The 65,592-nt window shown below is 61.6% G+C and overlaps 6 protein-coding genes and 1 long non-coding RNA gene across 10 annotated transcripts in view; 4 read left to right on the forward strand and 3 right to left on the reverse strand.

The window, feature by feature from the left end:
• The first annotated feature begins 7,454 nt into the window (after positions 1-7,454).
• On the forward strand, positions 7,455-13,506 carry LOC135974686 (uncharacterized). The gene is made up of 2 exons (XM_065563120.1): positions 7,455-8,104; positions 11,829-13,506. Exons 1-2 carry the CDS (start codon positions 7,615-7,617, stop codon positions 12,347-12,349), a joined length of 1,011 nt encoding a protein of 336 aa, XP_065419192.1. The 5' UTR covers positions 7,455-7,614; the 3' UTR covers positions 12,350-13,506.
• Positions 13,507-17,043: 3,537 nt separating this feature from the next.
• On the forward strand, positions 17,044-27,859 carry CCHCR1 (coiled-coil alpha-helical rod protein 1). Of its 2 annotated transcripts, none has more exons than XM_065563119.1 (18): positions 17,044-17,191; positions 17,541-17,727; positions 18,019-18,256; positions 18,384-18,936; positions 19,227-19,348; positions 19,434-19,551; positions 20,086-20,196; positions 20,334-20,477; positions 23,749-23,859; positions 24,531-24,637; positions 25,006-25,118; positions 25,459-25,537; positions 25,856-25,980; positions 26,163-26,351; positions 26,785-26,886; positions 27,011-27,162; positions 27,292-27,418; positions 27,657-27,859. In XM_065563119.1, the coding sequence occupies exons 2-18, from the start codon at positions 17,658-17,660 to the stop codon at positions 27,776-27,778; spliced, it is 2,583 nt and encodes an 860-aa protein (XP_065419191.1). In that variant the 5' UTR covers positions 17,044-17,191; positions 17,541-17,657; the 3' UTR covers positions 27,779-27,859. The 2 variants fall into 2 exon arrangements, with proteins under 2 accessions (XP_065419191.1, XP_065419190.1); XM_065563118.1 differs by having other exon boundaries at positions 17,063-17,191; positions 17,626-17,727.
• A 2,345-nt stretch (positions 27,860-30,204) lies between these two features.
• On the forward strand, positions 30,205-34,896 carry TCF19 (transcription factor 19). Its single transcript, XM_065563121.1, is given in 4 exon segments — positions 30,205-30,617; positions 31,983-32,263; positions 32,265-32,599; positions 33,334-34,896. Coding segments are annotated over 4 exon segments (1,260 nt in total). The 5' UTR covers positions 30,205-30,343; the 3' UTR covers positions 33,704-34,896.
• Positions 34,897-35,958: 1,062 nt separating this feature from the next.
• On the reverse strand, positions 35,959-43,021 carry POU5F1 (POU class 5 homeobox 1). The gene is made up of 5 exons (XM_065563122.1): positions 41,316-43,021; positions 39,735-39,846; positions 39,142-39,272; positions 38,204-38,365; positions 35,959-37,928 (listed from the first exon to the last, which is right to left on the reverse strand). Exons 1-5 carry the CDS (start codon positions 41,910-41,912, stop codon positions 37,656-37,658), a joined length of 1,275 nt encoding a protein of 424 aa, XP_065419194.1. The 5' UTR covers positions 41,913-43,021; the 3' UTR covers positions 35,959-37,655.
• A 4,024-nt stretch (positions 43,022-47,045) lies between these two features.
• On the reverse strand, positions 47,046-53,047 carry LOC101948120 (neural proliferation differentiation and control protein 1-like). 3 transcript variants are annotated; one of them, XM_065563124.1, is made up of 9 exons: positions 52,951-53,047; positions 52,239-52,397; positions 51,705-51,818; positions 50,853-51,029; positions 50,656-50,722; positions 49,722-49,806; positions 49,376-49,452; positions 48,582-48,647; positions 47,046-47,798 (listed from the first exon to the last, which is right to left on the reverse strand). In XM_065563124.1, the coding sequence occupies exons 1-9, from the start codon at positions 53,027-53,029 to the stop codon at positions 47,756-47,758; spliced, it is 867 nt and encodes a 288-aa protein (XP_065419196.1). In that variant the 5' UTR covers positions 53,030-53,047; the 3' UTR covers positions 47,046-47,755. The 3 variants fall into 3 exon arrangements, with proteins under 3 accessions (XP_065419196.1, XP_065419195.1, XP_065419197.1); XM_065563123.1 differs by having other exon boundaries at positions 48,557-48,647; XM_065563125.1 differs by lacking the exons at positions 49,376-49,452; positions 49,722-49,806 and having other exon boundaries at positions 48,557-48,647.
• A 1,325-nt stretch (positions 53,048-54,372) lies between these two features.
• Positions 54,373-59,540, reverse strand: LOC112061176 (uncharacterized). The gene is made up of 3 exons (XR_002890132.2): positions 59,496-59,540; positions 58,133-58,231; positions 54,373-56,575 (listed from the first exon to the last, which is right to left on the reverse strand). It is a non-coding gene; the product is annotated as an uncharacterized LOC112061176 (long non-coding RNA).
• Positions 59,541-62,397: 2,857 nt separating this feature from the next.
• Positions 62,398-65,592, forward strand: part of LSM2 (LSM2 homolog, U6 small nuclear RNA and mRNA degradation associated) — a 3,484-nt gene continuing 289 nt past the window's right edge. The window contains 6 exon segments of the mRNA XM_065563127.1: positions 62,398-62,562; positions 63,435-63,502; positions 63,872-63,902; positions 64,341-64,400; positions 64,765-64,786; positions 64,789-65,592. The exon segment at positions 64,789-65,592 is cut by the window's right edge and continues 289 nt beyond it. Of these exon segments, the coding sequence (XP_065419199.1) occupies positions 62,560-62,562; positions 63,435-63,502; positions 63,872-63,902; positions 64,341-64,400; positions 64,765-64,786; positions 64,789-64,889 (285 nt within the window). The 5' untranslated portion in view covers positions 62,398-62,559 and the 3' untranslated portion in view covers positions 64,890-65,592.

A 65,592-nucleotide genomic window follows, 5' to 3' on the forward strand; every position in this document is an offset into this window, starting at 1 on the left:
TTTAGGAAGAGATCGTGTCTTCCCAGGTCTTTGCCCCATACCCAGAAGTACGGGGGCCTTTTTCCTAATTGGGTTCTACAGTAACTCCTCGTTTAACATTGTAATTGTGTTCCTAAAAAATGCTACTTTAAGCAGAACGATGTTAAGTGAATCCAATTTCCCCATAAGAATTAATGTAAATAGGGGGAGGTAAGTTCCAGGGACATTTTTTTCCGCCAGACAAAAATATATATTTTATATATATTGTGACAGACCCAGACCAGTGGGGTACAGGAGTCTGGAAGAGGGCAAATATACTGGTCACTGGATGAGTAGTTTTCTGTTCCCTGAGTGACCAGAGAAGGGGCTGCACTAGAGTAATCAAGAACCTGCTAGAACCAGTTAAGGCAGGCAGGCTAATTAGGACGCCTGGAGCCAATTAAGAAGAAGCTGCTAGAATCAATTAAGGCAGGCTAATCAGGGCACCTGGGTTTTAAAAGGAGCTCACTTCAGTTTGTGGTGTGAGTGTGAGGCGCTGGGAGCAAGAGGCGCAAGGAGCTGAGAGTGAGAGGGTGTGCTGCTGCTGGAGGACTGAGGAGCACAAGCGTTATCAGACACCAGGAGGAAGGTCCTGTGGTGAGACTAAGGAAGGTGTTTGGAGGAGGCCATGGGGAAGTAGCCCAGGGAGTTGTAGCTGTCATGCAGCTGTTACAGGGGTCACTATAGACAGCTGCAGTCCACAGGGCCCTGGGCTGGAACCCAGAGTAGAGGGCGGGCCTGGGTTCCCCCCAAACCTCCCAATTGACCTGGACTGTGGGTTCTTCCAGAGGGGAAGGTCTCTGGGCTGTCCCCCAACCCACATGGTGAATCTCTGAGGCAAGAAAATCCGCCAATAAGCACAGGACTCACCAAGATAGAGGAGGAACTTTGTCACAATATATATACACACACATATTCACAGTATAAGTTTTAAACAAGTTAATACAGCACACAGCAATGATGATTGTGAAGCTTGGTTGAATGTTGCTAAATGATGAACTAGCACTCGGCTGAGCCCTCAAGGGTTAACACGTTGTTAATGTAGCCTCACACTCTACAAGGCAGCAGGAATGGAGGGAGGGGAGACAGCAGAGAGAGACAGAGACATACACTGTGTGTGTGTGTGTGTGTGTGTGTGTGAGAGACAGACAGAGAGAGAGAGACGTGCATTGCCCCTTTAAGTACGCTGACCCCACTCTAAGTAAATTGCCTTTTCAAGTAGATCAGCAAGTTGAGACAGATGCTGCTGTCAGCAAGCTCCCTCTGTCCTGAGCCCTGTCATGTTCCCTCCCCCCAACTCTGTGGAGATGGCCCGATGAGGTACAGGAGAGGGGGGGAACCTTGACATTAGCACCCCTCTTCCCCCCCCCCCACCCCCGCACAGCAAGCAGGAGTCTCTGGGAGCCATTCCAAGGCAGAGGGCAGGAGCAGCACAGGGCAGTGCGGGGAGGGACAGCTGAACTGCCCGGCAATTGATAGCCTGCTGGGCGGCTGCCGCACAGGGAACTTGGGGGAGCAGGGAGCTGATGGGGGGGGCTGCTGGTCCACTCTGGTTCCAAGCCCCCACCACTAGCTGCAACGGGCTCCTCTTCCTGCAAGCAGTGGACAAAGCAGGTGGCTGCCAAACAACATTATAAGCATGTCCCCTAGTTGATCAGCAACGTAACAAAGAAATAATGTTCACTGGGATGACTTTAAGTGAGGAGTTACTGTACTCTAAAATACACATTTAATAATAATTAATAATATTTCAGGGTTACTGGCTGCACAATGGCAGATGAAGCCGGAAAGTCCCAGGCACTGGTTAAAGCTGAGCTGAGTGTCAGCAAAGCCAAGGATGTGCGGAAGGAGACGGAGTTGAGGATGAAGTCCTATGCCAACTGGGAGGAGTTCCTCATGCCAGCCCCAATCTCCATCGCCATCCTGGGGCAGCTGGTTTTCATTTCAGCGGGACAGGGTGACTTCTCCATCAATAAGAACCCCCCTAAGGACGGCTTCAAGCACATTAAATACCCAGAATCCTTCAGGGCCTGCTTGTGTCAAGTCAGTAATGAAGGCTGGAAGGCCTTCAACACCGCACATGTCAATATGGACCAGATCAGACTCCTCTCCATGAGTGTCCCAGGACGGATGAAGGTGATTGTTAAAATTCTGTTCCAGGACGTGGAGACGGTGAATGCCATGCTGCCGACGCACCTAAAGAACATGAAAGCCGTGGCAGACGACTGCAAAGACTTAGCCCAGGGGGTGAAGGACAAGTATTCAGATGTCATCTACCTGATCCAGGAGCTGATGGAGGCCTGTTTGAATGCCAAGAAAGGTTACGAGGATGAGCTGAAAGACATCCAGATAGCGCTAGAGCAGGCACAGATCAAGGAGAAAGCGGCCAAGGAGGCACAGAAGCTGGCCGAGCAGTATCATAAGCAGATGAAGCAGCAGGTCGATGAATCCTTTAAGCAGTACAATGAAGCCATGAAAGCCATTCCTACAGGGTGGGATGCTGCGGGCATGACTATTGTGGAAAATATTACAAGTGGGCTTACCAGTTTAGTCACTGGATTTACAAGCATGTTCACAGGAAAACCCAGCAAGATACAAGTTGGGAAAATGATAGGCAGTGCAGTGGCTGGCTCAGAGAAATTCGATTTTGGAAGCATGATGCCGGCATTCAACATTTTTGCAAAGTCAGGAATGCTACTGACTTATGCAACGCAGCTCAAAGAGGTAATCGATGAGCACAATGGCCTCAACATGAAGAAAATCGTCAATGAGAAAACTCAGGAAGTTAACACCAACTGGCTGAAAGACAGTTTCCTAAAGACGAAGAGCAGCATAGACAGAGAAAATATGTGTGAGCCAAAAAACCAAGCTCAAGAGATCTGCGCATCTGGCCTCCATATCTGTGAACAGCTGGAAAAGATGGCCTTGTCCGAAAACAAAGGAAAGGAAGAAGAAAAGTCTCTCATTGAAGAGATCAAACGCTTATACCAAAGAGCATCAGAATTTGATTCTCACAGTAAATCCTCAGTGGGATCTCCTGCCTTCACCGCCAGGCCGCCAAACATGGCAAAATGTCAGCAAGACTCAACGGGAGGATCCAGTGCCCTGCGCAATGCACATTTGAAGGTCGAGCAGAGCCGGGAGATGCTGAAGTCGACCCAGGATGAGTATCAGAGGAGCTTTGAGAACTTCAAGAAGCAGAATGATGAGCTGACAGAGATCATGTGCACTATGGAGAAATGCAAGGTGCAAGAAATAGATTTTGATGCGGCCAGGAAGATGCTGATCAAAGGGCTGGAGGCCCTGGGGAAGGTGAAGGAGCAGTGGGAGAAGATGGTGAGGTTCTTCCAGATGATCTCCAGCCTGATTGACTCCTGCCTCAGTCGGGACATCAAGGAATTTGTGAGCTCTGTCTCAGATGTGCAGAAAATTGAAAATTATTCCTCCAAATCCTTTGTGATAGACACCATCTACACCCAGGCGTTCAACGCTTCCAACGTGGCCCACCTGGTGCACATGATCTCCGAGACCTACACCGAAGTGTCCAATAAATACCTGATGGATCGTGTGAGCAGCCTCGGGCGACTGATTGCCCTGCAACCTTCCGACCCGAGCTTTGAGTCCGAGCGGGAGGCATTACAGAAAGGTTGTGAAGAGGCCCGCCAAGCCATCTACGACATGGTGATTGAGAAGAAGGAGGAGTTCGATAGGAGTGTTGAGGCCAGGGTGGAGACAATCGACAGAGAGCTGAAGGCCGTGCTACCCCCCATAAGCATGGAAGAGCAGAAGGCAATTGAGGGAGCCGTGCAACGGGGGATGAAGGAGCTGACTGCGGAGGAAGAAGACCGGTTTGAGTAGACGGATTCACTGGTGGGGTCCCAGCTACTGGCTCACGCTATGGGGAGTCTCCATAATCAACCAATTGCAACCCCACTTCGCTTCACTCAAAATATGACCTTTGCTTTGCAAAACCCGAGCTTGAGAAAGGCCAGCGTTGCAGTCAAGGTGCTGCATGAGGATACGGCAAACCTTGGTTCTAGTCTTTACTCTGCCACATGCTGTCCTTTGTAACCCTGGGCAAGTCACCTTATTTCTCTGTGCTTTGGCTTCCCATATCAGCCAGGGGGGCTGTGAGATATTTAGGTAATAGCGGGCCCTGATGAGAACGTACAGAGAGATTCATGGAGGGGGGAGATGAGGAAACTGCCCATTCTCTACGAAGCAGGATCTGAAGATTTTATAGACTGTCACAAGCAGCAGAGCTCCCACTACTTGTGCTGGAGAGCAAATTCCACCTTCAGTGACCCAGGAGAAATTTCCATTCACATGTTGCCACTGGAACCAGCCACAGAGGCTACATCTACACTACGGAGTGGGGTCGATTTAAGATACGCAAATTCAGCTACGCAAATAGCGTAGCTGAATTCGACGTATCGCAGCCGACTTACCCCGCTGTAGGGACGGGGCAAAATTGACCTCTGCGGCTTCCCATTGACGGCGCTTACTCCCACCTCCGCTGGTGGAGTAAGAGCGTCGATTCGGGGATTGATTGTCGCGTCCCGACAGGATGCGATAAATCGATCCCCGAGAGGTTGATTTCTACCCGCCGATTCAGGCGGGTAGTGTAGACCCAGCCAGAGACAGCCAATTAGATTGGGGAGGTGGGGTGGGGGCTGGACTCCTGGGTTCTTTCATTATCTTTTGGAGGGAGGTGGTGTCTAGAGGTTAGAGCATCGGCGGCTGGGAGGCAGGACTCCAGGTTTCTAGTCCCTGTTCTGGGAAGGGAGTGACGTGTAGTGGTTAGAGCAGGGGGAGGGTGCTAGGAGCCAGGACTGGGGCTGGAAGCCAGGAGCTCTTTCCTGTGTCACACTTTGTTAGCTGAAGGGCAAATCACTTCACCACTCTCTGGGCCGCACATCTGCAAGATGGGGCCATAGCACTTGCTGGACTCACAGGGCCAGGTGTTCCAAATATTTAGTCACCTAACAGTGACTAACACCTGGCGGGATTTTAAATTGGATGCAAAGGGAATTAGGCACCTAGTACAATGCAAGGGGGGGTTAGGCACCTAACCAGCTTTGGCACATTTGAGAATACCACTAGGACCCCAGCTGCACTGTTAGGCACCTAAATCCCTTTGGAAATGCGGCCTAGAGGGGTGTGGACTGAGAAGAGCCCATCTTGTGCCCATTGAAGTTGAGGCAAAACTCCCTTTGGTTTCAACTGGCCCAGGGTTCCTCCCGACATTTGGAAGGAAATCAGAAGCTGACCTAGTCGTTCCCCGGAGGCGCATGGGGGGGGAATTCAGCCAACCAGCGGCGCGCTGTGCACACCTGGCACAGAGTCAACCAGCAAGTGTGAGCTGCCTGATGGGTCCTTGGACTTCCTGCTTCGCAAAGCCACAGCACTGAGCATTTTCAATAAAGCCTCTGGCATCTACCAGCATTAAGGAGCCTGTTGTTATTTAGTAGAGCAATGCAGAATTAGGGCAGAATTAATGTTCTGTGCAGAATTTCATTGTTCCCTGCTGAATTGGTGCTGCAGAGCTCCTGGCTGCCACTAGGGGCTGCTGGACCTGGCAGAGCCCAGCTGACCAGTGCAAAAATAGAAGACACTGGGGGGGTGGAGGGAGAGCCGGAGGGTTCCCAGCAGCTGCTGTTCCCGGCACGCCCCGAAGGAAGGAGGCAACTTGTTCCGCAATGAGTAGAGCGCCTGGCCTTCGGGGATGGAGCCCTGTGCAGTGTCAGCCCTGCACAGACCAGCACTGAAATCACCACAGGAAACTCCATCCAGCCCGGTCTAACCAGCATCAGCCTATGTCTGCCGTTGGATCCCTTGAGCTCTGGGGGGAGGCGACGGATGTCTGCATTGGGGGGCCCCGTGCAGTCCCCTCCTTCTGGACCAAATACCCCCTCCAGTTCTCCCCAAATACCCCCTCCAGCTCTCCCAAAATACCCCCTCCAGCACCCCATATCTCTACCCACTCTCTAAACCCCCTTCCCCCCACAGTGCCCTCTCTTTGGGAACCTCTATATGGTAACCGTGCAGGGACAGGCTGAAAAAAAGAGATTCAACTAACAGACCAAAGGGGCAGCGTTTTCCCCCCAGATGTGCCCAGCTGGCACGTGTGACGCACCCAGACTGAGGTGCCCAAAAAAGCATAGCAGAGAAACAGGCACTGGGTTGTCGCAGGGCTTTCCTTAACTGTCTACTCCTGGGGGAATATTTTTTGTTGTCTGGATTGTTATACAGACCTTCTGACAGCTGTTTTGAAATGAATTACCAATATAATTGAACCTGACGTGATTATAGTCTGTTATTTTGACCGATAAATTATGCAGAATTTTAAACGATTGTGTGCAGAATTTTTAATTGTTTGGCACAGAATTCCCCTAGGAGTACCCATGCCAGGGGCTCGGTGTGCCTTCTTTCCACCAGTCCCAGAGTCCCCCATTTCCACCTTGGCATAGGGTCTGTAGGCCCCCTTTGCCACCCATGTCAGGGGCTCTATGCACCTACCCCATCCATTTACTCCTTTCCCCCACCAGTCCCATTTCGTTCCTTTCTTGCTGGCAGACCCGTCATTCAGGGTGTCAGCACGTTCCCCTCCCCTGGGGCAATGGGCAGAGTGGAGCTGGGGTGCGGTTATGCTGGAAGATGCCAATGGCACCATCAGCCGGTTCGCTGACCTATGGGTAATTGCAGAGTGTGTCAAAGGTGCCACATCAATTGATTGCTGTCACCAGCCCTCGCATCTGCCCCTGCCTTTACATCAGTACAGACCCACACCTACCCCCAGGTTCCACCCCCAACCTGAGGCAGGGAGCTGCTCCCTGCCCCACCCGTACCCCAAAACCCCTATGGAGCGGGGAAGGCAGTCGAAGGCAGGGAGGGATGGGTCTAAAAAAATCACATTCTCCAGTTGTCAAGGCTAAAATCTCCTTGCAGCAATGCACACACAAGAGCTGGTGACACCTCCATGTTAAACTAGGAACACGGCGGGGAATCAGGCCCTCCTTTGCTCTGTGGTTACGTGAGGCCCTTTCCCATTGAAAAAAAATTAAATTACAGACATGACGCTGCTTATTGGAGCTGATGTGCCTTGAATTTCAGAACGGCAGGGGAAAGGTTAGACCCGTACTTGCAATGCAGGGAAGGAATCAGTCTGTCCAGTAGAAGATCCTTCAGACCTGAAGGGGCCACAGAACTTTTCCGTTTGTGAGGAATAACATAAAGGGCCAGATTCTGATCTCAGTAACCTGGGTGTGAATCTGGAGTGACTCCACTGACATCAATGGAGCCAGAACCAATTCTGATCTCAGTGACCCCGGTGCAAATCCAGAGCAACCCTGGTGCGAATCCAGAGCGACACTGCTGCCATCAATGGAGTCATGGTTGGATTCTGATCTCAATGACCCAGTGTGAATCTGGAGTGACCCTGCTGCACCAGTTGAGTTGTTCTGTACTTGCCCAGGTGTAACAGTGCACAGATTGGATAACAGCTGTCCTCTGCTAACAGCTGGACCCAACATCTGTCTGTGATGCTCAGAGTTATTTTGTTCTTGCAGGCAGGGGATCATCTCGTGGCAGCTCCCCATGGCGCTTTCCACTTGCTCTGGACGAGATGAGGGTTATAAGCTGGTCGTCCGGCAGCGTTTTGAGGCAGGGATGAGGGAGCTGGTGTGTTTCACCCAACACCTACTAGAAGCCGAGGCAGATCCGGATGCACATGGGAAAATCCGGGAACGAATCGAGGCAGCTTCCCGAGAGATGTCAGCAGCAGAAGAGGAGCTGGGAAGGCAGCTGAAGACGGTAGATGCCAGAACCGAGGAGCTAATAGCAGAGAAGAAAAGCCTGCAGGACGAGCAAGAGGAAAAGATACGGAACCTCGACCACTTAAGGATCCAGCTGGACTCCTGCCGCGAGTCGGAAAGCAAGGCCAGAGAGATGCTGGAAAGCGCCAACAGGCACCTTGGAGAAATGCAGGCCGAGCTGCAGAGACAACGAGAGCAAGCAGACAGCAACCGACAGATACGAGATATCGGTATCGGTCTGATGTTTATTCCTATCGTGGGGACAATTGCTGGTGAGTGGCTTGTGCTGTTTGTACATTACAGCCTCATGGCGCCTTATCGCACACACTTTGCAGTTGCTACCAGGGATTTAGGACTTGGAGAGTCCGTCCATCTGCTGGCGCGATAGGATGGGTCCACTTAATCTCCTTTCCAGTAGTTCCTGCTCCCCATGTCTCTACTGAGCATGGAGAACCAAGAAACTGACTAGCATAAGGGGGCTGGGGAATGGGGCAGAGGTTTATCCCCTCTAGGGGGCACCGGTTCCAATCCAGCCCCATGGGGGCTAGTTAAGGGAATGGGGCACGGGGCCTTTCCCCTCTGGGGCAGTGGGTCTGAGTCTCTCTCAGGTAGGGTTATCAGATAGCAACTGTGAAGAAATGGGACAGGGGGTGGGGGGTAATAGACACCTATATAAGAAAATGTCCCAAAAAAACAGGACTGTCCCTTTAAAAACGGGACAGATGGTCACCATACTCTCAGGGGATGTTTTGTTCTGTATAAGGTACATTGGCAGGTTCTCAGGCTGGCTTCCCCAGCCCGGCTTGCAGTTTCAGCAGAAATGCTAAGTACTCATCAGGACACGGAGAGCAAAATTCCCTCTTCTCTGGAGATGACTCACAATTATCCATATTGTACAGAGGGGGAAACTGAGGCACGGAGCAGTGCAGTGACTGGCTCAAGCTGACCCAGCGGGGTCCTGGCAGAGCTGTGAATAGACCCTGTGTAAGTGGGGGATGGTCCTGCTATTGTGGGGAACTTTCCTGGCTTCTACACGACCCCGGTGAAATGGGCTAGTGAAAGGATCTGAGTCCTCGCTCCCACTTCCTTTACCCAGAGGCCGCCTGACCTCGAAGGCTCCCCTTCCACTCTCCTGTCTGGCAGAGTCCTCGTAACCCCAACGAGGCTGGGCCCAGGATTCCTGGGGGGCTCGACCCCCAACCCTGCTGTGGTCACATAGGGCAGGGGCTGGGGTGTCCCCACTCCGGGATACTCTCTCCGCACTGGACATTTCCTGACCCATTGATCATCACATACAGTTCAAAGCAAAGACAATTTATTAAACCACAACCAATGAAAAAACAGAGAGAATAAGGAAAACATGGGAAAGGTTAAAGGAAAACCCATCACTCGCTCTGTGGCCCGGGGACATCACAACCAGCGTCTCTGGGATGTCAGGGCAGGTCACAGTTTGCTCCTCACACGGCCCAGGCCCTGGCTGTGCTGCAGAGACGCTGCGGGTTGGACACTTGCTCTGGTGGTGGCCACACACCCTCAGGCTCTAGGTCAGGGGCAGGCAAACTTTTTGGCCCAAGGGCCACATCGGGGTTATGAAACGGTATGGAGGGCCGGGTAGGGAAGACTGTGTCTCCCCAAACAGCCTGGCCCTGCCCCCTATCCGCCCCCTCCCACTTCCCATCCCCTGACCGCCCCCCTCAGAACCCCCGACCCATCCAACCCCCCTTCTCCTTGTCGCCTCACCGCCCCCTCCCAGGAACCCCCACCCCTCACTGCCCCCCGGGACCCCCTGCCCCTTATCCAACCCCCCCCCCCACCGGTCCCTTACCATGCTGCTCAGCGCAGCAGGAGCTCGCAGCCCCGCCGCCCGGACGGAGCCAGCCGTGCTGCTCACGCAGCGGCGTGGCTGTGGGTGAGGGGGACAGCAGGGGAGGGGCCGGGGGAAGCCTCCCCGGCCAGGAGCTCAAGGGCCGGATGTGGCCTGCGGGCTGTAGTTTGCCCACCCCTGCTCTAGGTGGCAGGACCCTTCTTCCCAGCATCAGTCCCCGTCGGGGTCACAATCCCCCTCCCAGTCTGGCCTGCAGGGCCTCTTGCCTGGGGGCCTCTCCCTGTGCAGGGCCCACTGCCCAGGGTCCCCCCCCTCCCCCCGCCTCGATCTCCCCAGCTGCTCACTGCACCCAGCTCCAGACTGCTCCAGCCCCAGCTGCAGCCCCAGCTCCACTCTCTGCTGCTCTGCCTCCCGCTCCCTGGGCTGCTTCTCTGGCCCTGGGGCTGCAGCCCTGCTCCGAGCACTGATCTTCTCCCTGCGCTGCTTCTCTCGTTCTCTCTGGCTGGCCCGATTCTGCTCCCAGCTCCGCTCCAGCCCCTGCTCCCCGCTTACCTCAGCCCCCCTCTGCCCAGGCAGCTCCAGCTCACACGGGATGCCCGGGCCTCCCGATTCCCTCTTTAGCCTGCCTGTCCTGTCCATCAGGCTGACCTGGAGCGTTGGCCTCTCCCCATTGCTCCTGGGGACTGTCAGTCTCAGGGGCCTGGTTTCCCATCGATCCTCCCCCTTCCTTTTGGTGCTGGGAGCTGGCAACCAACCCCCCCCCCCCCCCCCGAGTGTTAGTGAGGGGCCCTGGGACCTCAAATGGCTCAGGGCGAGTCCTGGGTAAATGCTGCCTCCCCAATGGCTGTGGGAGGGTCTACGCCCCATAGCAAGGGGGGGCTTGAACTAGGGCTACCATTCGTCCGGATTCCCCCGGACATGTCCGGCTTTTTGAGCTAAAAATAGCGTCCGGGGGGGATTTGTAAATGTCCGGACTTCCCCCCACCCCCATGCAGAGCGCGCGCGGCTAACAGGGCAGCCGGATGGTGCCACTTACATGGGGCTCCGACAGCCAGAGAGAGCCCGTCCTCCTCTCCCCCTCCTCTCTCCTGCAGCAGAGATCACTCCCTCCCTCCCTCCCTCCCTGCATTCGCAGATCGCCTCCAGCAGCCAGAGAGACCCCTCCTCTGCTTCCCCCTCCTCTCCCCTGCAGCAGAGCTCACTCCCTCCCTCCCTGCATTCGCCTCCGGCAGTCTGGAGCTCCTCCCCCGCTGCTGCCCAGCGTGCCGGGACCAGCGTGCCGGGACGAGCGGCTCCGGCCGTTCCTGAGCACGCTCACAGAGACGTTAGGCGAAGTCCAACAATAAGGGGGCCAGGGGGTCGGAGAAGGGGCAGGGAGGTTCTGGAGGGGGCAGTCAAGAGATGGGGGGGTCGGGAGTTCGGGGGGGGCCTTTCTGGGGGTGGGGGGGTGGATAAGGTTTTGGGCAGTCAGGGTACAGGTGGGGGTAGGGTCCTGGGGGGCAGTTGGGGGGGGGTCTCAGGAGGAGGCAGTCAGGGGACAAGGAGCGGGGGGGAGGGTTGGGAGTTCTGGGGGGGGGGCTGTCAGGGGGTGGGGAATGGTTGGATGGGGCGTAGGAGTCCCGGGAGTCTGTCTGGTGGTGGGGGTGTGGATAAGGGTTGGGGCAGTCAGGGTACAGGTAGGGGGTGGAGTCCTGTGGGGCAGTTAGGGGCAGGGGTCCCAGGAGGGGGCAGTCAGGGGACAAGGAGCGGGGGGAGGGTTGGGGTTCTGGGGGGGGGAAGTGGGAGGGGCAGGGGCGGGGCCAGGGCAGGACGGGGCGGGGCCAGGGCAGGACAGGGGCAGGGCTCCTCCTGTCCTCTTTTTTGCTTGCTGAAATATGGTAACCCTACTTGGAACTAGCCGCTAGCTAGGGGAGTCAGGACCCCTCCCCATGTACAGCGCTTGGACCCTGTTGGGGGTCCACACGGCACTTGGCATGACGGGGGCCCTGAGCTCTGTTGGGGGTGGGGTAATCTGCACAGCCCCGGTGGATAGGGCTCCAGACTTGGTCGGGAGGGGTCTGTGCAGGGCCTGGCCTGATGGGGGGGACCTGATCTCGATCAAGGCCTCCACGCACTAGTGTGATACCAGTAATAATCATCATCCTACCACTAGTTATATTCGCTTCCACCAGGCTCCATCATGGTCGGCTGTGGGCAGGTAGCTTTGGATGCCGCTGAGAAAGCCGCACGCGAGGCCCAGGATGCCGTTGATCGATACACGAACGAAGTGTCCAGTTACTCAGCAGAAGTCTGCAGGTACGACGAACAGGAGCGGCAGGTGGAGGCCGAGATCGCGGCAAATGAGCAGCGACTGATTCAGATCAACGCGGAGCAACAGGCGTTGGCCGTGCTACAGGGGGAGATCATCACCCTGCAGAACGGGCTGAGGAAATGTGTTACCTTCATGAATGGGCTAGCAGGGAAGGTCCGCGTGGCTAAGAGGCTCACCGAGGACCTGCTGATGTTTGAGGAGCTAGCCAGTGTCCTCGGAGAGATCGTCCAGCAGGTGCTGCCCCTAATGAGCCCAGGAGGTGAGGCCGGCACGAGATTCCTGGCCGCGGGGGAACTCGAGGGCCTCATTGAGAAGTTAAAGTCGGGCGGTCGCAGCCTCAGAGCCCTGGCAGACACCGAGGCAGCAGCAATTGAGTTTTAGGGCCACGATTTCAAAAGCCGAAGACCCAGGCTCACAGCTGGGCTACGGCGAGCGTATGGGTTTCCCTCTACGTTTGAGAATCGTACCGGGCTACAATGCTGGTTAGTTGGGCTGCCCCTTCCAAGATCCAACACCCCCTCCCCCAAAATAGCCTTTGCCCCTCACCTCCACCATCCTGACCCTCTTCTTCCTCTCTCAGGCAACCCCTGGGGCTCAAACCCCATCCCCGCGCCCCTGTACCCGCTCCTGACTCCCCCTGCTGGTGAGCCTGGCGTCCCACCCTCCCTTCTCCACCACGTGTCCCGGCACAGTCCTCCCAAGGTCTCTGCGCGGCCACGTGGCTTATGAGTGAAAACCCCCCTGGTGCATGGCAACCAGCAGGAGAAAAACCAGCCAGGTGTCAACCCCAGCTAGGGCTGTGCCATTTTAACTGACACGGAGAAACCAGCACAGCCCCCTGGGTGCAAACAGTTATACTGGTGTAAAGGGGCCTTTACTGGTTTAGCTTAGTCCCCTTCCCCTGTGGGAATAGGCACCGACATGCCAGTGTAGCTGCCTCCACACTGCAGTGGGATAGCTAGACGGGATGAGCTAAAGCAGTACAACTTCCTCGTGTAGACAAGACCTAAATTGTTTTTACATGGTGGAGTAAAACCATTGCAACCCCCCTGTGGATACGCTTTGTTCTGGTTGAGGAGTAACCAGTGTGAAGCTTGATCTATGCTTAAAACTTCTACGGGCATTGTTGTGTTGGGCAGGGTGTAAAAACAACAACACTCCCCCCCCCCACCCCACACACACACCCCATGGCTGTGCTGGTAAAACCCCCAATGCAGACACAACTGTGTCAACAGAGGAGCGCTTCCAGCGGATTCACTATCATCTTTTCGGGAGGTGGTGTTTGTTGTACCATCCGAAAAGCTCCTGGTGTTGGCGTGAGCTGCGTCTACACCAGGGAACCCTGCCGGGTTTGCTACACTGACTGTCTCTGCAATTTAGTTTAAGACAATTAGATGCAAAGTGTAAGTCTGGAAACCAGTTTTGGTTTGGAAATGTCTGGCCACTTGCTGAGGGGAAATAAGGAAAGTTTTTAGCAAAAAAATGTTGGGATTTTTCTCCAAAATGTGACCGTTTTTGAAAAAACAAACAAACAAAAAGCCAACAATTTGATATTTTTCATTTATCGTTGGGGGGCTTCCTGCTAGTCCTTATTGGGATTCCCCCCCATTAAAAAAAAAAGTTTCAAAAATGAACTTTTTCTGTTTGGAACATTGCTTTCAAAAAGGACGGAATCATCCAAAAGGAAAACAAAAATTCAGCAGAAAATATATATATTTTTAAAAAGTCAGTTTGTTTTCAAACCCAGCAGAATTAAACCTTCTCCGGAATTTATTTGAGAGTTCAGCCAGCCCTGAAATTGACAAATTATGTGTATTTATGGCCAATCAAATGGCAAACTACTCACAATTGCAGAAATTATGAACACAAATTGTATGTTTTTACCCACAGATTTAGGGTCTCTTTTTCTGAACATTTGTCCCTTACTTACCCTTGGTATTTCGGTCTGGAAAAAGCAAAACTCGATGAATTTTCTTGCCTCAAAACTGTGAAGAAATATCTGATTCTAATATATTAAATACCAGGGCCGGCTCTAGGATTTTTGCCGCCCAAGGCAAAAACAATTTTGGCCGCCTCCTCCCCCCCGTTTTTTAATTACCCCACTCCCGGCCCTGCCTCAACTCCGCCCCAACTTCGCCCCTTCCCTGCCTCCTCCCCCCAGGCTCTCAAGCCTAGGAGGAAGGGGGAGAAGCGGCGCCCGCGCCGCGGCCACTCGGAGTCTCCCCCTCCCTCCCAGGTTTGAGAGCCTGGGAGGGAGGGCGAGTAGCGGCGCGCGAGCGGCAGCAGCGGAGGTGAGCTAGGGCGGCCGGGGCACATTTTTAGGGGCGGCATTCTGGCGCCGGCCATGCCGCCCCTAAAAATGTGCCGCCCCAAGCACCAGCTTGTTTTGCTGGTGCCTAGAGCCAGCCCTGTTAAATACTGTGTTAGCAATTTGCTGGGAAGTATTTGACATAGCCCTGGATTCAGTCTTCGGTGTTTAATTTTTCTGATCTAGTGGTTAGTGGAAGGGAGCTTGGAGCCAAGACTCCTGGGTTCTCTCCCCAGGCTCTGGGAGGGGAGTGAGGTCCAGTGGGTTAGACAAGGGAGGGGGCTGGGAGCCAGGATTCCTGGGTTCCATCCCCAGCTGTAGGAGTGGGGTCTAGTGGGTTAGAGTGAGGGGGTCACTGGGAGCAGGGACAAGAGTTGCCAGGATGGGGGCTACATGGGGGTCATCGGGGAGGCAGAGGTTACTGGAGGTGGGATAGGGAGGGGATGTGGGCTGCATGGGGCGGGGGTGCAGCATGGGGATCAGTGAGGACAAGATTTGCTCTGCAGAACCGTTCTTATTAGTCATGGTGCCCAAGACAGAAACAACCGAGCTTGACTCTCTGATCCCGGGGCAGTTGGTGGGGGCAGTAGTTTACACCTGGCTGCCAGGTGTTTAACTCGTAGGCCGGGCACTCTTGACCTGGCGTTGTTGTGGGGCCAGAGGCCCAGGGGGCAGTTTGACAGTAGCTGTCCGGAGCCCAGCCACACTCTGGCACCCTCCATCTCTGCAGCCCGGCTGGATGAACGAGCCCTGTCCCCTGTGTAGATCTGCATTGGGGGTGTGTTCTGCTAATGCCCAAAGGATCTCGGTGCAGTGCTAAGCCTGGGAACTCGGCTCGCTATGCGAGGAAGTTGGAAAGTTCAAGTTGGGGGGAGGGAGGGGGCTTTTCCTAAGGCTGGTTTCTTCCCTTGATAATAAACATCCTGCTCCTTTCCCGCTGTCCCCCCCCCCCCCCCGCATTTTCCTGCTGTGCTGTGGGTTTGCTTCCCATGCACTTGTGCATGGCTGTTAATGAGTTAAACTCTTTTTACTGCAAAATAAAAGCTGCTTTAATGACAATAATGGAGCCCCCGATCTTCGGGCAGTTCTGTCTCTACACTGGGAGCTCTATTTCTCTTATTCCCGTGAGCGGGCGCTGGGATCTTTCCTGCCACGATGAACTATGAGCCCGAGTCAGAGTTGGCCCTGCAGAGCGGGATCGACCACGAAGAGAGGTCGGCTGCAGCTAGCAAGATCCTCAGGCGTGTCTGAGCTTCCTACCTGATGCAGTGCCAGAGACCAGGGGAACAGGCAGGAGAAAACACATCAGAATCACAGGACTGGAAGGGACCTTGAGAGGTCATCAAGTCCAGTCCCCTGCACTCATGGCAGAACCAAGCACCATCTCTAGACCTTCTGGCTTTTGTTACGTGGGTAGAGGGTTCTGTTTTGTGTCCTGGGCTTTTACTGGTATTAGAGAATGGGACATGGGGCCTGTCCCCTCTAGGAGGCCCTGGCTCCCGTCTGGCCCCAGGGCAGAGAATGGCTGGCTCAAGGGGGCGGGGAATGGGGCCTGTCCCCTCTAGGGGGCGCCAGCTCCCATCCAGCCCAGGTTGGTGCTGCTGGGTCTGGTCACTGGTTGTCTCCCATGTGAAGTGGCCCCAGACTGGCTCCCAGGAAGGCAGCACCCGCACGACTCAAACTCTACCAGCCATGGGCACTAATCAGAACCGGGCCCCTTGGCCGGCAGCCCCCGCAGAGCAGCCGAGGACTGAGGGGGCCGTGGAAAGTGACCCCCCATGGGGCAAGGGAGCTGGGTGTGCAACAGGAGCGGGACACTTTGCCCCATCCAGGCTGCCCCCGCTCTGGCGGGGAGACACACAGGCCTCCAGGCTAAAGGATGAGCTCCTCAGGGGTCTGGATCTGGGCAGGGGGTGAGGGGGTTTGAAGCTGGGTCTCCGTGGGGCATGAGCCCCCTGGGGGATGAGGTTTAAGGGAGGAGCAACCAGAGGGGATGGTTTAGACACCAGAGGGCGTCACAAGCTAACAGGAGTGAATCCACTTCAGCAGACGCTGGCTACTGGTCTCGCCCAGAGCCCAGCTGGCTGGTGGGTCTGCAGAGGGGCTGTCTACAGTTTTGACCCAGCTGAGGTGCAGGGGGAAGACTCACAGGACGCCTGGGTTCACTGCAAGCGGAGTTTTATTGAGTCGGCCCCACAGAGAGAGCGGAGGGAAGAGACTCCTCCACGTGGTGTTTCATCTGCTGTGGATACAGCTCAGCACCTCCAGGGAGCCGGGACTGCGTTGCATGGCTGATTGCCTGCTGAAACTGGATTAGTTAATTCAGATCAAGCCCCCCACCCACCCATGTGGACATCCTTACCCTGTTGGGTGCTTTATTCCAGTTTAGTATAACTCTGAGAGCGAAACTAAACTGGAATAACCCATTCCAGCTGCATTAAGGGCATCCACCTAGAGGGTTAATCTGGTTTAATTAAACCGGAGCAGGTCTCCATGTAGACAAACCCAATGGGTCAATGCGGGTAAGCGCTAGAGTTACTTACCGGCAAATACAGGCGCCCCCAGCCCCAGGCTTGCGGGAAGGACCCCGGCCTCCAGCTCCTCCTCAATCCTCCGCCCTGGCCTCCTACAGCTGTGATTGGTCAGCGCTGCCTGGGGGCGGAGGCGCTGGCTCCCGTTCTCCTCGCTGATTGGTCACTACTGCCTGAGAGCGTAAGTCCCCTCCGATGACTCCTCCCCGCGGCGCGGATTGGTTAGTTAGGGGAAAGGGGCGAGCCTCGCTATGAGCCCGCCCCCTGTCCGCTGATTGGCTCGTTCGGGTTCCCGCGGGCCCGTCGCGCGAGGGGGGGCTGTTGGTCTCGCGAGATTTCCCCGCAGCCCAGAGTGGGGAGCTGGAGCAAGTCGGGTGTGGACAGGTGTGGACCCCGGACCAGCCTCCCGGCGTGCCCCGCGCGTGGGGAGGGGGGGGAACCAGACTCCCGGCGTGCCCCGCGCGAAGGGGTGGGGGGGACCAGACTCCCGGCGTGCCCCGCGGTTGGGGGGGGGGGGAACCAGACTCCCGGCGTGCCTCGCGCGTGTGGGGGGGGAACCAGACTCCCAGCGTGCCCCGCGCGGGAGGGGGGAACCAGACTCCCGGCGTGCCCCGCGCGAGGGGGGGGGAACCAGACTCCCGGCGTGCCCCGCGCGGGGGGGACTGTGGGGGATGGGAATGGGGGGGGATCTGCCTTGCTAGGTGCGGTGTGGCAGCTCAGGATGTTTTTGTAGGGTCTATCATAAGTCCCCAGGCTGCAGCAGCCGCCCGGTGGCACGTGGCCGGAGGAGAGAGACGAGCCAGTCTGTTCCCCTCTAGGGACGGGGAGTCGTCCGGCCGCCCGTGGGACAATGCACAAGAGGGAAGAATCCAGGGGTCACCTGGACCCACCAGCTGCCTTCGGAGCCCCCAGACCCCCCGGTAACATCCACAGCTCTGAGAGTCCCCTCAGCCCAGCACCACACACTGCCGTCCCGGACGCCAGGGTCCCATTCCATGTCCTGGTCTTCCTTCCCCTAGGGGCGAGTCCCATGCATTGTCATCCTGGATGCCTGGGTCCCATCCCCCATTTCCAGCATCCTAAGAATGAGCCCCATGCATTGCTATCCTGGACACCTGGGGCCCATTCCCCATCTCCAGCACCGTAGGGATGAGCCCCATGCATTGCCATTCCGGACGCCTGGGTCCCATTCCGTGTCATTTCTCCCATAGGTCCTAGGGGGCTGATCCCTCCCTCCCATTTCCAGAGCCGGTCGGCCCCTCCCCTGGCTGCTTCTGGAGCGGCGCCCTGGAGGGCCGGGCCGCCCTGCTGGCAGCCCCAGGAGCTCACGGACCTGAGGCAGGAGAACCAGCGCCTCCGAGATGAGCTGCACAGATGGGCAGCAGGGGGCGCCAGGGCACCCAGGGGGAGGGCAGGAGTGGAAACGGAGGAGCCTGGAGCCAGGACCAGGTAAAAGGCCGTATCCCATTCCCCACCCCCCTGAGCCAGCCAGTCTCTCCCCCGCCCTCCAGCAGCAGGATCGGAGCCAGTCCCCTAGAGGTGAAAAGCCCCACGTCCATCTCTCCCTCCCCTGCAGGTCCCTGGACAGGGAGGCAGAGCCCCCCGCTGCCCGTCACACCCTGGCCATATCCCAGCAGGCCGAGCTCATTTCCCACCAGCTCCACGAGATCCAGCGGCTGGAGGCGGAGCTAGCTGGGCTCCGAGCTGCCGCCCTCCAGCAGGAGGCCACGGTGGCCGCCAGGGAAAGCACCGTGGCCTGTCTGCAGGGGGAGCTGGAGCAGCTGAGGGGGAGGAGCCAGGCTGAGGGCGAGGCCCTGAGGGCGGAGCTAGAGGAGCAGAAGAGGCGTGGCCAGGCAGAAGTTACTGCCCTGAAGGCGGAGTTGGAAGAGCTGAGGAGGCGTGGCCAAGCGGAAACTAATGCCCTGAGGGCGGAGCTAGAGGAGCAGAGGAGGCGTGGCCAAGCAGAAGCTGATGCCCTGAGGGCGGAGCTAGAAGTGGCCGCTGAGCAGCACCAGCAGGAGCTGGCGGTGGCGCGGGGGGAGCTGCAGGCGGCGCTGGAGGAAGGGAAGGCCCAGACCCAGAGGGCGACAGAGCGCCTGCAGGGGGCGCTGGGGGAGCACCAGGCTGAGGTGAGTGGGGGGCTGGGAGCCAGGGCTCCTGGGTTCTATCCCAGCACTGGGAGGGGAATGGGGTCTGGTGGGTAGAGCAGGTGGGGCTGGGAGCCAGGACTCCTGGGTTCTATCCCAGCTCTGGGAGGGGAATGGGGTCTGGTGGGTAGAGCAGGTGGGGCTGGGAGCCAGGACTCCTGGGTTCTATCCCCGGCTCTGGGAGGGGAGTGGGGTCTGGTTGGTAGAGCAGGTGGGGCAAGGAGCCAGGACTCCTGGGTTCTCTTCCCACCCAGGTCCCTCTCTCCCCCCAGCTCTCCCGTCTCTGCGTGGCCCATGGGGCGGAAGTGGGCTCCCTGCGGCAGCGGGCCCTGCAGCTGGAGCAGGAGCTGGAGGCGAGGGGACGGGAGCGCCAGAGCCTGCAGGAGCAACTCAGGTAGGAACGGCTGCGGGATGGCGCCCCCTGGAGGCAGGAAGTCCCCGTCCCCATGTGTCAACCCCCTGTTTTCTCCCCCCCGCAGCACGGCCCAGGCGGAGCTGGCCTCCCAGCAGGCCCTGCTGCAGCAGCTGCGGACCTACGTGGGGGAGCAGGGGAGCGGGCTGGGCCCCGAGAGGCAGCAGCTACTCGGCCAGGTGCAGGTGAGGAGGGGGGGCTCTGGAGGGGCGAGCTACACATGGGCCGTTCCTATTGCGTCCTGCAGGGAGCAGGACTGATCCCCTCTCACCAGGGGGCGCTGACGCACATGGGGACAGGACCGATCCCCCCAGCAGGGGGCACTGACACACATGGGGGAGACAGGACTGATCCCCTCTCACCAGGGGGCGCTGACACACATGGGGGGGACAGGACCGATCCCCCCAGCAGGGGGCGCTGACACACATGGGGGGGAACAGGACTGATCCCCTCTCACCAGGAGGCGCTGACACACATGGGGGGGAACAGGACTGATCCCCTCTCACCAGGAGGCGCTGACACACATGGGGGGGGACAGGACCGATCCCCCCAGCAGGGGGCGCTGACACACATGGGGGGGAACAGGACTGATCCCCTCTCACCAGGAGGCGCTGACACACATGGGGACAGGACTGATCCCCCCAGCAGGGGGCACTGGCACACACAGGGACAAGACTGATCCCCAGCCGGGGGCGCTGACACCCTCCCCTCACCCCCAGCGCCTAGAAGGGGAGCGCGACGCCCTGAGGACGACGGCGGAGCTGCTGCAGCTCAGACTGGCCTCACTCAGCGACATCCTGGCCCTGCAGGAGCTGGAACTGACCAGGAAGGTAACGGCCCCCTGGCACCGCTGGGTCGCTCTCCCCTGGCACCCGGGGCTGGCCCAGTTCCCCAGGGCGGCTCTAGGGGGTGCTGTGCTGCGGGGGGCTGCGCTGTAGCCGGGCGTTGACCCAATGTCTCCCTCCAGCCCTGTGACCCCCTGCAGCCCGAGCCGGCCCAGAAGAGCCAGTCCCTGCTGAGCCGCTGGCGGGAGAAGGTCTTTGCCCTCATGGTGCAGCTCAGATCCCAGGAGCTCGGCCACGTGGACGCCACCAACCTGCTCCAGAGGAAGGTGAGGGCCTGCTGGAGGGGAGCAGGGTCTAGTGCTGGGATCCCGGACTCCTGGGTTCTATACTGGGGGAATTCTGCTCCAAAAAATGTAAAATTTGCACACAATGTTTGAAAATTCTCCCAAATTCTGCGTATTTGATTTGTCAAAATAACACAATAGAATCATGGCAGTTACAATTATTTTGGTCATTTATTTCAAACTATCCGTCAGCGAGTATGTCGGTAACGATACAGACCCAAGCAAAAAATATGCTGGTCATTTGTTTTGACAAATAGATTCCTTACGAGGCGTATTCATACACAACTTGGTTTGATTCTTCTAAATGACTCTACAGAGCTGTATTTCCTACCCCCGTCAGAAGCAGTGCAAACGCCTGGGGGAGTCAGGGGTAACGGAGGAGCTGAGGGAGAGGGAAGGAGCCAGGAGGGTGTTGGGTGTAGGTGGGAGGTTTTTCTTGGCAGGGGGGATTGTTAGGGAGTTGGGAAGACTCCCCCATGCAGACCCTGGCTGACCCCGAGCCTCTCCCATTCAGTCAGGCACATCTGCCCGTGTCCCTGCACCCCGCATCCCATGGGTCTCTGCAGCCCGCCGTCCCCAGGCTCAAAGCTGTCATCCCATGCCCCAGTCTGTGCCCCCCACTAGCCATTCTGAACCCCAGTCTGTGACCCCCAGTAGCCCTGTGTGCCCCGCTCTGTCCTAACCTGGCTCTGCCAGCAGTGATCAACTCCACTCCAGGGGAATTCTGCAGAACTGGGCATCGAATTTTGTATTTTCTGTCATAAAATACATTTTGTCTAAGAAGTGCTGCAGTCTGCCTTTTTCCCACCAGAGGGCGCTGTGGCGCTATAACGCAGCATAGAATCATGGGACTAGACAGGACCTCGAGAGGTCACTTAGTCCTGTCCCCTGCACTCATGGCAGGACTAAGTATTACCTAGACCATCCCTGGCAGGTGTTTGTCTGACCCTGCTCTTAAACATCCCCAGTGATGGAGATTCCACAACCTCCCTAGGCAATTTATTCCAGTGCTTAACCACCCTGACAGGAAGTTTTTCCTAATGTCCAACCTAAACCTCCCTTACTGCAATTTAAGCCCATTGCTTCTTGTCCTGTCCTCATTGGTTAAGAACAATTCTTCTCCCTCCTTCTTGTAACAACCTTTTATGTACTTGAAAACAGTTATCATGTCCCCTCTCAGTCTTCTCTTTTCCATACTAAACAGACCCAGTTTTTTCAATCTTGCCTCATAGGTCATGTTTTCTAGACCTTTCATCATTTTTGTTGCTCTTCTCTGGACTTTCTCCAATTTGTCCTCATCTTTCCTGAAATGTGGCACCCAGAACTGGACACAATACTCCAGTTGAGGCCTGATCAGTGCAGAGTAGAGCGGAAGAATGACTTCTTGTGTCTTGCTTACAACACTCCTGTTAATACATCCCAGAATGATGTTCGCTTTTTTTGCAATAGTGTTACACTGTTGACTCATATTTAGCTTGTGATCCACTATAATCCCCAGATCCCTTTCCGCAGTACTCCTTCCTAGGCAGTCATTTCCCATTCTGTATGTGCGCAACTGATTGTTCCTTCCTCAGTGGCGTACTTTGCATTTGTCCTTATTGAATTTCATCCTATTTTCCTCAGACCATTTCTCCAGTTTGTCCAGATCATTTTGAATTCTCATCCTGTCCTCCAAAGCACTTGCAACCCCTCCCAGCTTGGTATCGTCCACAAACTTTATAAGTGTGCTCTCTATGCCATTATCTAAATCGTTGATGAAGACATTGAAAAGAACCGGACCCAGAACTGATCCCTGTGGAACCCCACTCGTTATGCCCTTCCAGCATGACTGTGAACCGCTGATGATTTCTCTCTGGGAATGGTTTTCCAACCAGTTCTGCACCCACCTTATAGTAGCTCCATCTAGGTTGTATTTCCGTAGTTTGTTTATGAGAAGGTCATGCAAGACAGTATCAAAAGCTATATTCCCCGTCTACTACTTCCCCCCATCCACAAACTTTCTTTGACAGGGTAACGAGCCATCAGGTTGGTTTGACACGATTTGTTCTTGACAAATCCAGGCTGACTGTTACTTATCACCTTATTATCTTCAAGATGTTTGCAAATTGATTGCTTAGTTATTTGCTCCATTATCTTTCCAGGTACAGAGTTAAGCTGTAATTCCCCAGGTTGTCCTTATTTCCCTTTTTATAGATGGGCACTAGATTTGCCCTTTTCCAGTCTTCTGGAATGTCTCCCGTCTCCCATGACTTTTCAAAGATAATCGCTAATGGCTCAGATATCTCCTCAGTCAGCTCCTTGAGTATTCTAGGAGGCATTTCATCAGGCCCTGGTGACTTGAAGACATCTAATTTGTCCAAGTAATTTTTAACTTGTTCTTTCCCTATTTTAGCCCCTGATCCTACCCCGTTTTCACTGACATTCACTATGTTAGACGTCCAATCATCACCAGCCTTCTTGGTGAAAACCGAAACAAAAGTCATTAAGCACCTCTGTCATTTCCACACTTCGTTATTATTTCCCCCCCCCCCCCATTGAGTAACGGGCCTACCCTGTCCTTGGTCTTCCTCTTGATTCAAATGTATTTGTAGACTATTTTCTTGTTACCTTTATGTCTCTAGCTAGTTTGTTCTGGTTTTGTGCCTTGGCCTGTCTAATTTTGTCCCTACAGACTTGTGTTACTTGTTTATATTCAGCCTTTGTAATTTGACCTAGTTTCCACTTTTTGTAGGACTCTTTTTTGATTTTTAGATCACTGACGATCTCCTGGTTAAGCCAGGCTGGTCTCTTGCCAGACTTCCCATCTTTCCTGCGCAGTGGGATAGTTTGCTCTTGTGCCCTTAATCATGTCTCTTTGAAAAACTGCCAGCTGTCTTCAATTGTTTTTCCCCTTAGAGTTGCTTCCCATGGGATCTTACCTACCAGCTCCCTGAGTTTGCAGAAGTCGCCTTCTCGAAATCCATTGTCTTATTGTGCTGTTCTCCCTCCTACCATTCCTTACAATCATGAACTCTTCCATTTCATGGTCACTTTCACCCAACCTGCCTTCCACTTCCAAAGTCTCAGGAAACCAGCTGGCTGTTCTGGTGCCACAGCGCCCTCTGGTGGGCAGAAGGCGAAACTGCAGCGCTTCTTAGGCAAAATGTTTTTTGTGCGAGAAAATACAAAATTCTGCGAGACCGAGGGATTGGGCACGTCCGCCGATGCGCAGAACCCCCCCGGAGTAGTTCAGTCCCCCACGCTCTCGCTCTAGGTCTCAGAGCTGCAGGGCGAAGTGGAGTCGAGGGACCAGAAGGTGGCGCTGCTGCGTCACAGTCTTCAGGATAAAACAGCTGAGGCCGACATGGAACGAGTGAACAGCGAGGTTCGGGCCTGGCTCGAGGGTGCGGGAATGGGGCTTTTCCCCTCTAGGGGGCGCCGGCTCCCATCCGGCCCCAGGGCAGGGACTGGCTGGCTGAGGGGGGTGGGGAATGGCACCCCAGGGCAGGGACTGGCTGGCTGAGGGGGGTGGGGAATGGCACCCTGGGGCGTGCGCTGGCTGACTCGGGGGGTGGGGGATGGCACCCTGGGGCGTGCGCTGGCTGACTCAGGGGGTGGGGGATGGCACCCCAGGGCAGGGACTGGCTGACTCGGGGGGTGGGGGATGGCACCCTAGGGCAGGGACTGGCTGGCTGAGGGGGGTGGGGGATGGCACCCTAGGGCAGGGACTGGCTGGCTGAGGGGGGTGGGGGATGGCACCCCAGGGCAGGGACTGGCTGGCTGAGGAGGGTGGGGGATGGCACCCCGGGGCGGACGCTGGCTGGCTGAGGAGGGTGGGGAATGGCACCCCGGGGCAGACGCTGGCTGGCTCAGGGGGGTGGGGAATGGCACCCCGGGGCGGATGCTGGCTGAGGGGGGTGGGGAATGGCACCCCGGAGCGGGCGCTGGCTGAGGAGGGTGGGGAATGGCACCCCGAGGCGGACGCTGGCTGAGGAGGGTGGGGAATGGCACCCCAGGGCGGGCGCTGGCTGGGACTGGCGCTCTGCTCCCTTGCAGACGCTCCGGGCTGAGCTGTCCCACCGAGAGGACTCAGGGCAGCGTCTCCAGCACCGGGCGGAAGCGGCTGAGGGCGCCTTGCGGGGTCTTGTGGAGATCGTGAGGAGGTACCACTGGGGGGCGCTCTGCAGACAAACGGGGGGGCCCCGGGGAATAGAGGCTTTTCCCCTCTAGGGGGCACCGGCTTCGATCTGGCCCCACCAAGGATCCCTGGCTCTGATCTTGTCCCCCCATTAGCATGACCTTATAGCCAGCTGCTCCCGCCACACCCCTGCTACCCAGAATCCTTTGCTGCAGTGTTTTGGCATCTGTGGACCATCAGCGGCTGGGGCTGGTGTGATTGAGGTCACAACCTCGACTGTTCCCTCCTCCTCCCGTTCTGGGGTCGCAGGCCCGGCGGGTGGAAGGCCAAGTGTTTGATTGGTCAGGATGTGGAGGTCATGCCCTCTGACCCTCGGTCTTGTCCTGTCCACAGGCTCCATCAGCAGGTTGGTGGGCAGGAGGCGGAGCTGAAGGCGGCCGCATCGAACCTGGCAGGACTGGGAAACCGAGTCACCTTCGCCGCCAAGAGAGTCGACACCATCCAAGGTGAGAGGGACGAACCGGAGCAGTGAATCTGACCGATGGGCCCATCTACCCCGGTATCCCGCCTGCCCCAGGGCAGACCTACGGGCCTATCCAGCCCGGTGTCCTGGATCACATCTTCTGTGGGTCTCAATAGGATACATGATCCCTCTTCACTTCCTGTCCCAAACTTTTGAGCAGCGTCACTGTGCGGCTGTTGCCCAGCCACTCCACCCCAGAGGTGGCTGCATTTCAGCGCCAGATGGGCCATCCCCTGCAGCATCCCTGTGGGGCTGTTCCCAGCCGCCCCGCCCCAGAGCTGGCTGCATCTCTGAGCCATAACTCTACATCTGTGTGGTTGCAGGGCTGGTGTCTCGTAAAGTGGCCCTGGCTCGACTGCAGAGAGACGAGCAGCCCAAGGCCACTGGCTCGGAGAACGACGGGTGAGTCCTGTCCAGCCCCACCCCACCCTGGGGACGGGAACCAGCCAATGGCACAGCACTTATAGGGGTGCCACGAGGGAGTGGGGTCTAGTGGTTAGAGCTGGGGGGCTGGGAGCCAGGATTCCTGGGTTCTATCCCCAGCTCTGGGAGGGGTTTGGGGGCTGGTGGTTAGAGTGGGGGGGCTGGGAGCCAGGACTCCTGGGTTCTCTCCCTGGCTCTGGGAGGGGAGTGGGGTCCAGTGGTTAGAGCAAGGGGGGCTGGGAGCCAGGACTCCTTCAGGGGGCCGTCTGACTCCCTCATTCCCCCCTTCCCTTCCAGCCCGTCCCACGAGGCTCTCCGGGCCGAGCTGGCCCTGCTGCACCAGGAGCGGGACCATCTGGTGGCCGAGCTGAAGAAGGGGGCCCAGATCCTCGAGCAGCAGGTGGCCGAAGCCCGGGAGAAAGGTACGTGGGCTGGGTTGAGCTCAACGGTGCCGCCGGTGGCACAGGTGAAACCGCACCCGACAGTCTTTCCCCACCGCTGGCTAGGGTGCGGCCCCTACTGGCCACAGCTGGAAGTGCAGGGAGGAGGCCCAAGGTCCCGGCAGGTTAATAACACACCCGTCCCGTCTCCCATCTGGCCGCAGCGGAGCTGGAGCTGCGGGAGGCGACGCGGAGCCTGCAGGGGGCGCTGGAGCAGAAGGAGGCGGCGGAGCGGGAGCGGCGGCAGCAGCAGGGGCAGCTGGAGGGGGCGCAGCGGGAGCTGCGGGAGAGCCTGGAGGAGGCTGAGGGGCTGAGACGGGAACTGGCTGGGCTGCGGCCTGAATATGAGAGAGGTACGGGGAGGGCTGGGGGGGCGTACTGCAGGGAGCGGGGAGGGGGCCAGCGGGGGTGCCATGCGGGGAGGGGGGCGCCATGCTGTGGGGAGTGGAGTGGGAGGGGAAGCAGGGGGGGAGTCTACAGGGAGTGGGGTGGGGGCTTGGTGGTGGGTGCCGGGCTACGGGGAGTGTGGCGGGGATTCGGCAGGGGGCGCTGGGCTGCGGGGCAGGGGGATCAACAGGGGGTGCCATGTGGGGAGTGGGTCAGCAGGGGGCGCCATGCTGCGGGGATTGGGGCGGGGGAACAGTAGGGGGCTGTGGGGAGCGGAGCAGGGGGTGCTGGGCTGGGGCACGGGGGGCAGCAGGTGGCCCTCAGCTGCAGGGAGCTGTGGGGGTCAGAAGGGGGCGCTCTCCCCCGGCAGTCAGAGCTAACTCCCCCGTTCCCCCCCAGCCCTACAGGAGAAGGTGACGGAGGTGGAGACGCGGCTGCGTCAGGATCTCTCGGAGCTTGAGCAGCGGCTCAGCGAGGCCCGAAGGGAGCAGACGAAGGCCGGTGAGAGACGCCCCCGCCAGCGCCCCTCACTCCTGCCGCCCGGCTAGCCCAGGCTCCTCCCACGGCTCCCCTGCTGCCCCCTCACCCCCGCCCCGCCGCCCCCTCACCCGCCCTCTCCCCGCAGTGGTGGCCCTGCGTCAGGCCGAGCGCCAGGCGGCCCGGGACAGAGCCAGGAGCCAGGAGCTGGCGCGGCTGCAGGAGGAAGCCAAGCGGGAGGAGACGGGCCGACTGGGGACGCGGCTCCAGGCGCTGGAGAGAGACAAGAACCTGCTGATGGTAGGTGCTGGCTTGGGGGGTGCCCCTGCCAGAGCCCCCCAGTGCCTATCTGCAGCCCCTGCTGTCCCAGGCCTGGGCTCCCCCGGGAGCAACGCACACCCCCCTTCCTGACCCCGCCTCTCCCCCCAGGCCACACTGCGGCAGGAGGGGCTCCTGGCCCAGTACAAGCAGAACCGGCTGGCGGCCCGAGGGGAGCCAGGAGGGACCGGCCAGCAGCCACCGCTGGGGAAACCGGGAGCCCGGCCTCCCTCCAAAGGTACCGACCTGCCTCCAGCCCCGCGCTGGGATCCCACCCAGAGGCCTCCCACCCAAGTCCCTCCAGCCTGGGCTATGGCCCCCCCTAGAGTTTCCCTGCTAAGATCCCCCTGCCCCACCTGGGCTGTGACACCCCCCGCCACCTTCCCCTCCCTCCTTCCAGGATTCCCACCCAGGCGGGGCTATGGCCCCCCTACCCTCACCTGCTACGATCTCCCCCATGCTGATCTCCCCCTCAGAGACCCTGGCCGCGGTGCTGGACGACCTGCAGAGCCTCAGCACGGCCCTCCTGCGGGAGGAGGACGAGGAGACGCCGCCAGGGGAGGAAGGCAGCGCCGAGGATGAGGAGGGGCCGCCCTGATGGGGGGTGGGGGAGCTGCTCCCCATCTGGCGGCTGGTTTTCGTGGATGTGGAATAAAGATCATTTGAATTAAACACGAACATGTTCCTGTAGCTGTCTCCTGGCTCCTGCCCTGCCCCGCTCTAACCACTAGACCCCACTCCCCTCCCAGAGCTGGGAGAGAACCCAGGAGTCCTGGCTCCCAGCCCCCACTCCCCTCCCAGAGCTGGGAGAGAACCCAGGAGTCCTGGCTCCCACATACCTTGTTTGCAGCAAGGTGTGTGGGGGGAAATCCTGTGGATTTTGCATGCACACATACACACGCACCCCCATTAGCAGGTGCTGTTAATTACCCAAGTTTCTTAATGATTGGCCCCCTGCTGTTGCCTTGACCCCTTGTGTCCCCCAGCTGTTGGGACACACCCCATCTGCCGCCCCCACCCATGCTGCCCAGCAGGGACAGGGCCGATGTTAGGCCAGGCCCCCCCATGTGACGGGCTGCGCATCGGCCGGCTGGTCTCGCCATGGAGAAAGGGGGGGGCCCTCCCCCAAGTTAGCCCCTGGCGCCACAGGGGGGGCAGGGAGACGCCTGAACCCAGGGCTCCCTGCAGGCCAGGCCTGGGTGCTGGATCGGTGCCATGGGGCCCCTGCCGCCTCCCCCAGCCCAGCTGCTCCCCAATGACACCCCCCCCATTTCCTTTGTGAGGGGCGGGTCCCTTCTCTCCCCGTTTCCTATACACCCCCCCCCCCCCGAAAAACCCTGGGCCTGAGCCCCGCCCCTCTCAGCCCCTCCCCTCCCTGAGTCCTTCCACGGGCCCCTCCCAGTTCCTTCCCTCCCCGCCCCTCCCCCCACCTGGGCCCCGCCCCTCTCAGCCCCTCCCCTCCCTGAGACCTTCTCGGGGCCCCTTGCCCCTCCCCCCCACCTGGGCCCCGCCCCTCTCAGCCCCTCCCCTGGACCCCTCCCCTCCCAGTTCCTTCCCTGCCAGCCCTACCCCAGGCCCCGCCCCTCCCGGCCCCTCACCTGAGCTCCGCCCCTTTTCTCTCGGCTCCTCCCCCACCTGGGCCCATGCGCATGCGCGCCCACCTAACCGCCCGCCACAGTTTGAGGCGCTCGCGCTCCGGCCCCGCCCCACTCCTGTCAACTTCGGCCAATCAGGAGTCGCCCGCCGGCCCGCTCCCCACGTGATTTCGCAGTTCCGGCCAATCAGGGAGCGGCCGCCCAGGCCTGAGCCAATGAGAAGCAGCGGCCGCGCCCACCAGTCCCGTCCCAGCCAATCATCGGCCGACTCCCGAGGCAGCGCGCGCCGCACGGGAGCCCGGGCAGCGGCTGTGGCCGGCGGACGCTCAGCGCCGGGCCGGGACAAGGGGAGGGGGAAACCGGGGTCCGGAGCTACGTCACCGGGGGGACCCCGTTACCAAGGAGACCGGGGTCCAGGAACTGCGTCACTGGCGCGGCCCCGTTACCAAGGAAACCGGAGTCTCGGAGCTACGTCATTGGTGGTACCCCGTTACCAAGAGACCGGGGTCCCGGAGCTACGTCATTGGTGGTACCCCGTTACCAAGGAGACCGGGGTCCCGGAGCGACGTCACTGGGGGGACCCCGTTACCAAGGAGACCGGGGCCCCGAAGCTACGTCACCGGGGGACCCGGTTACCAGCAAGGCCTGGGTTCTAGAGCTGTGTTACAAAGGGGACTGTGTTGCTAAGGCGGCTGAAGTTCTAGATCCTTGTTGCCAAGGCGACCAGGGGTCATGCCCGCCAGCCTCGCTGCCCTGGGGGCCGGGGCGCTCTAGCGCTCCGTTGCTAGGAGACCAGGGTTCTAGAGTCCCAGCGCCGAGAGGAGGGGTCAGACAAGGGCTCGGGCTGCGCAGGAGCCTAGTTGCCAAGAGACGCAATGTTCTGGAGCCATTTTCCCATGGGGGGGCAGGTTTGCTAGATCGGCGTTCGTGAGAGGTTCTCGATCCTGAGGGCAGAGGGAACAGCTAGAGACACGTGGGGGGGTTCTAGAGCCATAGAGCACAGGGGCGGAGGGTCTAGAGCTGGGAAAGGGCCCTGCCAGGCTCCAGAACTGCCTTGCACAGGAAGGCAAAGGGGATCCGGAGCTGGGAAAGGGGGAGGGGTCCAACCTGTCGCTCTCACTCTATCTCAGCCTCCAAGACCCCCATGTTTTGGCTCCCCTGAGCCCCCAGGGGGTGGGATCGGTAGCAGGGTCCCCCCACCCCCTGCAGGGAGCCAGTGCACTCTAGCAGAGCCAGGGTGGGGAGACGATGCCGTGAGCTGTTGTGTTGTCAGCTAGATAACGAGGGAGGTAATGGGAGGGAATTAATTCCCCCCCCCCCCCATACACACACACACACGGGGCAGGAGAGGCTGGGGCAGGAGCTGGGTAAATTTCCAGCCACTGCTACCATGACTTGCTCCGGTCTCAGCCAGTAAACTGCTCAGAAGAATAGAACCCAGGAGTCCTGGCTCCCAGCCCCGCCTCCTCTAACCCACTAGACCCCACTCCCCTCCCAGAACTGGGATAGAACCCAGGAGTCCTGACTCCCAGCACTCCCTCCCCAATGCTGGGGAGAGGGAGCCGGCCATGCCGTCTGAGGCCCTGCCCTGCTTCCAGCTGCTGCGGATGGGCCCGGCCTGCCCGGGGGATGACCCGAACCGGGACCTGCACACCTTCCGGCCAGCCGGGCCGCACTGCACCTACCGGCTGGGGCGCCGGGCCGAGGTCTGCGACGTCCCCCTGGTGTCGGAGCGCAATCCGGGGCTGGTGTCCCGCGTCCACGCCGAGATCCACGCCGAGAGGGACCCGCACAGCACCGCCGGGGAGTGGCGGGTCTGCCTGGTGGACTGCAGCACCCACGGTGAGGGCTGGGGGGCGCTGTGCTGGGGGGAGCGCGGCGGGAACTCAGCAGGGGGCGCTCTGTCCTGGCAGTCAGCGCTGGCTCTAATGTCTTAACACTGTTGTTTTGGATCCCGGCTCAGTTAATTCCTTCCTCTGCACTTCGCATCAGAGACGATTCCCTTTTCACTTCCTGTTTAAAGCCTCGCCCAGGGCTGCTAGCCGCCGAGCCTCACCCCAGAGGCAGCTGCATTTCAGCCCCAGGCCAGTCATCCCAGTGCAGGGTCCCTGGGTGGCCACTAAACATGCCCCACCCCAGAGGTAGCTGCATGTCAGTGGCGACTGAGAAGATCCCAGAGGATAAGTTATCGCACACACAAAACCAATCCGCCCTCCCTCTCTGGGTTCTCCCCTCTGTCTAAGGCAGCGGTTCTGGGCTCGCGGGCTGCATGCGGCCCAGTTAGCACACAGCTGCCGGGCTGTGCTGGGTCCAGGCTCCCGGCTGTCTGGCGCAGTGCATCGGGGTCGCCAGCTGGCTCCGTGGGGTCCGGGGCTGCCGCCCAGCCCTACAGAGTCCAGGGTCTAGGGCTGCCAGACGGCCCCACGGGGTCCAGGGTCAGTGCTGGGGCTGTCGCCCGGCCCCACACAGCAGCATCTGGGGTCCCTGCCACCCAGTCCCCTGCCCAGGGCTCCACTCCTGGCCCCACTCTGTGGAGCAGTCTCTGGGCGGGAGGTGCTGGGCATAGGGTCTGTGTGTGTGTGGGGGGGGGGGTTGGGGAGGTAGGGGGGTGTTGTGGTTCTCAACCTGTGGACCAGGTAACCGGTAATAGGTTGAGAACCACTGATCTGAGGTATCTGTCTGTATATCCCTCACCCCCATACTCCTCTGTCTGTCTGTCTATCAGTCTATTCATCCCCATACACATCTACCTGTCTCTCTGTCTACCCCCATACACACCTGTCTGTCCGTCTGTCTTCATACACGTCTGTCTGTCTGTCTATCCATCCCCATACACACCTATCTGTCCGTCTGTCCCCATACACATCCGTCTATCTATCTATCTATCCATCCCCATACACACCTATCCATCTGTCTGTCCCCATATACGTCTGCCTGTCTATCTATCCATCCCCATATACCCCCATCTCTCTAATCTCTCTCCCCCAATAGCTATCATCTCTCCATCCATTTCTACCTCTACTCGTTTAATTAAAATTAAACCCCCTGGAAATTCCCTGACCCAAAGCTCTGGGCATGTCCCCCCCGTGAGCCCGGCGGTTCCTGTGAGCAGGACTCGCTCCCCTGTGGCCACTAGCCCACCCCCACGTCTGCTGGGGACCCCTGGCCTCCCCCTTCACCCCGCTCTCTCCTTCCCATCTCCGCCAGGCACCTACGTCAACGCGGTGCGGGTGCCCCGGGGCCGGCGCCTGGAGCTGAGCGACGGAGACCTGGTCACCTTCGGCCACCCGGACCCCGTGCCCGAGGGCTGTGCCCTGGCGCCCCCGCCTGGCGACTCGGAGTTCTGCTTCCTCTTCCAGAAGGTGCGGGTGCAGCCGCAGGATTTCGCCGCCATCACGGCCCCCAAGGCCCCCTGGCCGCTCCCCTGCGGCTTCAAACCCGTGCTGCCCGGCGGCAACCATCGCATCCGGCCGCTAGCCCGGCCCGCGGGGCCCCTCCCGCCCTTCCCGCCCCAAGGCCACCCTGATCCTCAGCTCCATCGGCAGCATCAGCAAGTTGAAGCCGCAGCCGCTGACGTTCACCCTGAGCCGGGGCCCGAGGTCGGAGCCGCCCGCCCGGCCCGGGGCCTCCAGGAGCCGTCGGAAGTCGGCCCACACGCTGCTCCCCGAGCTGGAGGACGAGGTGACCCGGCTGGACGAGGAGCAGTGGGCTTGTGAGCCGGATGGATACAGCTGCCAAAGCCCGCTGCGGAGGGTGCCGGAGGGGGCGGGGAGCGGCAGGGCGCAGCCGGACGCGCGACTGAAGGTCCAGGTCACGCCGAGTGGGTGAGTAGAGTCGGTTTCCCAGCATGCTCTGTGAAGGGGGCAGGATCACAGCACCTACATCTCCCCGGAAAGGGCCGGAGATTGCCCTGCTACCCTCAGCCATCATTGTCCGGCCAGTGTTATAGTTGGCACTGCCTGCGGTGCTCTGCCCCAGAGCTGGGTGCACGAAAGGCCCCAAACTTATAGTAAGGTGTGGGGGCTTCAGCCTGGCATCGGGACCTCTCAGGAGCCAACATGGATGAAGGGGGAGCCGTTGGGTTTAGCATTGAGGCAGCAATTGGCTTGTAGGGTCCTGTGATAACATGAGGGGCTAGGGGCTAGTAGAGCCAGCCAGTGTTCCCTAGAGGGGACAGGCCCCGGGCCCCATTCCCCGCCACCCTGAGCCAGCCAGTCCCCACCCTGGGGCTGGATGAGAGCCAGCACCCCCTAGAGGGGACAGGCCCCGGGCCCCATTCCCCCGCCGCCCTGAGCCAGCCAGTCCCCACCCTGGGGCTGGATGAGAGCCAGCGCTCCCTAGAGGGGACAGGCCCTGGACCCCATTCCCCATCCCCCTGAGCCAGCCAGTCACCGCCCTGGGGCTGGATGAGAGCCAGCGCTCCCTAGAGGGGGACAGGCCCTGGACCCCATTCCCCGTCCCCCGGAGCCAGCCAGTCCCCACCCTGGGGCTGGATGAGAGCCGGTGCCCCCTAGAGGGGGGAGGCCCGGCGTCGCTCACCTCTCCCGTCCCGTTGCAGGAAGCGGCGGGGGCGGCCACGGAAGCACCCACTGCGTGACACCTGCCAGGTGTTCTCGCAAACGCTGCTGGCGGCGGAGCCCTGCGCGGCCCCGCGCTGCCACCTGCCCCAGGACGAGACGGTGCAGTGGGTGCAGTGTGACGGCTGCGACGCCTGGTTCCACGTGGCCTGCGTGGGCTGCAGCTACAGCGCCGTCCAGGAGGCCGACTTCCGCTGCGGGGGGCTGCCGCACGTAGCCGCGGGGCAGGGGGGGAACGGAGCACGGGGCGGCCAGGAGACCGGAGACTGTGCAAGATGGGCAGGGAGTGGTGAAACCGTGCCAGGCGATTGGGAGCGCACAGACAGCGACTGGTTAAACCGTGCCAGGTGATTGTGAGTGCACAGACAGTGACTGGTGAAACCGTGCCAGGCGATTGTGCGTGCAGGCAGTGACTGGTGAAACCATGCCAGGCAATTGTGCACTTACAAGCAGCGACAGGTGAAACATGACACATTAGAAGGGACTGGTGAAATCGTGGGAAACAAGCAATGACTGGTGAAATTGTGCCAGGTGATTGTGCACGCACAGGCAGTGGCGGGTGAAAACATGCACACCCGCACAGCGGCTAGTGACGCCATGCCAGCCAAGTGGAGACGGGGTGAAAACAGCTGAGGAGCGTGAAGCAAGAAACGTAAGCCGGGCACGTGGCTGGCGATGGAAACAAGAGATGCCTGGCTCATGACTTGTGCAAAAGTGCAAACACGATTGTGCAAACCTGGGAGCCGAGCACATCCCCCTGGGCTGGGATTTCTGTCCCCCCACAGGGGAGCAGGGAATGGGACACAGGGCCTTTCCCCTCTATGGGGCACTAGCTCCACAATCCAGCCCCAGCGCACGTGAGCCGTGGCTTGTGAAAATGTGCCCGGCAGGTTAGAGCCAATGGAGCGTCGACACGTGAGCAGCACCTCACGCTGACCGTGCCGGGCTATCGCTCCCAATCTGGCTGGGCGTTTGCCCGGTGCCTCATCAGAGCATTTGGCAGTCGTGCGCAGCACGAGCATTGAAGCAGACGACTCGCAGAGATTACACGCGGCCCTCGTGACAAAGCAAGAGATGTGCAGCCTCGCACGAGGAGATGACCTGGCCGTTTCCACGCCCACGGGGACTCCAGGAGGGCATCCAAGACACACACACACACACCCCGTGCGATTGAATCCTCTGCCAGCCTTTACACCCTATTCCCTTCCTTCTTTCCGTAGCAGCCGCTTCTCCATGTGCCTGGATTTCCCCGTGCGAACAATCCCAATCACCATGGCGCCCACGGAGCCGCTTCCCCGCTCCCTTCTTCCTTCCCGGGGAGGGGAGACGGAAAAGAAGGGAGTGAAAACGCGCCGGAAAGGCCAGAAACACTGGATTTTTCAGCCTGTTCCTAAAACGGGGTTCTTCTTCCTGTTCCTAAACCGGACCTTTCCTGCTCACGACACTGGTGAATGGCTCTCCCACCTGCCACAGATCCACCTCTCCCCTGGGTTATTTTTTCCTTCTTTGGCTCTGGCACCAAAAAAAAAAAAAAAAGCGTTTCTAACCAATCACCTGTTCGTTTTTCTCCACCCTCCTGCTCCACTTGTGCCCATTGCAGTCTAACGTGCGCCGCAGAACCAACCCCCAGCGAATGGTTTGTGCATAACTCCCGCCCACTCTGAATTTGCTGCAGCAGAGTGTGCCTAGCTCCCTCCTCAGCTACTGCGCACCTGCTGGCGGGAGGCTGGTATTGCAAGCCTGGGAATTGACCCCCCCCGGAGGCAGAAGCCAAGAGGTGCACCCCCAGAGGGGAAGTGTGGCTCGGGAGGCAGGGAGTTGGGAGACCAAGACCCCCCCCCCCCAATAGGATTTATTCTGTCGCCTGTAGTTCGGGCCCATTCCCTGCTGGCCACAGCGGTCGCTTCCCTGGATCGGGTCCTACACAACCAAACCAAAGCTGCAGGCAGCTCTCTGCCTAGCCCGGGTTCAGGTGGGGAGGGGAGTGGGGCCTAGTGGTTAGAGGGGGGGGGCTGGGAGCCAGGACTCCTGGGTTCTCTCTCTTGCTGCCCCCATGATCTGAGCTTCAGTCTTTTCCTGTTACACCCGCCCCAGTGAGAAGAGGCAGTGTCAGGGCTGCGGCGCTAGCCCAGGGTGGGGGGTTTCCTGGGTGGGGAGGTAACCATGGCCCGGTGGCCTTGGGGGGTTAAATCCTGCCCGGCAAGGCCCCTCCCTGAGTCAGCGGCTGGGGTTCTGGGTCCCACCTTAGCTTCCCTGCTGGAGCTGGGAGCCACACGCTGTCTCCCACTCCATGCAGCAGGGTGTGGTACCGTCACACTGCGAACTCTGCCTGGGAAACTAGAGGGGGCGCTGTCCCTGGCTCTGAGTGATGGACCTCTGTGCATCTGGGCTGCAGGGGGCGGGGCAGGGGGTGCTGGGCTGCAGGGGGCGGGGGCTCAGCAGGGGGTGCTGGGCTGCAGGGGCTGGGGCGGGAGCTCAGCAGGGGGTGCTGGGCTGCAGGGAACGGGGCAGGAGGGGGCGCTGGGCTGCAGGGAGCAGGGCAGAAGAGGATGTTCTTCCCCATGTTACAAAGCCGGACACGGACACCACAAGTTGTTTGGGTAACAAGTCATTTAATAAGGCACCAAGAGGCGGGCGCGAGTGCGCAGCAGCTTCCCGTCAAGACACGGCCCCGGATTCTCGCTCCCGCCCAGTAAAACCCAAATCACTTTCCCCACATCCGATTCAGCAGGGGAAAAAAAAAAGAGAGAAAAGATTGGAGGGAAGCAGGTGGCAGGGATGCAGCCAGAGGGGTGAGGACCCACTCGCCTCCTGCTGGAGAAAAAGAGTCTTACACTATTTACACCATTCCCTAAAAAAGAGCTACAAAGTCTAGAGGAACATGGCTGATCTAGAATCCACCCCCCGAGGTTCCTGGGATGGGAGATGGGGGGCTGTGGGGACCCTGGGGGTTGTTGCGGAGCAGCCGGACACTCCGGATGCTGGAGGGGGTTGTGTGGTTTTGGAGTCATGGTGGTTCTAAACTCCTGTCCTGGTTCTGGAGTCACTGTGGGTCTAGACTTGACACGTGTTGGTTCTGGAATCACCCTGGTTCAGTATCATGATGGCTTTGGCAAAGGGAGCAAGGTTCTAGACTTACTGTACTTGTTCTAGAGTCAAAGAGCTGCTGTGGCTCTGGACCATCCCCCCTGCAACCTGAGGTTCCTGAAGGGGACATAAGGTTTGGACACCCCTGCTCTAGACCCTCCATGGGTGAAGGCCTCCAAAGTGGGTGACTGGGCTCTAGAGCCAGAGTGGTTAGTCTAGATCAGTGGTTCTCAAACTGTGGGTTGGGCTCAGGCTTTAGCTCCTCCACCCGGGGCAGTGGGAATCAGGTGGACTCAGGCTTCAGTTCCCCCCTCTTGGGGTCATGTAGTAATTTTTATGGTCAGAAGGGGGTCACAGTGCAATGAAGTTTGAGAAGCCTGGTCTAGATCACGTACACATAGGTTGACAGAAGATCACCGTGATGGAGTCCTAGTTTCACCAGGATGTTCTAGAGCGCCTACAGACTGAAGGGCTACACTGGAGGTTCTAGATCAACACCCAGAGGCTCTCAACAGGGGTGGCCTGATTCTAAAGCATTCATGGTTGTACTAGAACCCTCCCACCTTGAAGGGCCAATGTTTTGGATTCCACAAGGTTCTAGATCCCTGACCTGCAGCCCAAGATACCTGAAAGGAGCTGACAGGAATTGAGCCACCAGAACTTTCTTAGCTATTCTAGACCTATAAAGATATTACAGGACTTTCTGGCATCACATGTTGAGATACCTAGAACACCAGCAGCTCCAGATTGTCCACTGAGAGACTGTAGCTGTTCTAGACCTCAGATGGCTGGGACATGGTGGGTTCTAGAACACATTGAGAACATCCCACTTCTAGAGCCAGCCTGGTTGGGAGTGTTTGCGGTCCAGAGCCTCTGGAGCCAAGATGGGGTGCTGGCTCGAGAATCCTTGCTTGGGCTAGACAAGGCTGATCTAGAACCATTCCTTCCCCCTGCATTGGGTTGTTTCGTGCATTGAGGCCTTTCAGACTTGGGGGGAGATTTGCCTGTAAATAAAAAGGTACCCACAATGCCTTGCCTTAAAATTAAAAATGGGGGGAGAGGTGTGCAAATCACCCCCCTCCTGGGAAATTTACCCACAATCCTTTGCCATAAAGTTAAGGGGGGGTGTTTCCAGTTAAAATTCCCTGTCCTGCCACAAGCCTGTCAGTGTCTGCCCCCTGCCAGGTCCGCCTGCCCCACCCACACCCCCAGGCGTTCAGGTGGAGTGCATGGGGTGGCCCATGAGGGGGGGTCCTGGGGGAGTGGGGTCAAAGGGCTCCCCCCCGTGGTGGAACTGGGGCACGTAGAGGGTGGCGAAGGCGGCGGCGTTGTAACCCTGGGGGGGCGGGGGATGGTGCCCCATGGGAGGCCCTGGCAGCTGGGCGGGGGGAGCGAAGGGCAGGGCCCCCCCCTCGCAGTCGTCACGGACGGAGCAGCCCCCGCTGCGCTTCCCCTTCTGCCGGCGGTTGCAGAACCAGACACGGACCACCTGGGCGGGGGGACAGACGGACGGATGTCAGCACCATGGGACGGACTGTCCCCACGCCCCTTCCCCACAGACCGCCTGTGCCCCTGCCCCCCACAGCTCCCCCATGGACCGCACCCTCCCCAAACCCTTAACCCACAGCCCTCCATGCACACAGGTCCCCTATGTGCTGCACCCTCCTCTACCTAGCCCCCTAACCCGCAGCCCCCCATGCCCCTCTCCCACATAGCCCCCGCCCATGCACACAGCCCCCCCACACCTTAGCCCCTGGGACTCACGTCCTTGTCGAGGTGCAGGTCGTGGGCGATGTGGGCGATCTCCTGTAGGCTGGGCTTGGGGCAGCGCAGGAAGTAGCTCTCAAGGGAGCCCCGCGCCGCTGTCTCGATGCTGGTTCGCTTCCGCTTGCGGGCCTGGAGCAGGGCGCTCTCCATGCTGCACATCTGGGGGACAGGTGGGGGCCCCCCCACAGAGTCACCTCAGCACCTTGACTCAACCCGTCCCCCCACAGTGCCCCCAAATCACCCCGTCCCCCCGCAGAGTCACCGCAGCGCCTCGACTCACCCCGTCCCCCCGCAGCACCCCCAAATCACCCCGTCCCCCCGCAGACTCACTGCAGCTCCCCGACTCACCCTGTCCCCCCGCAGCACCCCCAAATCATCCCGTCCCCCCTCAGTCACCACAGCGCCTTGACTCACCCCATCCCCCAGCAGTCACCACAGCACCTAGACTTACCCCATCCCCCGTCCCCCCGCAGAGTCACCCCAGCACCTCGACTGACCCCATCCCCTCACAGAGTCACCACAGAAGGCCATTGCCCCCTTGGCACATCAACCCCCACACTCACCCCACCTGCGCCTGCCCCTGGCTCCTCTATTTCCCCCACAGAGTCACCCCAGCACCCCCAGGACTCCCCTGAGTCACCCAAGTATCCCACCCAGCCCTAGTCCCTCCCAGAGTCAACCCAGCGCCCCCCGTTTCCCTCCCCAAGTCACACCAGCAGCCCCCCAGCAGGCCGTTGCCCCCCATCACACCAACCCACTCACCCCAGCCCCCCCAGAGCAGGGCACCATCCCCCCACAGTCACCCCAACCCCCCACAACCTCCCCCCCAAACACACAGCAGGCCGTCGCCTCACCCGGTCCCCAACATGCCAACCACCCTTTGGGCCCAGCCCCCCGCTCTCGCCCCACAGGTGCCCCCCCAAAATCCCACCCACCTCCTGCAGGTTGGCGTTGCCGTCGGCCTCGTCCAGCCAGCGCTGAAGCAGCGGCTTCAGCTTGCACATGTTCTTGAAGCTGAGCTGCAGGGCCTCGAAGCGGCAGATGGTCGTCTGGCTGAACATCTTCCCTGCGGGGTGCGAGGGGGGGTTCAGAGCCCAGGGCGGGGGGCAGCCCCCCCCCAGCCATCTCACTGCGGGGGGGAGCCCCTTCCCTCCGAACGGACCCGGCGTCCGGGCCCCTCCCTCACACCCCCTTGGAAATGGGCCCAGGTGTCCAGGGACATCCCCCATCCTGTGAACGGAGCCCGGCATCTGGGCCCCTCCCCCCCACCCCCTTGGAAATGGGCCCCGGTGTCCAGGGACACCCCCCTGCCCTGTGAACAGACCCTGGCATCCGGGACCCTCCCTCACACCACTTTGGAAATGAACTCAGGTGTCTAGGGACACCCTCACGTCTCAGAAGGAACCCCGGCGTCCTGGTGAACCCCCCCCCCCCCCCAGGAGAAACAGCACCCTGGCATCCCCCAGGCCCATCCAGGAATGGACCCCGGCGTCCTGGTGCCCCCCCCTCCCCCCGCAATGACACCCACCGTACAGCACGCCCAGGGCCAGCCCCACGTCAGCCTGCGTGAACCCCAGCGTGATCCGCTTGTGCTTCAGCTCCTTGGCAAACTGCTCCATCTCCTCCGTGCTCGGGGTCTCCTGGAGGAGGGGACAGGGCCTGTCAGTAGGGAGAGGCAGGGAGAGAACCCAGGAGTCCTGGCTCCCAGCCCTGCCCCCGCTCTAACCACTAGACCCCACACCCCTCCCAGCTCCAGGGGATAGAACCCAGGAGTCCTGGCTCCCAGCCCTGCCCCTGCTCTAACCACTAGACACTACTTCCCTCCCAGAGCTGGGGACAGTCCGCAGGGCTGGGCTAGCAGGAGGCTGTGGGTCTGGAGTGAGGGGCACCAGCAGAACTAGGGTGGGGGGAGTTTCCAGTCTGGAGCCAGGGCTCTGGCCTGGCCGATCGTCCTGCAGGAATCTGACCGCCCCAGTCCAGGGACTGAGGACACAGATGGAGCCCAGGTAACAACTGCCCCAGACGAGCGGATTGAATCTTTGTGAAGAGATTGTCCATTCCTGACACACCCAGAGCCCCTCCCCAACTAGCCAGGGAGAGAACCCAGGAGTTCTGGCTCCCCCCCCCCCCCCCCCGCCCCGCCCTAACCACCAGATCCCACTCCCCTCCCAGAGCCAGGAGAGAGCCCAGGAGTTCTGGCTCCCAGCCCCCCCGCTCTAATCACTAGCCCCCACTCCTCTCCCAGAGCTGGGGAGAGAACCCAGGAGTCCTGGCTCCCAGCCCCCCCTGCTCTAACCCGCTAGCCCCCACTCCTTTCCCAGAGCCGGGGAGTGAACCCAGGAGTCCTGGCTCCTGCCCCTGTGTTTGGAGACCTGGGGCACTGCATGGATGATCTGTTCCCATCACCCAGGCAATGGCCCCATCGCTCAGGAATGAGAACGACCCCACACCTGTCTGACCAGCTCTGCAGCCACCTCTGGGGAACAGCAGCTGGGTGACACCCTCCCACCTTTGGGACAAGAAGGGAAGTTGTGTCCTGGCTCCCAGCCCAGCCCACTCTAACCACCAGCCCCCACTCCCCTCCCTAAGCCAGGAGAGAACCCAGGAGTCCTGGTTCCCAGCACCCCACCCTGCTCTAACCACTGGCCCCCACTCCCCTCCCTGAGCCAGGAGAGAACCCAGGAGTCCTGGCTCCCAGCCCCCCCCGCTCTAACCACCAGCCCCCTCTTCCCTCTCAGAGCCAGGGAGAGAACCCAGGAATCCTGGCTCCAGCCCCCTTGAGCTGGGGAGTGGGGCCAGGCCAGTGCGCTCTAGGGGGAATTCACAGGTGATTGTAAATCAGGGAGGGGTCCCAATTAGAGAGCAGGAACATATCTTCCTTTGGGGCAGCCGGACACAGAGCCCAGCCTGAAGGGGGGAGGGGGCTGGGAGCCAGGACTCTACTCCACTTCCTGTCCCAAACTCTGCCCAGCTGAGATGTGACGGGATCTGCTGGGATCTCTCTAGCACCACAGGGTGGAGCCAGCAGAGATCCCGAGGGACCCAGTCCGTAGCTCAGGGGATCTGCTGGGATCTCGCCCAGTCGTAGAGCCGTAGAGCCCGTCCATACCTCGTCCCCGCTCTCGGCCTCCTCCACCTTGACCTCGCCGGGGGCCGCCGGCGCTCCAGGGCTGCCCCCGCTGCCATCACTCTGGGGGCTGCTGGCCCCGCTGCCCTCGCCCCCCTCGCCCGCGGGGCCAGCAGGCGGTGGGGGCAGGGCGGCCGGGGGGCGGGCAGTGGCCTGGGGCAGGAAGCAGCCCCCCCAGGCCTGGGCCGGGTGCCCGTACATGGGACCCTGTTGGCCGCACTCCCGCTCCGTCTTGACGTCAGGCTTCAGGCCTTCGTAGGCCGCAGCGGGCTGGGCGGGGCCGTAGGGGGGCGGCCAGCCCTCCCCGCCCATAGGGAAGGGGCACCAGGCGCGGAGCAGGGCCTGGTGCCCGGGGGGGTCCCCCGGCTGCGTTTCCAGGAGCCCCCCCTGCGGCCCGTAGTCCAGCCGGTAGCCGTAGCCCTGCCCGGGGGCCGCCCCATTGTAGGCCTCAGGCAGGAAGCTGCCGGGCCCCTCGTGGGGCGCCCCGTTGGCCGGGCCCGGCGGGACGGCGTCCAGGTGCAGGCCCTGCCCCGCCAAGGGGTACGGGCGCCCCAGTTCCTGCCCCACGTGGCCAGCCATGGTGACGGGCCTGGGGACGCAGGGAGTTGGCCACCTCGAGGGCACAGCTCGGTCCACGGGCACCAGGCCGAGGGGGCGGCGGGACCCAGGCGTCCGGGGTGAAGCTCTGCGGTGGTGGGACCCAGGCGTCTGAGCTGCAACTCAGCCACCAAGGGACCCAGGCGTCCGGGGTGAAGCTAAGCCGGTGGTGGGACCCAGGCGTCCGGGGGAGGCAGCTAAGCCGGCGGTGGGACCCAGGCGTCTGGGGTGAAGCTAAGCTGGTGGTGGGACCCAGGCGTCCAGGGGGTGAAGCTCTGCCGGTGGTGGGACCCAGGCGTCCAGGGGGTGCAGCTAAGCCAGTGGTGGGACCCAGGCGTCCGGGGGGGTGCAGCTAACTCGGCAGTGGGACCCAGGCGTCCGGGCTGCAGCTCAGCCAGCGAGGGACCCAGGCGTCCGGGGTGAAGCTAAGCCAGTGGTGGGACCCAGGCGTCCGGGGGGTGCAGCTAAGCCAGTGGTGGGACCCAGGCGTCCAAGGGGTGCAGGTAGGCCAGCGAGGGACCCAGGCGTCCGGGGGTGTGCAGCTAAGTCAGCAGTGGGACCCAGGCGTCCGGGGTGAATCTCAGCTGGTGAGGGACCCAGGCGTCCGGGAGAATTTGGCTCCTACCTCCTGTGCTGTCCTGGCCAAGATTACGTCGGAGGAGCTGGTAAGAACCCAGGCGACCGGGAGATTCTGGCCCCTAAATCCCTGCCAAGGCGAAGTCCAGGAGGAACCCAGGCGTCCGGGGAAAGTTCAGGGGTGGAAACCAGGCGTTCAGAAGGAGCTCAGGCGACCCAGGCGTCCGGGACAACGGAGCTCCCGCTCCTCGGCCCCCCGGACAAGCAGTGAAACCCAAGGGCGGGTGGAGGGAACCCAGGCGTCCGAGAGAAGGTAGTCCCCACTCCTCTGACCTCCTAGTTGCCCGGTGGACCCAAGGGGGGCTGGAGGGAACCCAGGCGTCCGAGAAAAGGTAGTCCCCACTCCTCTGACCTCCTAGCTGCCCGGTGGACCCAAGGGGGGCTGGAGGGAACCCAGGCGTCCGGGAGAAGCTGGACCCCAGCCAGCAGCAGCTCCTGCCTCTGCGCCAGTGCTGTCCCCCCCTCCCCCGTTAACCCCTCCCTGGCCGGGCCCCACCCCAGCCATTGGCTGCCCCCCTCCCTTCCCCGCTTCAGCTCCAAGGAGCCGGCCCCTCCCACCCGGATCAAAGCCAGGGGCTCTGCCAAGGCCGCCCCCCCCCCCCCGCTAAGTGCCCCATCGCCGCTCAATGGGTCCCACTTAGCTCCAGACAATGGCCCCGGGGCCTGCCGGGGGGGGGGGGGCACTGAGAGTGGGGGGCAGGACTCCTGGGGTCTCCGGGAGAGGAGGGGCTGGGAGCCCTATCCCTGGCTGGGGGGGGGGGGAGTGGGGTCTGGTGGTTAGAGCAGTGAGGGGCTGGGAGCCAGGACTCCTGGGTTCTCTCCCTGGCTATGGGAGGGAAGCGGGGGCTAGTGGTTAGAGCGGGTGGTGGAGGCTGGGAGCCAGGACTCCTGGGTTCTCTCCCTGGCTCTGGGAGGGAAGCGGGGGCTAGTGGTTAGAGCGGGTGGTGGAGGCTGGGAGCCAGGACTCCTGGGTTCTCTCCCTGGCTATGGGAGGGAAGTGGGGGCTAGTGGTTAGAGCGGGTGGTGGAGGCTGGGAGCCAGGACTCCTGGGTTGCCCCCCTGGCTCTGGTCGGGGTGGAGGTAGGATGAGTGAAGTGGGGCACAAAAGGGTGAAATCACTGACTTGACCTTCAAGGACAGCTCAGAAAGTCAATGGCGGAACCCAGGCGTCCTGGCTCCCAGCCCCCCTCAGCCCGGCCGATCGACCCCACTCCCTGGCCCTGCAGCGGACTTTGGGGGCGGGTGGTTCACGGCCAAGGGCTGGGGGGGGGAGCAGGCAGCGGAGGCGGCCAGGAAGCCAGCCCCCCGGGGGAGCCATCAAAGTCCGGCCTGCCCCATTGAAGTGAGAGCCGGACGCTTAGCAAGAGAATGGCTTTGATACATTGTGTGGGGCGGGGGGGGGGGGCACCAGGGGGGCGGGGGAGGGGCTGGGTTTATCTCCCGTTGGTTTCGGTCGGGTTTTGATCACTCAGCAGCCTGTGATGGGCGTGAGCCGGGCGGGGCTGTCTGCGGGGCTGGGAGCCAGGACTCCTGAGTTCTCTCCCTGGCTCGGGGAGGGGAGTGGGGTCTAGTGGTTAGAGCAGGGGGGATGGGAGCCAGGACTCCTGGGTTCTCTCCCTGGCTCTGGGAGGGGAGTGGGGTCTAGTGGTTAGAGCAGGGGGGGCTGGGAGCCGGGACTCCTGGGTTCTCTCCCTGGCTCGGGGAGGGGAGTGGGGTCTAGTGGTTAGAGCAAGGGGGCTGGGAGCCAGGACTCCTGGGTTCTCTCCCTGGCTTGGGGAGGGGAGGGGAGCTGGTGGGTTAGAGCAGGGGGTGCTGAGAGCCAGGACTCCTGGGTTCTCTCCCTGGCTCTGGGAGGGGAGTGGGGTCTAGTGGTTAGAGCAGGGGGGGCTGAGAGCCAGGACTCCTGGGTTCTCACCCTGGCTCGGGGAGGTGAGGGGAGCGGAGCTGGTGGGTTAGAGCAGGGGGGCTGGGAGCCAGGACTCCTGGGATCTCCCGGCTGGGCGGGGCAGGGTTTGGCCCCCCAGCACTTAGCAGGCCGTTGGGGGGTGAATGCCCCGGCCCGGGCGCTATTGTGGCCGGGATGGCCAGTGACACACTCAGCTATTCAGGTATCAATGGCCCAACCCTGGGCCCAGCTGACCTGGGAGCGGCTCATTGTGTTTCCCTGGATGGGCTGTTAAACCTGAGGCCTCAACCTGTGGGCTGCGGGTCGGGAGTGAAGGGCACCGGCGGAGCAGGGGGGCCAGGGCTGGGCTGGCGGGGGCTGCGGGTCGGGAGTGAGGGGCACCGGCGGAGCAGGGGGGCCAGGGCTGGGCTGGCAGGGGGCTGCGGGTCGGGAGTGAGAGGCACCGGCAGAGCTGGGGGGGCAGGGCTGGGCTGGCAGGGGGCTGCGGGTCGGGAGTGAGGGGCACCGGCGGAGCAGGGGGGCCAGGGCTGGGCTGGCGGGGGCTGCGGGTCGGGAGTGAGAGGCACCGGCGGAGCAGGGGGGCCAGGGCTGGGCTGGCAGGGGGCTGCGGGTCGGGAGTGAGAGGCACCGGCAGAGCTGGGGGGGCAGGGCTGGGCTAGCAGGGGCTGCGGGTCGGGAGTGAGGGGCACCGGCAGAGCTGGGGGAGCCCAGGGCTGGGCTAGCAGGGGCTGCGGGTCGGGAGTGAGGGGCACCGGCGGAGCAGGGGGGCCAGGGCTGGGCTGGCAGGGGGCTGCGGGTCGGGAGTGAGAGGCACCGGCAGAGCTGGGGGGGCAGGGCTGGGCTGGCAGGGGGCTGCGGGTCGGGAGTGAGGGGCACCGGCGGAGCAGGGGGGCCAGGGCTGGGCTGGCGGGGGCTGCGGGTCGGGAGTGAGAGGCACCGGCGGAGCAGGGGGGCCAGGGCTGGGCTGGCAGGGGGCTGCGGGTCGGGAGTGAGAGGCACCGGCAGAGCTGGGGGGGCAGGGCTGGGCTAGCAGGGGCTGCGGGTCGGGAGTGAGGGGCACCGGCAGAGCTGGGGGGCAGGGCTGGGCTGGCAGGGGGCTGCGGGTCGGGAGTGAGGGGCACCGGCAGAGCTGGGGGGGGCAGGGCTGGGCTGGCAGGGGCTGTGGGTCGGGAGTGAGGGGCACCGGCAGAGCTGGGGGGGCAGGGCTGGGCTAGCAGGGGGCTGCGAGTCGGGCATGAGGGGCACTGGAAGGTTAGTGGGATCAGGTAGAGAATTGAGGGTGAACGCTCAGGGATTCAGGGGGAATTTGGGGTCCCATGTCTCGGGGGGCAGGTCTAGCTGGGGGGTATTTATAGCATTCAAAGAGAATTTGGGGAGCAAGTGCTTGATATTTGGGGGTGATTCTTCGGGGGCACTGGGTCGGGGGAAGGGTTCACTGAAGCGTCTGGGGGCCCAGTTGGATTGAGGGGGGCTGGTGAGTCTCGGGGGGTCCTGTCTAGCAAGGGAGCCCTGCTGGGATTCAGGGTGGTGGATATTCTGGGGGGAAGTTGATAGATGGGATGCTGAAGAGACTTTGGTGGTTGTGGGGGCCTCTGTTGAAGGATGTGGGGGGTTCCCCAAATCTCAGGATCACATGACCAGCCAAGGGGGGGTGGAGGGTTATGGGGCGTAGGCTGCGCATCTCCAGCAACCCCATGGCCCGGTCCTTTATCCTGCAGCCCAGGAGATGGGACCACAGTCCACTGGCAGCCCCATGGCTGTGTCCCCCCAGAGCAGGGACAGCACCCCATCCCCGTCACAGTCCCCCCCTATGCAGCCTGCCCCCCCGATCAGAGCCAGTGCCCCCTAGAAGGGCCAGGCCCCATATCCTGGACTCGCAGACGCCTTTGTCTCTTTTGCTGTTCTCTTTTATTCCAAGTTGGAGCGTTGAGTAAACAGGACTTAGGGTGGGAAACTGGGGGGGGGGGGGAGCAGTATGGGGGGGCAGCTGGGCAGGGGGGGGAGCAGGGAGCATCTCCCTCCGATCTCCCACGGGAGCCTGGTAAAGCCGCTGTATGGACCAGAGCGGGTTTGTGTCAGCTGGGGGGCTCAGACCTGCTGGGGGGCTCAGACCTGCCCCATGTTTCCGACAGGCCGGGGCGTGGGGGCTGCCCAGACAACCGGAGCCCTGCCGGATGAGCCGGCAGCCACGTGACTGAGCACGGCTGTGACACGCGTGTGAGCCGACGCCCAGGGGCGACACGGATGAGGGAACCCGGCCGCCAGCACACGGATGACGCCGCGGGGCCGTTGTGCACACGGCCAGGAGCTCCCAAATCTCTGCTCGCTTGGCCTTAGGGGGAAGGAGAGTGTATGGGGGAGGGGCGGTTCCTGGTCCATATCCCCCATATCGGCCCCCTCATCAACTACTGTTGGGTGGGTGGGGGGAGTTGGTGTCGCCTCAAAATGGGTCCCCCTAAGTCCCTGTCCCCTCTGAGTCTATGACTCCTCCCATGATTCCCCTCCAGTCACTAGCCACCTCTATCAGCCTCCTGGTGAATATCGCCCTGGGGTGTCACTTCAATACATGTCCCCTCCCCCCCCCCCCCCCCCGCCACCCTCATCCCAGCACGACACCACCCCTGGTTCCTACCCTATTTAGGTTCCCCCGGTCAATATACCCCTTATATAGGGGCTGGCTGTCTCCTGGTGTCACCTCAATAGAGCCCTGATCTCATGGTACCCACCCGCCCCCTCTTTGGCCTGCTGGGAGTGGGCTGTTGGGGGGGGGGTCCCATGGTGCATGGTGTCTGCCCCACAGAGCTTTCCCTCCACACACACACTGTTTAGTCTCAGTCAGTATCCTTCTATATGGGCCCCCTGGTCAATTTTCTCTTGGTGTCACCCCAAATCCAATCCCCCCAACTCCTGAACCCACTAAGAGCCTCCTATGGTTCCTACCTTGTGTAGTTCTCCCCAGTCAATATCCCCCCCATATGCACCAGCCCCATGGCACAGCCCCTGCCCCCTGAAAGGAACCATGCTCTGGACAGATGGGACTGCAGGGAGGGTAGAGAGCAGAGGAGCGAGGGAGTCCCTGGGGGGTCTCCGCATCAGAGTGATGACCCTTCACCTTTAACCTCCCCCGCCCCGAGTTGCTCGGGGGGGGCGGGGGGGGCGGGTTCTTGGGGAAGATGCTGCCAAAATCGGAGCAGATTTTCTCCACCAGGGGCGCCGTGCTGCTCCGGGGGACGGGGGCTGAATAATGGGGGGGCAGGTTAGGGGGGGCAGCGCTGCCGGGCGGTCACCGTGTTGAAGAGCGGGTTGTGGATTTCCATCTCCCCACTCTGGGAAGGGGGGGAAGAAAGAGAGAAAGGGAGACATTAGTGAGGGCACCGTGCGAGGGGAAGAGCGCAGCGACCCAGACCCGTCCCCACAGCCCAGCGCCCCCTGCTTCCCCCGCCCCCTGTCCTCACAGCCCAGCGCCCCCTGCTGCCCCCACACTGCTCCCCACAACCCAACGCACCCTGCTGCCCCCGCCCCCATCCCCACAGCCCAGCGCCCCCTGCTTCCCCCGCCCTGCTCCCCACAGCCCAGCGCCCCCTGCTGCCCCCGCCCCCGTCCCCACAGCCCAGCGCCCCCTGCTGCTCCCACCCCGCTCCCCACAGCCCAGCGCCCCCTGCTGCCCCTGTCCCGATCCCCACAGCCCAGCGCCCCCTGCTGCCCCCGCCCCGCTCCCCACAGCCCAGCGCCCCCTGCTGCCCCCGTCCCGATCCCCACAACCCAGCGCCCCCTGCTGCCCCCGTCCTGATCCCCACAGCCCAGCGCCCCCTGCTGCCCCCGTCCTGTTCCCCACAGCCCAGCGCCCCCTGCTGACCCCGCCCCCATCCCCACAGCCCAGCGCCCCCTGCTGCCCCTGTCCCGATCCCCACAACCCAGCGCCCCCTGCTGCCCCTGCCCCTGTCCCCACAGTCCGGCGCCCCTGCTCAGCCCCCGCCCTGCACCCCCACAGCCCAGCGCCCCCTGCTGCCCCTGCCCCTGTCCCCACAGTCCGGCGCCCCTGCTCAGCCCCCGCCCTGCACCCCCACAGCCCAGCGCCCCCTACCGGTGCCAGTCCGGGACATTCGTACACAGTAAAGTCGCCGTTCTCAGTCTCTGACTCCGTCGACAGCTGCTGGACGGGCTTTGGGGGGCTCCTGGGGGAGACGGACCCAGACACGGGGTGAGGAACCGCATGAACCAGGCCGGGGGCCGCGGCCGGGGTCTAGGCCAGGGGATCCGGGGGCTGAGGCGGCTCCGCAGCTAGGGGTGGAGATCCAAGGGACCCAGGTATCCGGGTGGGAAACGGGTTGGGGGGGGCACCTAGACCCGAGCGCCCATGTCCCATGGGCCCGGCTAGACGACGGGCGATCTCCAGTCCTCCCAGGGAGGTGTGGAAAACCGGGGGTAGGGGGAAGGGAGTAACTGTCCCCAAGACACCCCCAAAGTGGGAGGAGGGTAGAGGGGGCAGCTCATGGGGCCAGGGGCTGAAGGACGGGGGGGGGGGATTTTGGGATGCAAAATTTCCGGGTTGGATTGTGGGGGGAAGGTCAGAGGGGGCAGGGGGCAGGGGTGACTTGGGTAGGTTTGGGTTTCAGGAAGGGGTGGATTGGGGGGAAGTGGGGGATGGGAAGGGGAAGATTCAAGGGTGAGTCTGGAGTTTGCGGGGGTCGGTTTGAGGTCATGATTTGGGGGGTGCTTTTGGGGTGGGGCAGATTTGGGGGGAGAGGAGGCTTGGGGGTGGGGTGAGGGGGCATAGGGTGGGGGAAAGGAAGGAGTGGATTCTGGGGGGCAGATTCGAGGGTCCCTTCCCTAAGCCCCTCCCCCTCCCCACCCATAACCAATGGGGTGAACGGGGGGTGGGGAGGAATGGAGGGGAACTCACTCCTCATTGGTCAGGATCTTTTTCTGGCGCTGGTACTGGTGCACCTGGCAGGACTGGGCCAGCCGGGCGTCCATGTACTGGGGGGACAGACAGACAGACGGGGAGATGGTCATTGGTCAGGTGAAACTGCCGTCCCGGATGCCTGGGTCCCATTCCCCGTCCTGGTCTCCAGCCCCCTAGGGGTGAGCACCTGCACTGCTGTCCCGGACGCCTGGGTCCCATTCCCCATCCTGGTCTCCATCCCCCTAGGGGTGAGCACCCTGCACTGCCGTCCCGGATGCCTGGGTCCCATTCCCTGTCCTGATCTCCGACCCCCTAAGGGTGAGCATGGGGGTGGGGGTCTCACCATTCCGGGCTGGTGGTATCGATAATGATTCCCCCGATACGCCGTATATGCCAACTTCTGGGCCAGACGCACCTCCCGCTGCAACCTGGGGGCACGGAGTGGGGGGGGGTCAGAGCAGCGGGTGGGGCAGTCCAGAGCTGGGCTGGCAGGTGCTGCGGGTCGGGAGTGAGGGGCACCAGCAGAGCTGGGGGGGCAGGGCTGGGCTGGCAGGGGGCTGCGGGTCGGGAGTGAGGGGCACCGGCAGAGCTGGGGGGCAGGGCTGGGCTGGCAGGGGCTGCGGGTCGGGAGTGAGGGGCACCGGCAGAGCTGGGGGGGGCAGGGCTGGGCTGGCAGGGGCTGTGAGTTGGGAGTGAGGGGCACCAGCAGAGCTGGGGGGGGCAGGGCTGGGCTAGCAGGGGCTGCGAGTTGGGAGTGAGGGGCATCGGCAGAGTTGGGGGGGCAGGGCTGGGCTAGCAGGGGGCTGCGGGTCGGGAGTGAGGGGCACCGGCAGAGCTGGGGGGGGGCAGGGCTGGGCTGGCAGGGGCTGCGGGTCGGGAGTGAGGGGCACCGGCAGAGCTGGGGGGGGGCAGGGCTGGGCTGGCAGGGGCTGCGGGTCGGTAGTGAGGGGCACCGGCAGAGCTGGGGGGGGCAGGGCTGGGCTGGCAGGGGCTGCGGGTCAGGAGTGAGGGGCACCGGCAGAGCTGGGGGGGGGCAGGGCTGGGCTGGCAGGGGCTGCGGGTCGGGAGTGAGGGGCACCGGCAGAGCTGGGGGGGGGGGGGGCAGGGCTGGGCTGGCAGGGGCTGCGAGTTGGGAGTGAGGGGCACCGGCAGAGCTGGGGGTGGGCAGGTCTGGCCTGGCAGGGGCTGCGGGTCGGGAGTGAGGGGCACCGGCAGAGTGGGGTGGGGGGCAGAGCTGGGGGGGGCAGGGGGCTGCTGTGGGGAGGTGCAGTTCCTACCTGTACCAGCAGAGGGCAGCCACCAGCAGCCCTGAGACCCCGGTCACGGAGCACATCAACACCAGCACTGCGGGGCGGGGGGAGGGGAGAGAAACATTAACCCCTTGAGCACTGCCCCCCCCAGCCCCTCAATGCCTCCCTGGCCCCCAGGCGCTCTGTCCCCCCTGCCCCCATTCCCGGCCCCTCCCGTTACTCACGCAGAGACACGGCCTCATTGAGCCGGGAAGCCGGGGGACGTGACTTCAGATCTTCCTCCGGCCGGGCGGGGCTGGAGCCAGGCGTCAGGGCGGAGGGGGGAGCGGTGGGGGGAGGGGGAGACGTAGGGGGGGTCTCGGTGACCGAAGGAACCTGGGGGTCAATCCCCATGGAGCCAGCTGCAAAGATAGAGAGGTTAGAGCGCCCCCTGCTGCCCCCGTCCTGCCCCCCACAGCCCAGTGCTCCCTGCTGCCCCCCGTCCTGCCCCCCACAGCCCAGCGCCACCTGCTGCCCCGTCCTGCCCCCCACAGCCCAGCGCCCCCTGCTGCCCCCCCGTCCTGCCCCCCACAGCCCAGCGCCCCCTGCTGCCCCCTGTCCTGCCCCCCACAGCCCAGCGCCCTCTGCTGCCCCCTGTCCTGCCCCCCACAGCCCAGTATCCCCTGCTGACCTCTGCCCCGCCTCCCACAGCCCAGCGACCCCTGCTGCCCCCCGTCCTGCCCCCCCACAGCCCAGCGCATCCTGCTGCCCCCCCGTCCTGCCCCCCCACAGCCCAGCGCATCCTGCTGCCCCCTATCCTCCCCCCACAGCCCAGCGCCCCCTGCTGCCCCCTGTTCTGCCCCCCACAGCCCAGCGCCCCCTGCTGCCCCCTGTTCTGCCCCCCCACAGCCCAGCGCCCCCTGCTGCCCCCCGTCCTGCCCCCCACAGCCCAGCGACCCCTGCCCCACCCCCCACAGCCCAGTATCCCCTGCTGACCTCTGCCCCGCCCCCCACAGCCCAGCACCCCCTGCTGCCCCCTGCCCGCTCCCTACAGCCCAGCGCCCCCTGCTGAGTCCCCTGTTCCCTTCAGTCTCGACCGTGCTGGGGGGTCTCGGTCCCAGGGGTCCTGGATCCCTTCTGTTTTTTGGCCACCATGGAGCGGATGAGGGTGGCCAGGTCGCTGGGTCTAGCATCCGACTTGGCTCCATCGCCTGAGGGAGAAACACAGGGAGATGGGCAGGTGCCCCTCACTCCCGACCCGCAGCCCCTGCCAGCCCAGCCCTGCCCCCCCCAGCTCTGCCGATGCCCCTCACTCCCGACCCGCAGCCCCCTGCCAGCCCAGCCCTGCCCCCCCCCAGCTCTGCCGATGCCCCTCACTCCCGACCCGCAGCCCCCTGCCAGCCCAGCCCTGCCCCCCCCCAGCTCTGCCGGTGCCCCTCACTCCCGACCCGCAGCCCCTGCCAGCCCAGCCCTGCCCCCCCCCAGCTCTGCCGGTGCCCCTCACTCCCAACCCGCAGCCCCTGCCAGCCCAGCCCTGCCCCCCCCAGCTCTGCTGGTGCCCCTCACTCCTGACCCGCAGCCCCTGCCAGCCCAGCCCTGGGCTCCCCCCAGCCTCTGCCGGTGCCCCTCACCGTTCCTGTGCGGTGTCTCGAGGACACAGTCCCCACCCGGGTCCTCATGGTAGGGGCGGATGCAGGGGCCACAGCTCCGGATCCCCCCGGGGCCGCAGCCCTTACGCCGCTGTAGGAGACAGTTCAGCCGGATCCGCGGTGGGCAAATCGCAGCCGGGCCTACAGGGAGAGAACCGGAGCAGCCCCCGCTTTAACCACCAGCCCCCCCCCCCCCTCCCCAGAGCCAGGAGAGAACCCAGGAGTCCTGGCTCCCAGTCCCCCCTGCTCTAACCCACCAGCCCCACTCCCCTCCCAGAGCCAGGAGAGAGAACCCAGGAGTCCTGGCTCCCACCCACCCCCGCTCTAACCACTAGTCCCTGCTCCCCTCCCAGATGTTTCAACATCTGTCCCTGCTTCTTAAAATCATAATCTCCTGACAGCCAGAGCAAAAAAAATCAGAGGAGAAAATCTTTGGTTAAATAGTAAGAGAGATGGAAATTTGCTCCTGTTCTCCCCATGGGCAGCCCCCCCCCAGCACTGCCCCCCCCCAGCTCTGCCGGTGCCCCTCACTCCCGACCTGCAGCCCCTGCCAGCCCAGCCCTGCCGGTGCCTCTCACACCCGACCTGCAGCCTCGGGAAACTGGCAGTAGAACCCAGGAGTCCTGGCCCCCAGCCCCTCCTACTCTCCTTCACACACCTCCGATGCCCCTCCCCCGCCCTGTACCCCCCTTACCTGCCTCCCCCCCGGCCCCCGGGGCCAGCCCCAGCCCCAGTAGAGCAGACAGGGCCGCCAGCCAGCGCAGGGTCCGCATCGCTCCGAGCTGCGGGGGGGGGGGGGGGGGGTTCCCCGCCTCTGGATCCGCCCTCCCGACTGGGGGGGGGCGGGCGGAGCGCGGGGGGAGGGGCTGGCTGTATTTATGAATGAACCAGGGATGGAGACAGACGCTGTGGGCGGGGGGGGGGGGAGAGACCGACCCACAAGTCGCCTTCACTTCCTGTCCCAATCCCAACCCCCGTAGCGGGGTGTTCTGTGCGGCTGGTACGCGCTTGCCCCGCCCCAGAGGTGGCTGCATTTCAGCCCCATTTGAAGCTGTTCTATGCCGCAGTTACTCGGCTGCCCCTCCCCAGAGTCAGCTGCATCTCGGTGCCAGGCGAGGGCTTCTGGGTCTCTGCTCTGGCTCCGGCTCTAGGACCCCCTGAGACTCCCAGCGGGGAGATCAGTGACCCCCCTTCCCCAGCTGGTATCCATGGTGCCTGTCTCCAAGGAGACGCACCTGCCTGCAGTGGTAGATGCAGCAAACAGCTTCCCATACCCCCCCCCCCGGAGATGGAACCCAGGCGTCCTGGCTCCCAGCCCCCTCTCACATCCACCAGCTGTCACCATGGCAACCAGCTCCCTGCACTGATGGACCTGGGATGAGGTTGATGCAGCAGTGGGTTGTCATGGTGACAGGATGGAGCTGGGGGGGATCCCCAGCCCCCCCTTAGTTATGGGGGAAGGGGAAAGGGCTTCATCGTCTCCTCCCCAGGAAGCTGAGACACCCCCCCCCCAAGCTCCCTGCGCAGGATGGGGGGACCCCAGCCCTGTTGACTGACCGGACCCTGGGTGTGTGAGGGAGCCCCCCACCCCCACCCCCAGCCCCTCTCTGCTCCATGGGCAGCCCAGGGGAGGCACACAGGGGGCCTGGCCTGCCCTCCATGGGGCACCCTTTGCAATATGAGCTGGCCGGAGGCGATAGCGGGGGGCCAGAGTGGCAGGTGCCCCACCAAGGAGGCACAGTGCTGGCATCTCCTGGGCCTGTTGGCTACTGGCGGCTGGCACAGCCCTCAGGCCGACAACAGAGGCCTGTTTTCACCAAGACAGAGCCCCATAGGGAGAGCTCGGCTGGAGAAAGATTCCCCTGGAGCCGTGCACTGGAGGGGAGTGGGGACTAGTGGTTAGAGCAGGTGGCTGGGAGCCAGGACACCTGGGTTCTCTCCCCACCTCTAGGGGGAGAGTGGGGGCTAGTGGTTCGGACAGGAGGGCTGGGAGCCAGGACTCCTGGGTTCTAGCCATAGCTTGGGGAGGGGTGTGGGGGCTAGTGGTTAGAGCTGGGAGCCAGGACTCCTGGGTTTTCTCCCCAGTGCAGATACAAACACAGACCCAGGAACTCTGTTAGCTCAAGACATGATTTATTTATACACCGGTCCGCCTTGGCTTGCCAGGCGAAGGAATCCAGCAACATCTGCCTCCCCCTGGCACGCAGCCCCTGCCGGCCCCACAGTCCACTCCGCTGAGAGGTAGAAACTCAGCCGACAATGTACTGGGGCCGGGAATCCCCCCATCTGCACAGCGCACGCTGGGCCTGGGTGGTGCCCGTGGGGGCTGTAGGGGCACAGAGACGGCTGGGCTTAGGGCAGCATTGTTTTCTTCTTTACTTTCCTTTGGCTGGGCGAAGCTCTGGGCAAGGAATCTGCACCGTTTTCCTCGGTCCGTTCTAACCTTAGAAGCAGCAGCAACGTCGCACGAGCTGCCCTGACAGAAGACCCAGCATTGGGGTTTTAACCGAGACTGTTTCCTCCTCAGTGCTAGACACGCGCGGGAGTTGAACAGCGATTAACTTTTGAACACTATTAGCTAGAACTAACCGCAACGTTCCCATCATGTCTCTGGAAGGACGGGTGGCTTCGGGCTTTCAACTCAGAGCAGTTTTCTCCAAACTGGTATCCAGGCATTGGAGTAGAATAGCGATCTTTTTTTTTAATATTGACTTATTATGGGGTTGCACAGAATATCAGGGTTGGAAGGGACCTCAGGAGGCATCTAGTCCAACCCCCTGCTCAAAGCAGGACCAATTCCCAACTAAATCATCCCAGCCAGGGCTTTGTCAAGCCGGGCCTTAAAAACCACTAAGGAAGGAGACTCCACCACCTCCCTAAGTAACTCATTCCAGTGCTTCACCACCCTCCTAGTGAAAAAGTGTTTCCTAATATCCAACCTAAACCTCCCCAACTGCAACTTGAGACCATTACTCCTTGTTCTGTCATCTGCCACCACTGAGAACAGCCGAGCTCCATCCTCTTTGGAACCCCCCTTTCAGGTAGTTGAAAGCAGCTGTCAAATCCCCCCTCATTCTTCTCTTCTGCAGACTAAACAATCCCAGTTCCCTCAGCCTCTCCTCATAAATCATGTGCTCCAGCCCCCTAATCTACAGTTTGTGCCGAACTGTAGAACTAGTTGCAAAGTTAACACCATCTTTGGTGGAAGACACAGTGAGTTTGAACAACGAGGAGTCTTGTGGCACCTTAGAGACTAACACATTTATTTGGGCATAAGCTTTCGTGGGCTGAAACCCACTTCATCGGCTTGGGGATTTTTAACGCCATGTGTTTTCTGTAACTGTTACTTGAGCATTTGAGTATAAGAAGTATGATTGTTTTTTTACAACTTTTCTTATTATTGGGTTTTTATTGAACCCCCAAAATAGCGGCACTATTCTTTCACCCCGTTATTTTTCCTGGAAGGAGACAGAAAATTTGGCAAGGGGCATGTTTCTCCTAACAGTTAGCTGAAGATTTGGGTAGAATAGGGAGGATTCGATGCTAATGGTCTTTTTACCTTTAAAAAGGGAACAACGTCATGGCATAATATCTCACCCTCCCAGCCGAAACTGGGACCGTTTCACGTCTCACCCTGAGCGTCTGCCTCCACAATCGTCTCCGAGTGGCTGAGTATGATGAACGATTTGATTGTTTTCAATGTACGTATTATCGAGCATCTGAACTAAGTTGTTCTTTTTGGTCTCCTCTTCCTTTTCGTGATAATCAGCCCCGAGCTCCTGTACGCCACTTTTCATTGGCAGAAAACGATCGGGAACGTGCTGGGAGGTGTCAGAGGCTTTTGAGTTTTAACCCAGACTGGATTTCTCCCAACTGGTATCCAAACATTTGAGTTGAAATGCCAGTAATGAATAAACTAACGCCTCTGGTTCCTTGGCAGGCTGGGGTGGTCTCTTCGTCCGTGAGCCCCCACTGTCCAGAGGGCCAGCCAGCCAGACCTGATTTCTAGCCTAAAACTACCACCCAGCCCCCTACGATTTGTTAATAATTAAAAGCAAGAGAAAAACGCATTTGGGTAGCAAAGAAGGGGGTCACAAGAGGGCACGGCCCCCACAGGCTCATTCTTTCCTTCCACAGGCGGGTCTGACCATGAATCCGAGCCCGCCCTCAAGCGGGCGCGGCCAGGCCAAAGCCGGCTTCGCGGGAGGGGACGGGGGGCTCCGGCAGACGGCAGAGCTCCGGGACGGGCTCCCCTCAGGACCCCGCGTTACGCCTGTCGCCCAATAAGGATGTCGTCTCGTCGGCACTCCTGCGAGATTCTGCAACGAAAACACAGACAGGGCGTGTCTTCAACCAGCGACCCCACCGATGTGCTGGTAAGCGGGTGGGGACTTGGAGTTAGAGCGGGGGGGTGGGCCAGGAGCCAGGACTCCTGGGTTCTCTCCTGGCTCTGGGAGGGGAGTGGGGCCTGCGGGTTAGAGCAGGGGGGCTGGGAGCCAGGACTCCTGGGTTCTCTCCCCAGCACTGGGAGAGGGGGGTGGGGTCTGGGGGTTAGAGTGGGTGGGCTGGGAGCCAGGACTCCTGGGTTCTCTCCTGGCTCAGGGAGGGGGGTGGGGTCTGGGGGTTAGAGTGGGTGGGCTGGGAGCCAGGACTCCCGGGTTCTCTCCTGGATCAGGGAGGGGGGTGGGGTCTGGGGGTTGGGGGTAGGGGCTGGGAGCCAGGACTCCTGGGTTCTCTCCCCAGCACTGGGAGAGGGGGGTGGGGTCTGGGGGTTGGGGGTAGGGGCTGGGAGCCAGGACTCCTGGGTTCTCTCCTGGCTCAGGGAGGGGCGTCTAGTGGTTAGAGCAGGCTGAACATTCCCTTCCACCTCAAACAGCGGCAGCCGCACCCCATGGCCATCTCCTGTCTCAGCTGCCGCAGCATCTCCTCCAAATGCCCTCGTGCCTCAGTTTACCTCCCTCGTGACCGGCACTGGGGTGGATGATTCTCTAGAGCTGCTGGGCCTGACTAGCTTCATTCCAGCCCTGACGTGGCCCAATCACAGATTGGCCAATCGCCGGTTCATTAGTGTCACCGGCCTCCACCCAAGTTTGCAGCTAGTCCAGCCGGTTGCAGGGGAACAGCCGCTGTTCCGGCCGGACACCGCCTAACGCCGCCCCAGCCGGTCTGGAGCCGGATCCTGAGCCGATGTCAGTCTGGAGCGACCTCACTGCCCTCCAGGGAGTCAGGGCGGGATTCGGAGCTCAGACTAACTTGTTCACCTGGCCTCAGTGGGAGCTAAATATCAATTCAAAGGGAAACTGAGGCACAGAGAGGCAAACCAGGGATGGAACCCAGGAGTCCTGGCTCTAACCGCTGGGCCCCCTCCTCTCCCAGAGCCGAGGACTGAACCCAGGAGTCCTGGCTCCCAGTATCCCTGCTCCTCTGCAGATGGGAACGGTCTAGGGCTTGGGAAGAATAGCAGCGCAGTTCTTATTGCACCCAGTAGGGGGCAGTGCAAAGCGCAAGCGTCACTGCAGAGATGGAAACTTAAACCTAAGCGCAATAATATTCTATCCATCCCCATATACGGGCTCGGGCGCTGGATCTAGCCCACCTCCCCCTGGATCCGTATCTGTGTGTCTGCCCCATATCCCCATCCATCCGTCCTCCCCCTGGCTCCATACATGTGTCTGCCCCATACCCCCCCCCCCCGATCCATCCGTCTGTCCTGCCCCCTGGGTCCTTATCTGTGTGTCTGCCCCATACCCCCGTCCATCCGTCCTCCTCTCTGGATCCATATCTTTGTGTCTGCCCCACACGCCCCTGTTCCCCGCACCGCAGATACCCACCCAGCCCTCCCAGGTGCCCCGCTCACTCTCCCCCCCCCCCGGTACCTTTCTTCCTCCTGCACAGCCGCTTGATGAAGTGCCACATCCATTGCACGAGGAGGCAGAAGCACTTGCACTGGTTGCACATCGCGGGCTCACCTGTGCCTGGGGGGAGTGGGGAGAACACCGGGGCCAGTGGTCAGGCAGCGCCGAGGCCAGAGTCGCTCCCGCCTGCCTCGCCAATCCCCCGCTGGGCTGGAGTCCGGGGCTCTCACCAGGCCAGGCTCAGACCTCTCGCGCCCCCTCCTGCACGTGGCCGCACGGCTCGCCTGGGATGAGGGGTCCCGGCTCTGAGCCAGGATCGTGGCGTGACCCCGCCACACGCTGTCCGGGGAGGGCCCCATGCGCATGGAGATCTGCTCCTACCCCTGGCTGTGCCATTTTCCCAGGGTCGGTGCTGCTGGCACTCCTCCCGCTCACCCGTCGTCTCGGCTTCTAGTATAATTAACCGCCCCACCCGCCCGCCTCCGCAGCGGCCTGTCAATCCGGCTACGGCGTGAGCCAGATCCCTGTGCTAACCTGCCCAGCGCCTCCTGGCTAGACCCCGGTCGTCCTGAATCGACGGCCAAACCGGTTTGAGTCCGCGGCGTGAGAAAAACACCAGCAGCAGCAGTGAGCTGGCTCCGGATTCACGCCAGGGCCGGCCCGGACTCCCCTGACCTCAGCGGGGTCGCTTGGGATTTAAACGGGGGTCGCTGGAACCAGGACCCAGCAGCAGCCGCCCCCCGGGCCCCATGGGCAGCGGGAGATCTCTGACCGATTCCCATTCCCAGAATCCGAGGGACCGCCCTGATCTGGTCGTTTGATGACCTCTCTGTGCCAGGACTTCCCTGAATTAATTCCTGATTCAACGAGAACAGATCCTATCGAGCAAACTCGACCGAACCACAGCCGGGGCCTCGGGGCCTCTGCCTCGACTCTCGGTAAAGTGTGCCCAGGGTTCATTCCCCTCCCTGTTACACAGTCACACCTCGCTTCCCGTCTGAATTTGGCTGGCGCCCGCGTCCAGCCGTCGGATCGGAAAACTCTCTGGCCGCGAACGTCTGTTCCCCTTCCAGCCACGCCTAGGGGGGCTACATGGACCGAACTCCCGGAGTCAGGGTTTCTAGCCCTCCTCGAATCGGGGGCCCCCAGAACTGGATCCCAGCCGCGGCCGCACCGGGGCCGAATCCTGAGGGCAAATCCCCTCTCGGCTCCTGCTCCAGAGTCCTGTTTACATGGCCCAGCATGGTGTTGGCACTTTCTCCACCCCCAAATCTTTGTCCCGTTTCCCAGGAGGGGGCCCCCTGAGCCCAGACACTTCTAAGAGCCACCAGGCCACGGGCTGGCGTGGCGTGTCCCCTCCGCTCCCCGCCAAAGAGATCCTTACCGGTCTCCGGCGTCGTCCCGCTCTGGGTGCCTCTCCCTTATCCTCTGGGAACGGCCCCGGGTTTATATACCCGCCTCCCCGCCCTGAGTGCCCAGACCGGCTGGATCCCAGCGGGGCCAAGTCACGGGGTGGGGAGAAGTGGGGTGTTTTCACAACCACCCGGAGCAGCCGGTAGGGTTGGTAGCCTGCCAGGTTGTCACTGAAGCCAGCATCCTCCACCTCACCCCTCACCAGGGATGATTCTTTCTGGGGGTCTAAGGGGGGTGGTGAGATTTGGGGGATGTGGAATTGGGGCAGAGCAGATCTGAACCCCTCCCCCCCCGGCTCCCTTTATGGGATCTGGGCTGATTCCCCATCCCTGCCCCCTCAAGTGAGCTGGAATTTGGGGGGAGCCTTGTCGCTCTAGGGGGGTGTCTGACCCTCTCTCCCTGCCCCCCCGGCATGGGCTAGGATCTGGGGGACCCTGCCCCATGAGGGTGTCTCCACCCCCCATGTGGGAGCCAGGATCTGGGGGACCCTGATCCTCTGAGGTGTCTGCTTCCCAACTCCAATGTGGGAGCCAGAACCTGGGGGCCCTGCCCCTATGGAGGTGTCTCCACGGAGCGTGAAGCGAAAGCAGATTGACGTAACGGAAATCCCGGCGGTGACACGTGGAGGTGCGCGGCACCCTGCTGGGAGGGGGGTGGGAGGGCCCTGGCCAGCGTGTGGGGCAGCCCACCAGCCCTTCCCTTCGATGGATCTGCCGGATGTGTGGTCGTGCTGTGAGATGTTTGAAGCCTGATGCTGCCCCAACACAGGGGAAGCGATCTAGGGTCCCAAACCCTGACGGTTTTCCCACCTGGTGGTTACAGGAACTTTTAAGCTCGGGAGAGAGGATTGGTGAGTCTCTTTCTCCACCATTCCCTACAACATATCCCACCCCACCATGTCCAGATCCCCTTCCCATTCAGCCATTAGCACGTTACAAGCCATCATCACCCACTGAGGTTTCACCAAAGCATTTGAGTAGAAACATTAATTTTTAACAGGTTTTTTTCTTCATTTTTTAAGTTAGCCATCAAAATAGTAATACAAAAATCACTGTCCCTGTCACCTGTTTGTTTTTTTACCAGAAGGAACCAGGCATTTTAGAAAAGAAGATTTTTCTCCTAGCTATTAGCCAAGCCTTTGAGTAGAATAACGTATTTTTACAGTTTTTCCTTCCTATTAGATATTTTACCTTCGAAATAGCAGGCACATTTGTTCTTCTTTTCAACTGTTGTTTAAATTCAGTGGCTTTCAACCTGTGCCTCCGCAGACCCTTGGGGGTCTGCAGACTATGTCCAAGGGGTTCGCGAAAGGTTGTTGTTACCATAGAACAGTTGTTTTGAATCTGTGATCCGCGGACTCCCGGGGGTGCACAGAAAAGGGTCCGCGGCTCCGTTCGAAATTTTGTAGGGGTCCGTAAATGACGAAAGGTTGAAACCCAGTGGGTTAGTTAAAGAAGTTTTTAGAAATAAGCATTTTCCTCCTACCTATCACAAGCATTTGAGTACAACACGTGTAGCTTTTCTGAATAGTGAATTTATTTTTTACCTGAGAAATAGCAGCAACATTCAGTCGTCTCTTCGCCTGTTTTTGAGTGAAAGGTTTTAGCAACGAGTGTTTTTCTCCGAGCTATTAGCCAAGCATTGGAGTATAACACACGTTCATTTTTAGGAAGACTTTCTTACTATTGGGATTTTTTGAACCTTAGAAATAGCAGAAGTTTTCAGTCTTCCCCTCACCTGTCTTGGTAACAGGTTTCAGAGAAGAGCCCTTTTCTTCCGAACTCTTAGACAAGTATTGGAGTATAATAGGGGCCGTGGCAAAAGCGAAGGTTTCTCAATTCCCACCAGGGCTGTAGAGCCGGTCTTGGCTGGCACAGGCGTGGGCATGTGACTTCAGCTTCCCCAGGAGCCATATTGCTCAAGGGATCTAAAGTGACGCTGGCATTTCCGCCCCCCACCTTCCCATCCGTCTCTTCATCACCCTCTCTCCTGTCATGAGAAACCTGGCTCCGAACGCCCTCCCCCCCCTGCTCTAACCACCAGGGCCCCACTCCCTGAGCTGGAGAGAGAACCCAGGAGTCACCCCCCCACTCTAACCGCCAGACCCCACTCCCCTTCCAGAGCCGGGGAGAAAACCCAGGAGTCCTGGCTCCCAGACTCCCCCCCGACCTCTAACCACTAGGCCCCACTCCCCTCCCAGAGCGGGGAGAGAACCCAGGAGGTCCTGGCTCCCAGCCCTCCCCCCCCTATTGATCATGGCCCCACTGAGCGAGGTGCTGCATGTTCAGGGGCGTGGGACATGGTGACACCAGCCCTTCTGGGGGGAGTAGACCCATTTGTCCCCCTCCATGCCCCATAATCTCAAAGGGCCAGTTGTCCATTTCCCCCGCCCCTCCCGCCCATTCCCTTCAGGAGGCGGGATCCACCAGTGGGAGGAGGTTGACAGGCGCTGGGCCGGGCTGGGCTAGCGTTGGGCCCCTTGCAGTGTGATGTGGGGTCCCTCTGGCCTGAACGGTGACCCCACGTGGGTGCTGAGGCCAGCCAGGTGTCATTCGGAGGGGTCATGCGGAGGCCAGTCTGGGCCCCCACGTGGGGGGCAGGTCAAACCGTTCCCCGGTGGACAGGCCCCCGGTGCTGTTTTGGGGCTCGCGGTGGCCCCTGGGAGGCTGCCGGGATGGGGGAGCTGCATGGAGAGCGGGGGACAGGAGCTGGGGGGGATGAGAGTGAAATGGGCGGGGACCCCTTTAAGAGCCAGCCTGGGTATTGGGGAGCGGCCCCTTTAAGAACTTGAGTAACAAGCAGCGGCCCCTTTAAGAAGAGAAGTAACAGGGAGCGGGCCCCATTAAGAACGTCTTCTCCCCTCCTCCTCGCTTCCGCGTTCGGTCCTAAGCCCTGGGTCACGTGGCGAGGGAGCACCCCCCCCCCCCATCCGCCGGAGATCCGCGCCGGAACGAAGTTCCCCAGTGCGCCTGCGCGGTTTGGGGCCGATCGCTGCTGCCGGGCTTAGGCTGCCCCACGCGCCTCGCGCCGCCGGGATGGTGAGTGCGTGACGTCACTGTCCCCGGGGAACCCCCGCCGGGGAGGGGGGAGAGGGGCATGGTGGGGAATGGGGCAGCCGGGGGCTGTACGGGGGCGGGAGGGGGACATGCGGGGGCAAAGGGGAGGGGCACGGTGGGGAAATGGGGGAGATGTGCGGGGGGGGCTATGCGGGGATCTGGGGGGCGGGAGGGGGGGCATGCGGGGGCAGAGGGGAGGGGCACGGTGGGGAATGGGGGAATGTGCGGGGGGGGGCTATGCGGGGATCTGGGGGGCGGGAGGGGGACATGCAGGAGGAGGAGGAGGAGGGGAGGGGGGAATGCGGGGGCAGAGGGGTGGGAAGGGGGGAGCTGGGGGATGTGCGGGGAGCCAGGGGATATGTGGGTGTGGAGGGAGCATGTGGGGGGTGGAGGGGAGGGGGGCATGCAGGGGGGAGGGGGGAGGAGAAGGAGGGGCCTTGGGGGGGTGGCAAGGGGCACCCAGCGGGTGAGCCGGCCTGAGAGCCGCTGGCTGGGGGGGAGGGCACTGGGGGGCCCCCCGGCTCGCGTGCCAGTGAGTCCCTGGGGAGAGGCCCCAGCCCCGCCTGCAGGGAGATGCCCCCTCGCTCGGCGTGGAGGGACCCTGGGGTGCTGACGTGCGCCACCCCCCACTCCCGGGCCTGATGGCTGGCCCCAGGGCTTGGGGGGGGCACTGGCCTGGTGGGGGGGTGAACGCTGAGTGGGAGGGGGATGGGGTCCAGGGGGTGGCTCGGGGGCTGTAGGGAGGTGATGGTGAGGTGCCCCAGACCAAGGGGGCGGTCGGGGGGGTGGGGAGCTGTGATGTCTCTGTCTCTCCATGGGGGTCTCTCATCGCCCTCCCCCCCATTTCTCGCCAGCTTTTCTATTCGTTCTTCAAATCCCTGGTGGGGAAGGACGTGGTGGTGGAGTTAAAAAATGATCTGAGGTGAGTCCTGGTGCACACGGGGATCCCCCATTGCCTGTTAGGCCCACTCCCCTCCCAGAGCTGGGGAGAGAACCCAGGAGTCCTGGCTCCCAGGCCCCCTCCTCTAACCCCACTAGCCCCCCCCCCGGAGCCAGGGGAGAGAACCCAGGAGTCCTGGCTCCCAGGTCTCCCTGCTCTAACCACTAGCCCCCCCCCCCCGAGCCAGGGAGAGAACCCAGGAGTCCTGGCTCACAGGCCTCCTGCTCTAACCCACTAGACCCCCCCCCTCCCCCAGAGCTGGGGTAGAACCCAGGAGTCCTGGCTCCCAGCCCCCCCCCCCCCCCCCCCGCTGTAACCCCTGTGGTAACACTGCCCCCTCTCTGTTGGCAGTATCTGTGGAACCCTCCATTCTGTGGACCAGGTAAGAAATTTGCAGGTTATTTCAGAGCATGTCCCCCTCCTCAGTGCACCTGGCCAAGGAGATTCCCCCGCCCTGGGGCCGGATTGGAGCCAGTGCCCCCTGCGCCCTCCATCCCACCCCCCAAACCAGCCCGTCCCCTCTCCTGGGGCCGGGTCGGATCTGTTGCCCCCCTGCGCCCCCCCCATCCAACCCCTCTGAACCAGCCCGGTCGGATCTGTTGCCCCCTACTGGGGCAAGGCCCCCTGTGGACTCCTCTCTTCCCCAAGCCAGCCAGTCCCTGTCCTGGGGCCAGATGGGAGCCGACGCCCGTACAGGGGACAGGCCCAGTGCCCCAATCCCTCCCCACCCCCCGCTTTCCCAGCAGAGCGAAGCAGAAGGGAGCCCCTTGCCCCTCTCCGTCTGGGTGTTAACCGTCCGCGTGTCTGTCTGTCCTGCCAGTACTTGAACATCAAGCTAACCGACATCAGCGTGACGGATCCGGAGAAGTACCCCCACATGGTAAGGGGTAGAGGGGGGCCCTGCTGGCGGGGGGTGTGGGGAGCGCGGGGGGCAGCGGGGGGGGGGTCAGACGTGCTGATGGCATTTCTCACAGGGTGGGTCTGGTGTCTGTGTCTCTGTCCCAGCAGGGGGTAGGGCCACAGACACGGGGCGGGGGCTGATCCTCCCAACAGCAGGGGGGCAGACAGTACCCTCCCCCCCCCCCGCTATCAGGGGGTGGGGACACACGTGGGGGTGGGCTCTGACACACCCACCGCTGCCATCAGGGGGCGGGGACACACGTGGGGGGCGGGGCTCTGACACCCCCGCCCCTGCCAGCAGGGGACGCCCGCGCTCCCCCTCACCCCCCGCTCTCTCTCCCCAGCTGTCGGTGAAGAACTGCTTTATCCGGGCTCCGTGGTGCGCTACGTGCAGCTGCCGGCGGACGAGGTGGACACGCAGCTGCTGCAGGACGCCGCGCGCAAGGAGGCGCTGCAGCAGAAGCAGTGACCCCCCCCCCATGTCCCCCCTCCCTCCCTGCTGCAGGGGGTGCAGGGCGGAGACCGGACCTGCCCGCTGCTTCCCCGCCGGCTGTGAAATCCCCCCTGCTCAGCAGCTCCTACCACTACACATGGGGAAGCTGCTGCTCCCGGACGCCTGGGTCTGTGGCTGCTCCCCCTCCTGGCTGGGAGCAGGAGCTGAGCCCGCCGTCCGGGAGCCCGGACGCCTGGGTCCACTCGGCTCCCTCCACGCTCCGGGAGTAGGAGCTGAGCCCCTATCCAGGAGCCCGGACGCCTGGGTTCTTCCTTTTCACCCTGCCCTCCCAGGCCCCGGAGGCCTGAGTTTCTCTCTGCAAGCCCAGGCTTCCGGACTCCTGGGTTCGTCTCCGCTTGTGCTCGGGAGGGAACAGGAAGAGCAGAGGGGAACCCAGGCATCCGGGGCCCTGCATGGGGGCTCAGCTTCTACTCAAGAGAATTGGGTGGGGGCTGTGCCCTTTCTAGGACCCGGACACCTGGGTTCACCTCCCTGCCCCCCAATATCCCCAGATCTAGGACACCTGGGTTCTGTGTGCTCCCCTGAGCTGGAGCTGCTTATCTCTTGAGATGAATATCGGGGTGGTTCCTAGATTTGTCGTGTTCCCCCCTTGGGGAAAACATTTTTTGGGGGGGGTCCCTTTAGTTCCAGTCTGAATCTCCCCAGCCCCCTTTTTCAC

Source organism: Chrysemys picta, chromosome 12 (assembly GCF_011386835.1).
Source record: "Chrysemys picta bellii isolate R12L10 chromosome 12, ASM1138683v2, whole genome shotgun sequence".
NCBI lineage: Eukaryota > Metazoa > Chordata > Testudines > Emydidae > Chrysemys > Chrysemys picta.

Coding starts and splice junctions, on each gene's coding strand:
- CCHCR1 (XM_065563119.1), top strand. CDS start 17,658: ATGCACAAGAGGGAAGAATCCAGGGGTCACCTGGACCCACCAGCTGCC. Junction 25,981..26,162: donor GGCCGAAGCCCGGGAGAAAG/GTACGTGGGCTG, acceptor ATCTGGCCGCAG/CGGAGCTGGAGCTGCGGGAG. Junction 26,352..26,784: donor GCGGCCTGAATATGAGAGAG/GTACGGGGAGGG, acceptor GTTCCCCCCCAG/CCCTACAGGAGAAGGTGACG.
- LOC101948120 (XM_065563123.1), bottom strand. CDS start 53,029: ATGCGGACCCTGCGCTGGCTGGCGGCCCTGTCTGCTCTACTGGGGCTG. Junction 50,723..50,852: donor CAATGAGGCCGTGTCTCTGC/GTGAGTAACGGG, acceptor CCCGCCCCGCAG/TGCTGGTGTTGATGTGCTCC. Junction 47,799..48,556: donor AATGTCCCGGACTGGCACCG/GTAGGGGGCGCT, acceptor CCCCCTTCCCAG/AGTGGGGAGATGGAAATCCA.
- LOC135974686 (XM_065563120.1), top strand. CDS start 7,615: ATGGCGCTTTCCACTTGCTCTGGACGAGATGAGGGTTATAAGCTGGTC. Junction 8,105..11,828: donor TATCGTGGGGACAATTGCTG/GTGAGTGGCTTG, acceptor CGCTTCCACCAG/GCTCCATCATGGTCGGCTGT.
- POU5F1 (XM_065563122.1), bottom strand. CDS start 41,912: ATGGCTGGCCACGTGGGGCAGGAACTGGGGCGCCCGTACCCCTTGGCG. Junction 39,273..39,734: donor GGCCCTGGGCGTGCTGTACG/GTGGGTGTCATT, acceptor CGCACCCCGCAG/GGAAGATGTTCAGCCAGACG. Junction 37,929..38,203: donor ACCTGCACCTCGACAAGGAC/GTGAGTCCCAGG, acceptor CCCCCCGCCCAG/GTGGTCCGTGTCTGGTTCTG.